The following is a 72,089-nucleotide window of genomic DNA, read 5'->3' as shown; positions in this document are numbered from 1 at the left end:
GGAGCCCCACATTGGGCTCTCTGCTCAGCAGGGAGCCTGCTTCCTCCTCTCTCTCTGCCTGTCTCTCTGCCTGCCTCTCTGCCTACTTGTAATCTCTGTCTGACAAATAAATAAATAAAATCTTTTTTAAAAATTAAAAAAAAAAAGTCTGTTCCGCTGAGGGACATTGCTCCAGAGGCTAAACCGGGGTGAAGCCCACGCAGGGTCAGCGTGGCTCAGATCCCTCAGGGTCACAGAAGGATCAGGGGTGTCTGAGTGTCACAGAGCTTGCAGGTATTAGAACAGGGAAGCCGGCTACAGAGACAGAGCTGAGGAGTAAGTTCTCAGCTCCGGTTTACCTTGAACCGGTCGCAGGCTTCGTGAGCTCGGAGCATGGCCAGAGGCCAGGAAGACAGAAGTAATTGGGCGCTATTCTCTGAGGGCGCACTGAGGAGTGGGGCCCCGAGCTCTTGGCTCCTCTGGGCCGGAGACTAGGAGGCTGCCATTTTCATTCCCGTCCTCCGGAACTCTACAGAAAGTGCTCAGGGAACAAAAGATCCCGAAAGCAAACCCGAGTGGATTACTCAGCCCGGCCCCTGGTAAGGGTGGTGCAATTCCGCCTGGGGCAAAGATACTTGAGAATCACTACAACAGGCCCCTCCCCCAGAAGATCAATAAGAAATCCAGCCAGGACCAAGTTCACCTACCAAGGAGTGCAGATTCAATACCAAGAAGAGCAGAGGAATTCCAGAGGAGGAGAAAGCAAAGCACAGAACTCATGGCTTCCTCCCCATGATTCTTTAGTCTTGCAGTTAATTTAATTTTTTTTTCTTTTTAATTATTTTTTCTTTTTTCTCTTCTTCTGCTAAATTTTTCTTAACTTTTACCCTTTTCTAACATTTTTCAACCAGTTTATCTAATATATATATATTTTTTTCTTTTTTATATTTTTTTCTTTATTTGTTTTCTTTTTTTAATTGTTTCTTTTTTTTTTTCTTTCTGAACCTCTTTTTATCCCCTTTCTCCCCCCTCACGATTTGGGATCTCTTCTGATTTGGTTAAAGCATATTTTCCTGGGGTCTTTGCCACCCTTTTAGTATTTTACTTGCTCCTTCATATACTCTTATCTGGACAAAATGACAAGGCGGAAAAATTCGCCACAAAAAAAAAGAACAAGAGGCTGTACTGAAGGCTAGGGGCCTAATCAATACAGACATTGGTAATATGTAAGATCTAGAGTTCAGAATGACGATTCTCAAGGTTCTAGCCGGGCTCGAAAACGGCATGGAAGATATTAGAGAAACCCTTTCGGGAGATATGAAAGCCCTTTCTGGAGAAATAAAAGAACTAAAATCTAACCAAGTTGAAATCAAAAACACTATTAATGAGGTGCAATCAAAAATGGAGGCTCTCACTGCTAGGATAAATGAGGCAGAAGAAAGAATTAGCGATATAGAAGACCAAATGACAGAGAATAAAGAAGCTGAGCAAAAGAGGGACAAACAGCTACTGGACCATGAGGGGAGAATTCGAGAGATAAGTGACACCATGAGACAAAACAACATTAGAATAATTGGGATTCCAGAAGAAGAAGAAAGAGAGAGGGGAGCAGAAGGTACACTGGAGAGAATTATTGGAGAGAATTTCCCCAATATGGCAAAGGGAACAAGCATCAAAATCCAGGAGGTGCAGAGAACCCCCCTCAAAATCAATAAGAATAGGTCCACACCCCGTCAACTAATAGTAAAATTTACAAGTCTTAGTGACAAAGAGAAAATCCTGAAAGCAGCCCAGGAAAAGAAGTCTGTAACATACAACGGTAAAAATATTAGATTGGCAGCAGACTTATCCACAGAGACCTGGCAGGCCAGAAAGAGCTGCCATGATGTATTCAGAGTACTAAACGAGAAAAACATGCAGCCAAGAATGCTATATCCAGCTAGGCTATCATTGAAAATAGAAGGAGAGATTAAAAGCTTCCAGGACAAACAAAAACTGAAAGAATTTGCAAACACCAAGCCAGCTCTACAGGAAATATTGAAAGGGGTCCTCTAAGCAAAGAGAGACCCTAAAAGTAGTAGATCAGAAAGGAACAGAGACAATATACAATAACAGTCAACTTGCAGGCAATACAATGGCACTAAATTCATATCTCTCAATAGTTACCCTGAATGTTAATGGGCTAAATGCCCCAATCAAAAGACACAGGGTATCAGAATGGATAAAAAAACAAAACCCATCTATATGTTGCCTACAAGAAACTCATTTTAAGCCCGAGGACACCTCCAGATTTAAAGTAAGGGGGTGGAAAACAATTTACCATGCTAATGGACATCAAAGAAAGCAAGAGTGGCAATCCTTATATCAGATCAATTAGATTTTAAGCCAAAGACTATAATAAGAGATGAGGAAGGACACTGTATCATACTCAAAGGATCTGTCCAACAAGAAGATCTAACAATTTTTTTAAAGGTTTTATTTATTTGGCAGAGATCACAAGTAGGCAGAGAGGCTGAGAGGAGGAAGCAGGTCCCCTGCTGAGCAGAGAGCGCAATGAGGGGCTTGATCCCAGGTCCCTGGGATCATGACCTGAGCCGAAGACAGAGGCTTTAACCCACTGAGCCACCCAGGCACCCCGAAGATCAAACAATTTTAAATATCTATGCCCCTAACGTGGGAGCAGCCAACTATATAAACCAATTAATAACAAAATCAAAGAAACACATCAACAATAACACAATAATAGTAGGGGACTTTAACACTCCCCTCACTGAAATGGACAGATCATCCAAGCAAAAGATCAACAAGGAAATAAAGGCCTTAAATGACACACTGGACCAGATGGATATCACAGATATATTCAGAACATTTCATCCCAAAGCAACAGAATACACATTCTTCTCTGGTATACATGGAACATTCTCCAGAATAAATCACATCCTCGGTCCTAAATCAGGTCTCAACCAGTATCAAAAGACTGGGATCATTCCCTGTATATTTTCAGACCACAATGCTCTGAAGCTAGAACTCAATCACAAGAGGAAATTTGGAAAGAACCCAAATACATGGAGACTAAACAGCATCCTTCTAAAGAATGAATGGGTCAACCAGGAAATTAAAGAAGAATTGAAAAAATTCATGGAAACAAATGATAATGAAAACACAACGGTTCAAAATCTGTGGGACACAACAAAGGCAGTCCTGAGAGGAAAATATATAGCGGTACAAGCCTTTCTCAAGAAACAAGAAAGGTCTCAGGTACACAACCTAACCCTACACCTAAAGGAGCTGGAGAAAGAACAAGAAAGAAACCCTAAACCCAGCAGGAGAAGAGAAATCATAAAGATCAGAGCAGAAATCAATGAAATAGAAACCAAAAAAACAATAGAACAAATCAACGAAACTAGGAGCTGGTTCTTTGAAAGAATTAATAAGATTGATAAACCCCTGGCCAGACTTATCAAAAAGAAAAGAGAAAGGATCCAAATATATAAAATCATGAATGAAAGAGGAGAGATCACAACTAACACCAAAGAAATACAATTATAAGAACATACTATGAGCAACTCTATGCCAACAAATTTGACAATCTGGAAGAAATGGATGCATTCCTAGAGACATATAAACTACCACAACTGAACCAGGAAGAAATAGACAACCTGAACAGACCCATAACTAGTAAGGAGATTGAAACAGTCATCAAAAATCTCCAAACAAACAAAACCCCAGGGCCAGACAGCTTCCCGGGGGAATTCTACCAAACATTTAAAGAAAACTAATTCCTATTCTCCTCAAACTGTTCCAAAAAATAGAAATGGAAGGAAAACTTCCAAACTCATTTTATGAGGCCAGCATCACCTTGATCCCAAAACCAGACAAGGATCCTATCAAAAAAAGAGAACTATAGACCAATATCCTTGATGAACACAGATGCGAAAATTCTCACCAAAATACTAGCCAATAGGATTCAACCGTACATTAAAAGGATTATTCACCATGACCAAGTGGGATTTATTCCAGGGCTGCAAGGTTGGTTCAACATCTGTAAATCAATCAGTGTGATACAACACATTAATAAAAGAACAAGAACTATATGATACTCTCCATAGATGCTGAAAAAGCATTTGACAAAGTACAGCATCCCTTCCTGATCAAAACTCTTCAAAGTGTAGGGATAGAGGGCACATACCTCAATATTATCAAAGCCATCTATGAAAAACCCATCACAAATATCATTCTCAATGGAGAAAAACTGAAAGCTTTTCCGCTAAGGTCAGGAACACAGCAGGGATGTCCATTATCACCACTGCTATTCAACATAGTACTAGAAGTCCTAGCCTCAGCAATCAGACAACAAAAGGAAACTAAAGGCATCCAAATCCACAAAGAAGTCAAACTATCACTCTTCGAAGATGATATGATACTATATGTGGAAAACCCAAAAGACTCCACTCCAAAACTGTTAGAACTTGTACAGGAATTCAGTCAAGTGTCAGTGTCAGGATATAAACTCAATGCACAGGAATCAGTTGCATTTCTATACACCAACAACAAGACAGAAGAAAGAGAAATTAAGGAGTCAATCCCATTTACAATTGCACCCAAAACTATAAGATACCTAGGAATAAACATAACCAAAGAGGCTAAGAATCTATACTCAGAAAACTATAAAATACTCATGAAAGAAATTGAGGAAGACACAAAGAAATGGAAAAATGTTCCATGCTCATGGATTGAAAGAATAAATATTGTGAAAATGTCTATGCTACCTAAAGCAATCTACACATTTAATGCAATTCCTATCAAAATACCATCCATTTTTTTCAAAGAAATGGAACAAATAATCCTAACATTTATATGGAACCAGAAAAGACTGCGATAAGCCAAAGGAATATTGAAAAAGAAAGCCAAAGTTGGTGGCATCACAATTCCAGACTTCAAGCTCTATTACAAAGCTGTCATCATCAAGACAGCATGGTACTGGCACAAAAACAGACACATAGATCAATGGAACACAATAGAGAGCCCAGAAATAGACCCTCAACTCTATGGTCAACTAATCTTCGACAAAGCAGGAAAGAATGTCCAATGGAAAAAAGACAGCCTCTTCAATAAATGGTGTTGGGAAAATTGGACAGCCACATGCAGAAAAATGAAATTGGATCATTTCCTTACACCACACACGAAAATAGACTCAAAATGGATGAAGGACCTCAATGTGAGAAAGGAATCCATCAACATCCTTGAGGAGAACACAGGCAGCAACCTCTTCGACCTCAGCCGCAGCAACATCTTCCTAGGAACATCACAAAAGGCAAGGAAAGCAAGGGCAAAAATGAATTATTGGGATTTTATCAAGATCAAAGCTTTTGCACAGCAAAGGAAACAGTTAAAAAAACCAAAAGACAACTGACAGAATGGGAGAAGATATTTGCAAACGACATATCAGAGAAAGGGCTAGTGTCCAAAATCTAGAAAGAACTTAGCAAACTCAACACCCAAAGAACAAATAATCCAATCAAGAAATGGGCAGAAGACATGAACAGACATTTCTGCAAAGAAGACATCCAGATGGCCAACAGACACATGAAAAAGTGCTCCATATCACTCGGCATCAGGGAAATACAAATCAAAACCACAATGAGATATCACCTCACATTAGTCAGAATGGCTAAAATTAACAAGTCAGGAAATGACAGATGCTGGCGAGGATGTGGAGAAAGGGGAACCCTCCTACACTGTTGGTGGGGATGCAAGCTGGTGCAACCACTCTGGAAAACAGCATGGAGGTCCCTCAAAATGTTGAAAATAGAACTACCCTATGACCCAGCAATTGCACTACTGGGTATTTACCCTAAAGATACAAACGTAGTGATCCGAAGGGACACGTGCACCCAAATGTTTATAGCAGCAATGTCTACAATAGCCAAACTATGGAAAGAACCTAGATGTCCATCAACAGATGAATGAATAAAGGAGATGTGGTATATATACACAATGGAATACTATGCAGCCACCAAAAGAAATGAAATCTTGCCATTTGCAACAACGTGGATGGAACTAGAGGGTATCATGCTTAGTGAAATAAGTCAATCAGAGAAAGACAACTATCATATGATCTCCCTGATATGAGGAAGTGGAGATGCAACATGGGGGGTTAAGGGGGTAGGAGAAGAATAAATGAAACAAGATGGGATTGGGAGGGAGACAAACCATAAGTGACTCTTAATCTCACAAAACAAACTGAGGGTTGCTGGGGGGAGGAGGGTTGGGAGAAGGGGGGTGGGGTTATGGACATTGGGGAGGGTATGTGCTATGGTGAATGTTGTGAAGTGTGTAAACTGGGCGATTCACAGACCTGTACCCCTGGGGATAAAAATATATTATATGTTTATAAAAAACAAAAAAAATTTAAAAAAAAGGAAAGACTAATTAGAAAGCTGCTGGAAGCAGTCAACAAGCAAGGTGTCCAGGGCCAGGATAAATCCAGCTGAGGACAGGGGGACTTAGGACTAGAAGACAAGTCTGGGTAGGACTGACAGAATAGGAGGTGGTGGTCAAGTGAGTGTGAGGGTGAAAAATGAGGAGAAATAAAGAATGACTGCAGAGTTCCTAGCCCATGAACTCTAGAAGGGTGATGTCACTGATATGTGACAGAAGAAAAAATACTGCAGGAGGACACTTTATCATGCATTCAGTTTGAACATCTTAGGTTTAAGATGACAGGGATATTTAAGTATCCAAATGGAAAGATGATATAGGCAGTGACATATAAAGGTCTAGAGGTATAAAGTCCAAGGTTGAGAATATCCCGAAAAGAGACAGTGTGGTTTTATAAGAGTGAACACACTGTATATAGCATACATGTGATATTCCAGGGTAATAAACATTATTTTTTAAAAAGTAGACCCCTCCCCAATATGAGATGATATAAATAAATTTTTTCACCTCCAACATCCTCTCCATTCACATTCACCACAGTATCTCAAAGGCTACCAACAGTGATTCAGTTATCTCATAGGTAGGTTTCTTCAATCCTCAGAGATGAAATTCATAATAACTAACCAGGTGACATTAAATCCTAGCTGAGCAGTCTCTTAAACATTTCATCTCTTTAGCCCCATAACTGAGGACACTTGCAGCTTGGCCCAGCTTCTTTCAAAATGTCTATTATTCACAAGATTCTCTGCAAGCTCAGCTTGGAGGGTGATCAACTTATCCCCCGAAGTGCATATGGGTCAGTCAAAGCACACACCAATTTTGGTGCCGAGTGTGCTGTTCTGAACATTGAAAAGGCCATCAAAACCAAAAGTGTGGATGAGGTTGCTACTGTCAACATTTTGACCAACCACAGCAATGAACAAAGACAGTATATTGCCTTCACCTATGAGAGAAGGAGCAAAAATGAACTTGCATCAGCAATGAAGTCAGCCTTTTCTGGGCACCTGGGGACCATGATTTGGAGCCTATTGAAAACAGCTTCTCAGTATGATGCTTCTGAGCTGAAGGCCTCCATGAAGGGGCTGGGGACTGATGAGGACTTCCTCATTGAGACCATCTGCTCAAAGACCAAACAAGAGCTTTAGGAAATTAACAGAGTCCACAAGGAAATGTACAAGACTGATCTGGAGAAAGACATCATTTCTCAACCATCTGGTGGCTTCTGAAAGCTGAGGGTTACCCTGGCAAAGGGTAGAAGAGCAGAGGATGGCTCCGTCATTGATTATGAACTGATTGACCAAGACACCTAGGATCTCTGTAATGGCGTGAAAAGAAAAGGAACTGATGTACACAAGTGGATTAGCATCATGACCAAGCAAAGTTTGTGAAATTTCCAGAAAGTATTTGAAAGGTAAAGAGCTATAGCCCTTATGACATGCTGAAGAGTATAAATAAGGTCAAAGGAGACCTGGAAAATGCTTTCGTGAACCTGGTCCAGTGCATTCAGAACAAGTCCTTCTATTTTGCTGACTGAATGTATGACTCCATGAAAGGCAAGGGGACTCGCAATAAGGTCTTGACTGAATCATGTAGACTCTCAATAAAGTCTTGACTGAATCATGTGGACTCGCAATAAAGTCTTGACTGAATCATGTTCTCTCCCAGGAATTGGACATGTTGCAAATTAGGTCTGATTTCAATAGAAAGTATGGCAAGTGACTACACTACTGCATCCAGCAAGACCCCAAGCACAACTACCAGAAAGTGTTGATGTACCTGTGTGGTGAGGATGACTGAAGCCAAGAACAGCATGAGCATCCAGGAATGGTTCTCCTTTCTTTCCAGCTAACAGTTATAGAAAATAGCCTATGACTAACAGTCCCCTTGTGCTCATCCTTGTGAAGATGGCATTAGCACTGCCCCCTCCTCATCCTTATTTCAGTTGCCTAAACATTGCCTGCCTTTCATGTCTAGTCTCTCCTTTTAGCCAAAGAAATGAACATTCCAAGGAGTTGGAAGTGAAATCTATGATGTAAAACACTTTGCCTCTTGTGTACTATGTCATAAACAAGTGAATAAACTGAAATTTTACTTTATAAACAAATAAAAAAGAAACAAAGAAACCTCTTCCTCTCTCTTGGATTTCAGATTCCTCTAACAATGACATAGTCTACCACTCTCAGTTCAAGGATCACTGGGCAAATATATAGCAAGGATCTGTTAAGTCAATATGGAAGACACAAGACAGTTTAAGGGATGATAGATGTACACAAGGAAACTGTGATTCAAAAAAACCCATTTCTGAAATTTATTTTACACAGGACTAATGTCAATTTAATGTGGAATTTAAGAAACAAACAAATGAGGAAAGGGAAAACGAGAGAGAGAAAAAAGAAAACAAGAAACAGACTCTTAACTACAAAGAACAAACTGATGTTTACCAGAGGGAAGGTGGGTGGGGGAGATGGGTTAAATAGGTGATGGGGATTAAAGAATATACTCATCATGATGAAAATAAAATAAATAATAAAATAAAAATAAAACTGGAAGTTGCTAACACAAGCAGAAATAAATGCTTAGAAAAGTTGGAAAATAAACAATAAAGAAATGTGGAGATTGGTAGATCAGAATATGATCATAAATAAATCAGACCATCTCATAAAAGGTGGTTCCTCCTGAGTATGTCTCTTTAGCTGATTGCTGTAATATAGTTACTTTCTTGACCTTCAGTATCCTGCCAGCTCCTCTGGTCCATATCCTACTTGCATCTTTGGTAAATGAGGTAAGAGGGAACCATCCAACTATTTCTACTCAGTGTAAAACAAGTATAAATCTAGAAATGTGCTCTAAGGCATAACACTACCAGATGCTTGGATAATTTTTCTTTATTTTAGGTCCTCTATTATCACAAGATGATATATAAAGAGGAAATTGGGTACAGAGATGTGCCTTTTCTGAGATTGCTCTGCATTCTCTTGCATTGCTGCATTGTACAGCCCTAAGACATGGTAGGCCAAAAGAGGGTCAGCATCATTGATAGTATCTACTATGTTCAGAGAGCTTTATCTAAATATCATACAGCTCTTACTATGGAACAGATGAGTCATACTGCCTCCTGCACTGAATATAAAGATGAAGTAAATTCTTGTGTTCTCCTACTCCTTTTGGATATATGTTAATTTAACCAAGTTTTCAAGGTGATAGAAGCTGATCTAAGATGACTAATTCTATGATTCTCTATTATCTAGATTGGTGTGGCTAAATTCTAATCCAGTTGCTCATCCAATTCTAATTTAATGATTCCTTTTATTCAGGTGATATTTATTGAATTCCAGCATTGAGTAAATGCTTTGATACAAGCTAGAGATACAAAGATGAATAAACTGTGGAGATACAGAAATTAATGAACTTCCCTCACAAAGACTATTCATCACATGAGATAATCCCATAAATGCCAACTATAATCTAGTATATTCCCAAACTACATGTAGAACAATGAACTAAGCATGCAAAGGAAACAATGTGGAACAATGTTCCAAGGAAAAATGAGGGACACTCTACAGAGATAAAAATATTCTGAGGGTTTTGAAGGGGCGGGGGGTGGGAGGTTGGGGGATCCAGGTGGTGGGTATTGGAGAGGGCACGGATTGCATGGAGCACTGGGTGTGGTGCAAAAATAATAAATACTGTTACACTGAAAAATTTAAAAATTTAAAAAAAATTCATTTGTTCATTGATGCAACAGATATTAAGAAGTGCCTACCTGCTATAAACTAGGCTTTATTCTCATTTTTGAGTTTACAGTAGAGGACAAGACAGACAAAATCACTCTCTCAGAGAGCTTACATATTCTGTAGAGGGAGACAGACACTAAACAAATTTCAAATGGTAATAAATGTTATAAATAAAATAAAGGTGTCAGCATGTCTAGTTAGTTGTATGAGGTACCCTTTGAGCAGAGACTAGAATTACAAACAGAAGTCAGCAGAGCAGAAAACAAAAAACCAACAATCAAGTCAAAGATCAAGGTCCTCCTGAAGGTATGGGCTGAACAAACAGGACATTCTTTTGAACTGAAAAGTCAGTGTGTCTACAGCATGATCAATAAGGGGAGTAAAGGTATAAAATAAGATCAAAGAGGTTGATGGAGGTCAAATCACAAAGAAAATAATAGCAAGGAGTTTTTCTTCTATTCTAAGTATGATGAAAAGCTGCTGGAGAGTTTTGAGCAGGAAAGTAACACTCTTGACTTGCATGTTTAAAACTTCAGTCTGATTGCCATGTGTACAGCAGATTGTGAAACAAAGCAAGAATAAAGAGGAGACTAATTGCAATAGTCTTGATAATTCAGGGTCTCATGAAAGTCAGACAACTGTTTGTGAAGAATCTGATTTCTTCTGTGGACCATCAAGATCAAGTATAAGAGAAAGATGAAGATCCTTCCATGAACACACAAGACACAGATCTACAGACTCAGCCTGGACAGGGATAATGGTCATCTGGGTGCAGAGCAAGCAGACATCAAAGATCCAGTTTTGTTCATCCAATCAGGCCAGGGAGAGTGAAGGACATTCAGAAGATTCAGAGAGAGCATAAGCACCAACTCATGGATAGTGGATGTAAACATGTGAAATATAGGTCTAGCACAGAGGAAGACAAGGAGATAGGGCCATACAGTCAGAATTTCACTGGGGCCAAAAAGCCACTCATGGACTGTCAGGATTCAACCCAATAAGCAGCTTCTCACTAGGGGCAGACAGGAAAGTACACTAGATATTGAGGATCTCATCATGACTAGAAATCCACTAAAGAAGATGGATCCACCAATGAGGAATTTAGGTCTGGCACAACAGGACGATGTGTCAAGCCACCAACAATCAGAAAAGAGCTCCAGATACTCAGGGTCAGCTTATAGACAAACTTTATCTACACGTTCTGACACTAGTAAAAAATAGTGTGGATACAGTTATTGTCAGTTTAGAGGTAATGAAGGAGATTCAAATAGAGAGTTAACATCAACTCATGGACAGTCTGAGGAGAGTCACAGACAACTGGAACTTAGTAAGATAAGGCAAAAAGTATCCATCCATGAATATCCTGAAGACAAAGCATGAAATTCAGGGTCTAGTCATAAATGGATGATATCAACTCACGAGCAGTAGGAATCCAATACCAAGAGAATAATTTATACAGTAAATTCTCCTCAGGAACAAATTAGTCATAATTATAATCAGGAAGGAGATCCTACGCTCAGAAGCCAGACAATTCAAACCCAAGAGGAATTTGGATCTAATACTATCCAGATGGTAGCATAAACAAAAGCACAGATAGGGTTATAGCTACAAACACGTCAATTATGAAAGTGCTATATATGACTATAGGTGGTGTAAAAACAATAGAAACTCAGCCTTTATTCCAGTACACTGAAATCTGGAAATAGAAGTACAAATAAGCTAGTCTTGAACAGTCAAGGTCTACCTCTGATCATTCAGAGTCTAGGGTAACTTTGGATACTCAAGGATAAGCAATAAATTTAATTTGACACTATGGTCAGTCTAGATATAACATAGGTAGAAGGCCACCAACTACTTACAGTCAGTCCCCTGAATAATTAGAATCCTTTCATTTTTTGTCTATGTCTTCCTCTCATGATCCATCAACCATTTCAACTAGAAAACAGGCATCCAGCAATGTCCCTTCCAGTGACTCTGAAATTCAGTCAGGATATTCAAATAGAAAATGCACATCTACTAGTAGACAGATGACTTCTGACCATGAAGGACCAGGATTCAACTCAATGACATTGGAAGACAGAGATAAAGTAATATCCACTCAAGTGACATATATATGACATGCACACACACACACACACATACACATATACACACACATATGTATATATATACACACACACACAATCAGCTCAAGTTCAGTACAAATAGGAAGATAGGATGATACGTCCAATCTCCAGGTGATCTTGGTATGAACAAAGGCAATCAAGTTCATAAAAGTGGGACGCCTAGGTGGCTCAGTCAGTTAAATATCTGCCTTTGGCTCAGGTCATGATTGCAGAGTCCTGGGATTGAGTCCCAAATCAGGTTCCTTGCTGAGCGGGGAGCCTGCTTCTTCCTCTGCCTACCACTCCAACTGCTTGTGCCCTCTCTCTCTCTCTCTGACAAATAAATAAATTAAATCTTTAATAGAAATCTTTTTTCACAAAAGTGGTGATCACACCTCCAGTTCTTTCCAATCTGGTGAGAGCAAAGGCCTAAAAAGAATAGGAGAATACAGCATCACTAGTCACTTAGTACCAAAACCAAAGGACTCAGTGGAAGGTGTAGACAGGAATCTGGCCATAGTCAGCTGAGGGACAATGGAAGGTACAGATAGAATGAAGATATTTATCAGGATGGAAGCTCTGAGACAACAGGTAACAATGGAAGTAAGCAAAAAAACAAAATTTGATTATTTTTTGTACCAACATTCCACTCTATTAATACATCCACGAACAAAGGGATCATTATCTTAAGACACCAACAGAAGAGGAACTAAATGAAGATAAGAAGAAAAACATAAAGCATAGGAATTTATTGTAAAAACTGTTTTTGAGGACAATTATGTCTCCTTTTCTTTAAATATGTAAATCTACTTTAATCCTTCAAATTAGAGTTAATCTTATTTTAAAAGATAGTGTATATTTGTCCTCTTCAGTTAGCATATGTTAGCAGTGTAAGTTTAAATTTTAATAATATTATAAAAAATTTTGTTATGTGAGATTCATTAGAGTGTTAAAGATGAGAGTTCAAGTTCTAACATTTCTGCAAATTTTGATATAACACATGACTCTTTAAGGTGATGTATTAGGTGTTACAGCATCATCACTTTACTGTGACAGCAATTCCTTTGAGTTTATAGACCAAGCATCCAAGTCTCTGGTATCAGACTATGCATAAAAATTGCCAATAAAAATTTATGAACAATATGTCTTGCCTCTTTCCTGTTCCATTACCCAACTTTATAAATGGTAAGACTGGAAACTGATCCAAAAATGCAGAGAACTAATGACAGAGCTGTGGAGAACAAAAACATTTAAGTGCTGCCCTAGGAAGAGGAGCCCTCAAAAAAGCCTGGAAGAGTCTGTAAAAATCAGATTGTAAAGTGTTGAAAAGTAAATGGAAGGTGATAGGTGCTCAGTGTTCTTTTAAGGAGTTAGGTTACGAAGGAGTAGAAAGATTTAGATGATGGGAATAAATTAATGACAATTTATCATCTCTCCCCTCACCTCAATCCTTCTCTTTCTCTTTTATTGCTTTTCCTAATGTGTACACCACCATACAGTCATCCAAGCTGGAGCCTTGTTACATCCATTCCCTTGCCCCTCACCTGACTGAGCTTCCTTGTTCACCTCATCTCCTTATGGTCAAGCATTATCATAGCAGTGAGTCATATCTTGTCTCTCCTCTGTTCAAAACCCTGCAAAATAATAAGATGACTATGCAGTTTGTTAGAAATATGTGCCAAAAGGAGTGGTCAAGGTAGGCCTTATTGAGAAGGTGATACTTGACAAGAACCTAAAGGACATAAATGATAAAACCAAGTGAATATTTTGGAAGAAAGCATTCCTGAAAACAGTCCTAAGGAAAGAGTATGCCTGGAGGTTTGGGGGAATTACAAGGAAGCAGTATGGCTTCAGCAGAGTCCCCTCCTATGGAGGAGAGAAAGTCAAAGGGGAAATGGGGCCTAATCAGTTTCATACTTATCACAATCACACTAAAGCATCCAACCCTCTTTGAAAGAGAGAGAGAGAAACCAAGAAACAGAAACAGACTCTTAACTATAGAGAACACATTGGTGGTTACCAGAGGAGAGAGGGTGGGGGTTGGGTGAAATAGGTGATGGGATTAAGGAGTGCACTTGTCATGATGAGCACTGGGTGATATATGGAAGTGTTGAATCACTATATTGTACACATTAAACTAATACTACACTAAATGTTAACTAACCAGAATTTATTTTTCTATTTTTTCAGTGTTCCAAGATTCATTCATTGTTTATTAATTAGAATTTAAATAAAAACATTTTTTTAATTTATTAATTTATTTTCAGCATAACAATATTCATTGTTTTTGCACCACACCCAGTGCTCCATGCTTCCTCCTCTTTCTCTGCCTCCCTCTCTGCCTACTTGTGATCTCTGTCTGTCAAATAAAGAAAAAACATTTTTTTTAATAAATAAAAACTTTTTAAAAATATCCCTCCCTCTCTCTCTCTGTCTCTCTCTCTCTCTGTCTCTTTCTGTCTATCTCTCTCTCTCTCACACACACACACACAAAGGCTCTAGACTGACCTCCAACAACCAAGAGCTCTATGTCTTAGCTCTTCCCTTCCTATATCTGAAGCTCAGCTGTCACCCTAATATTGCCCATGCTAACAAGCGATAGTTGGAGGGTCCCTGAGGAGCACTTCCATCTTTCTCCTCCCACTATTTGCTATGATGGACCAGGCCTACATGCGGAAAGCCTCAGGTAGGCAGCAACAAGAGATACAGACTGTGAATGGTCATCCCAGTAAGAGCATCAAAAGGCAAATTAAGAAGATGAACACACACTAGAGAAAAATATTGGCAGACTAAATTAGAGGATACAAGTAATAATGAGTTCTGGGTTCCCAGCATGTGGAGCACTTTTTAGAACTTGGAGGGGCAAAGGGAAAATACTAACAGGAGAAAGAAATAGTTGTAGAGGAAGACCGATACTCTAGCAGAGTATGTTTCAGGACCTGGGGCTGGAGCTAAAAGATACATCACCATGCCTAGAGATACATCACCTGCTCCCTAGAGAATAGATACTGAGCTATAAAATTATATCACATTTATTTTTTATTTTTTGATATAAGAGAAAAATGACCCTTGTACCTAGAAAGAAGAATATGGAGGGAAACGCCAACTGACAAGTTTTAGCTAACTTCTTTTAACCTTAACCCAAAGTCATGAGCATCAACATTCTCTGTTTGTTATGTCCCTGTTTTTTTTTTTTTTTTTAAGATTATTTATTTATTTATTTATTTGACAGGCAGAAATCACAAGTAGGCAGAGAGGCAGGCAGAGAGAGAGGAGGAAGCAGGCTCCCTGCCGCATAGAGAGCCCAATGCAGGGCTCGATCCCAGGACCCTGGGATCATGACCTGAGCCGAAGGCAGAGGCTTTAACCCACTGAGCCACCCAGGCGCCCTGTCCCTAGTTTTTATGTAGTTTCCTCATTCATAAAGACTAAGCTATGAAGAATTGCCAGGAACTGCATGGGGGATATGATGGGAGAGGAAAGAAATGACAGGGAGGAAAACACTTTCTGTAGCTTTTTCCTAAGACCCAGCAGATGGTGCTATGGGAACATTGCCTTCTGGACAAGCGTGAAAGTGAGTGCCCTGGGGCAGAAAGAGAACTTCACTGTTTATCTTCACCAGTTTTGTTTCTTGGTGGTGGTTGTGGTGGTTGTGGTTGTGGTTGTTATTGTTTTGGGTCAAACACTTCATTCCTCAAGAACTCCCCTCCAAATTCTGCCTTTTCTAAGACATGAATAGTCCCATATTCCCTGGCTATTCCTAGGAAAAAGCATATTTGAGTGTGAATCTCATCTTCTCCATTTAATAACTAGGTGACTTAAAACAAGTTACATACTTTCTCTGAGCCTCAGTTTCATCATCTGCAAAATAGAGGTAAGAATCCTACATCATATAGTTGTGAGGATTAATAAAATGAACATAAGTGTGCAAAGCACTATGCTTGACATAAAGAGGAACATAATTTTCTTTCTTCTGCCTAAATGTGGAGGTACTAAAAAAAACCTAGAATGTGACACATAGCGTAAGAAATCTCTTTTCCCAAACACTCTCATCTCCAAGGGAAAACCATGAACTGATTTATGAAGGGGGAGTCTTCATGCCCACCCTTTTACTATGGAGCACATACTCTGGTAAAATCATGATTCTCTGTTTGGGAAAGGATTTTTGTGATAATGTAGTCCAACTCTTACATTAGTAATATTCAAAAGGGAATGAAGAAGCCAAAACACACATTGAATATGCTCTTGTTTTCAGGACATGAACCAGGAAATAGTACTCAACAAATTTCTGGTTGCTAACATTGGAAGGTATTCAGGAAATGTAGCTTTGAAATGGTTAAAACTTTCTATGATACATGGAAATTTTTTAATGCCCCCCACAATAAATTCAGTTACTTTGCAAAGAGCTCAATGCATATTTAGTCAATTCAGAGGTTAAAACTTCTTTACATAAAGTCAAAATTTACCTCTCTTTTTCAAGTGCCCAAAGGTCCCTTGTTCTGTTCCCTTTTCCTACCACCTCATGCACACTGACACTCACAAACAGACCCGCACATTGTCTCTTCCACAGGAGTTCATGGTTCTGCTGCCCCACACTTCCCAGCCCTTCTCTTCTATCTGGGACTCTCCTTTCCTGGGGAATCATCCTGACAAGAAAGTGTAGAGGAGAGTCAGGGTTCACATCCATCCATTGTGATATGTGAAATTAAGGTATTTAAACTGTCAGTAAGTCAGTGTCAATACATAAGTTTTACTGAAACACAGGCATGCTCACTTTTTTGCACATCATCTATGAATGCTTTCATGCTACCAGACCACAGCTGAGTAGCTGCAAAAAAGGCTGTCCCACAAAGCCTAAAATATGTACTATCTAGCCCTTTACAGAAGAAGTTTGCCAACCCATCAATTAGGAGAACACTGGCTCCAAGAGCATGTTTCACCTAGAATAGTCTTCACCAACAACCCTCTCTTCCCTCTGTGGCAACAACTGTCTCTGGCAGGAAATTAGTCTTCACTCAGCAAACGCTACCTCCCCTGCATTCCCACAGTCTCAGTCACACCTTCCAAAAGCTCCCTCCTCTAATGGAAGCATAACAATCTGGCCCAAATCAGACATCTAGAGGAAACACAGCCACAAAATGGATACTGACTCTGCAGCCCTCTGGGTAGTTCTTAGAAGAAAACAGAGTCATAATGGTTGAATTTGGAATCATGTAATTTATCATTTACCAAGAGTTGCAACCACTCCTTCCCAAATCCTAATGACTATATTGCATAAGCTTCAAGTCTATGTGACTTCACTCAGCTTCAGTGACATTCGTGCTATACATACAATTCACAATGGATGAAAGGCAGAGTAAGGTTGCAGAGATAATCAGAAAGCCACTTATTGATTCCCAAGCTTAAGATTCAGTTTCTATTCAGGTGAAATTATGTCCTCTGAGGTGAAGATGACAGGAGAGAGGGTAGACCCCAATCTTGTGAAAAAGTAGAAGTTGGCCAATGCCGAGTACTACAGACATGACCCTCACTCTTCTTTCAATTCAATATGACAAACATTTACTGGGAACTTTTATGTGCCAAGTAATGTGCTGAGTCCCCCAGTGACACAGGTAATAATGCCATTCCCTATTCTCAAGAAACTCACAGGATAGAAGTGATAAAAACACATAGACAGATACATACGGTATACAGATGCATGTGTAAGAAAGGATATACACCAAATAACGAACAATAGCTATTTCTGGGTAGGAAGGTTACAGGTATTTTCATTTGCTTTGCTTTGCTTATCTGTGTTTTTTTTAAATTTTTTATATTAAACATTAATTACATAGTAAAATAATTTTAAAACATTTTACAATATAGTGTGATTGATACTATAACAAAACTATGCATAAGGTACACAGTTATAACTCTCCTGAGTAATTCAAGAAATACTTCTTACACGATGTCTAAAGTAGGTTTTAAAAAATGAATAGCAGTGCACTAGGCAGATAATGAGGAAAGATATTCCAAGAAAAAAACATGAAATAGGACAGTATATTCAGGAAGGCTTAAGTAATTAATTACTGGTGAAGCATAAAGAACAGGGAGAGAAGAGATAGGGCTAGAGAGAAGCCACAGCCCAGATCATGAATAACCTTGGATACCATGCTAAAGAGCATGGATTTCTTTCTAAGGTTATATAATGGTTAAAATGAAAGCTACATTGATGAATGGCCACTAAGGTATAGTAAATAAGTTTAGGTAAAGAGACCAGAAGCCCTTTACAGTCATTATCAATTCAAGAGAAATGGTAATAATACCATGGGTAATAATATCATGGATGATACTTTAGCTGGAAATCCATATAAGAAAATAAAGCTTAAAATGAGAGAGTTTGACTGAATAATCCTTAAGGTTCCTTTTAAACACCAGATTCCATGATTCTTGGACATTTGGTCCCTGATGTTCCTGCACACATTCCATTCAACTCCAATTAAAGTCCATATAATTGGTTATCAATGCATTATGATGGATACTTTGTTGAATATGCCAAGAAGTCTTTCTGTAGTGTTCAGAGACTCTGGCAGGTGGGGCTGCTAATAGCCCAGATTTGGGAACTGCTAATGCAATCTCAGGTGAACAAGTAAGGAAGACAAACACCTGGGAGGTGGAGATGGAGGTATAGGTGGAGCTGTGCTTATTTGGGAGTGAATCAGAACATCTCAAAGAGCAGCTCCTCCCTGAGATGGACCATTATTCGCTCTATAAAAAGGCCACCATCCTCAACTAGCAGCACCCTGTAAGCTACTCCAGTCTCCATCCTACTTGTTCCTCTGGTGAACTAGGTAAGTGAACAGGAGTACTTTGGGCTATAAATTACAAGAATCCAGGATGTGTTCTAAGGCAAAGAGGCACTGGATACCAGGCTTCTTTTTAATGTACTTTGGGGACTTTGATGTAATTTTAACTTTATTGAGAAGGAAAATAAAGAGATGACTGGGAATGATGGTACCTTCTTTCTTCAGGGTCATTTTCTTAAAGATGATGGGCTTTCAATTGTCACTTGGCAAGTTGCCCCTGGACTTCTGAGATTTTTTTCTCTGTTGTAAAATCAGTAAACCCTGAAAGTCAGTCCCTGTTTGGATAATTAAAACAGAAGTGGGACTGATAGCAGCTGCATCCAGCTCCATATCACCTAGGCCTGTAGTTGCCCACTTTGTGTACTTTCTCTGGCCTACACGTTTTGAAAGTCTAGCTTAGCCACTGGAGTCAGGCATATCATGTGGATGATAGACCGGTCCCTCTTCAGTGATGGTTGGCACCTAAAGAGGAATCGAGGAAGTGGGTAGACTGGCACACCCAGGATTTCTCTAGCTCTAGAACAATGCTCATGAAATTATCCCTGGTAAAGGTGGGGAGCTCAAAACAGAAAATCATTGCTCCTACATACATTCAGGAATGAAAATAAGATATAGATTCTGTTCCTACTTTCATCACTCTCTTGCTACATGGCTTGAACAAGTCTATCAACTCTGGATTGGTTCTTGATTTCAAAAGGATGAATTTAATGATGCCCAATTAATTCTGAACAACTATTACAAATGATTGGAACTATTTATGTATATAAGCAAGAAAAAGGAATAATATAAGGTGGGTCTCTCTCCTTTCTTTCCATTAGGTTAAATTTACCAAAAAAATGCCTAAACTCCTAAAAAGTATCGTCACTGTCATTGATCTTTTCTACCAATATGCCACCCGGGATGGGGAGTGTGACATGTTGAACAAGGCAGAACTGAAAGAACTTTTGGAAAATGAGTTTCATCAAATTCTGAAGGTAAGAACTCCAGGTCAGGACTGAAGACAGCTGCAATGCTCTTCTTCATCCCCTCCTACCTTTTTGTCACCTATGTCAAACTCCTACAGGACTCTCTCTACTTGGTAATAGAGAACAGGGTTTGGTAAAGGCTTGAAATATGATCAAAAGTTGACCCAAGTGGTTTCTAAAACATGACCAAGGGATGAGATCCTACTGAACAGACAAAATCCATAGATTATATAATATCCCATCTGTGTGAGTAATTCTTACGGAATAAAAAATTAAGATGGTTCTCAGGAAAAAAAAGTAGGTAAAATTCATCTTCTTCCCTTTATTTGTCATTCTTCAGCCCATTCTGACCACTGCCCATTTCTGAGACTATGACACTACAAGGCCTCTGAGTTCAGGAAGTTAGCATCTTACTCTTAAATCATGAAACTTGGTGACCACCATCTTAAAATGTCACCTCTGAAAAAAATATATATATTTGGGAGCTTAGATCTAGCTCTTCATTATATCCAGCTGCCTACGAAATATTTCTTATTTGGATTCCTAAGGGTGTAATTCAGTGTGTCAAATATTAAACCATTTCCTTCCAAACCCTATATATAGGATATATATAGGATATAGTAAATATCCTATTTACCCAAGGCAGAAATCTGGTTCAGTTCATGGCTTCTTCTCTCAGCAAGCACCTCCATCCTCAACCTTTCATCTATTTCATCAATAGTCTCTCAAAACAGCCCATTTCTCTCCATCACTATTGCTAGTCCTCTGGATCATGTCACCTTCTATTTCTAATCTTAGTCATCATAAGTGCAAATCTAATTATTTCGCAGCTCAATTCAAAGTCCTTCAAAAGCTGCCAGATCTTTTGGGGGGGAGGTTTGAGAAAGGAAGAGGGAGAGCACTCATTCCAGGGGTGAGGGGGGGAAAGAGTGAGGGGCTAGGCTCCATCTCAAAACCTGGGATCATGACCTGAGCTGAAACCAAGAGTCAAATGCTTAACCGACTGAGCCACCCAGGTGCCCCAAAAGTTCACAGCTTCTAAAATAAATAAAGTCCAAAATTCCTTTACACAACTTAAAATGCATGATATGATCTGTGTTTCTCCAGCAATATCCCCTGACTATTGAGACTCAAAATTTAACAATCCTGAATATCTTTCAGTGCCTCATATGAGGCATGTATCCTCTAACCTCCAGCTTTGTTCATATTGTTCTTTCTGCCTGGAACAATCTTTTGCCCTCTCTCCCTCCTTTCCTAACCCTTCATTTGGCTAAGTCCAACCCATACTTCAAAAGACATCACTTCCTCTCATTAACCTTCCTTGAACCCACTGGTTCTCTTATGGTGTACTTTCAAAAACATTATCACAATGCACTGTAATTTTAAGTTTGTGTGTCTATGCATTTTGTCAGAAAACAAACTTGTTCACTGCTTTATCCCTGCACTGAACCCAATGCTAAGCAGAGAGTAGGTGCACAGTAAATCTTCATTAAATGAATTAATTAATGAAGTAAGAGCTGCGAAAATAAAGAAAATTCATATATAATTATGCTAATCATTCATATTTGACCTATTCTTTTTCATTTTTTAAAATTCCTATTTATAAATTAGCTAATCATATTTGACCATTTCTTACAAAATATAATTCATTCCTTTTCCCTAACATCTTCCATTTGCATCTTCTAGCAATTTCTCACTGCATTGTTTATTACCTATTTCTTTCTTTCTTTCTGCTCAGGATAGAGCAGTCCTGCCTAAAGGATTGGGTGGCTGAGCTCCACCTAAGCCTGAATATCTGGCTACAGTCTTCTTCAAATGGTTAGCTGGATATGTAGTCCATAGTGAAATAGCTGCCCCTTGTATCTTATTCCTATACAGAATCCAGATGATCCAGACACTGTAGATATCATCATGCAAAATCTGGATCAAGACCGTGACAAGAAAGTGGACTTTACTGAGTATCTTCTGATGATATTTAAACTGGCTCAGGCTTGTAATAAAATCATCAGCAAAGATTACTGCCAAGCTTCAGGGTCAAAACAGAGAGACCACAATCACCAGCACCAAGAGGAAAAAAGTGAAACAAAAGAAGAGGACAAAAGGCAAGGTCATTCAAGGTCAAGTACAGGAGAGAATGATTCCAGGGGCTCCAGAAGAAGCAATAAACACAGGCCTGGGTCCAGCTCCAGAAGAATGGACCATCAAGGAGGCTTGTCAAGTTCAGAGCACAGGCAAAGCTCTGGGGAAAGAAGAAGAGAGTCAAGTTCAGGCCACTTCAAAGAGAGCAAGAAAAACAGGCATGGCTCTTATAAACAAGAGAGGTCTGAGAGTCATTTTTCTGGTCAGAGGCAACATAGAACCAATAAAAGTGGTCAATCTGGACTTCGTAGACAACAAAAATGGTCTACAAGCAATGAGGGATATGGGTCTGAATCAGGCCAGTCCATAAGCAATGGCAAAAATCAGTCAAGCTCCTATGAGTCCTCTACTCAGAGAAAACATAGCAGCAGCTCTACTCATCAGTCGGGAGGTTATGGAAGACAAAATCATGGCTCTGTGTCAGGCCAGTCCTCTAATTATGGAAAATATGGACCTGGTTTTAATCAGTCTTCTAGTCAGAAATACCATGAATCTAGCTCAGGATCCAGTTTAGGTGAATCATCAAGCTGTGGACAACATGGATTTGGATCAGGTCAATCTTCTGGCTTTGGGCACCATGGATCTGGTTTAGGTCAATCTTCTAGTTATAGACAAAATAGTTCTACTTCAGGATGTTCATCAAGCTGTGGACACTATGGATCTGGCTCAAGTCAATCTTCTAGCCATAGCCAACACTGGTCCAGCTCAGGAGAGTTGTCTCACTATGGACGACATAGTTCTGGCTCAAGTCAATCTTCTGGCCACAGCCAACATGGGTCTGGCTCAAGAGAATCTTCTAGCAATGGACAACATAGGTCTGGCTCAAGTCCATCTTTTAGCCCTAGCCGACATGGATCAGGAACAGGCCAGTCCTCTGGCTTTGGGCAACATGGGTCAGGATCAGGTCAGTCTTCCAGCCATAGCCAACATAGGTCCGGATCAGGTCAGTCTTCTGGATTTGGGCAACATTGGTCTGGATCCAGCCATCATTCTAGCTATGGCCAGCCTGGGTCTGAATCAGGCCAGTCTTCTGGCTATGGTCAGCATGGGTCTGGCTCAGGACAGTCTTCTGGCCATGGTCAGTATGGTTCTGGCTCAGGTCAATCCTCTACCTATGGACAATATGGTTCTGCTTCAGGACAGACATCAAACTGTGATCAACATGAATCTGGATCAGGCCAGTCTTCTGGCTATGGGCAACAGAGATCGGGCTCAGGTCAGTTCTCTAGAAATGGTTATCATAAGTCTGGATCAGGTCAGTCTTCTGGCTATGGCCAACATGGGTTTGGATCCAGTCAGTCTTCTAGTTATGGCCAACATGGGTCTGGATCAGGTCAGTCTTCTGGATTTGGGCAACATGGGTCTGGCTCAGGTCAGTCTTCTAGCTATGGTCACCATAGGTCTCGACCAGGACAGTCTTCTGGCCATGGTCAGTATGGTTCTGGCTCAAGTCAATCCTCTAGATATGGACAATATGGTTCTGCTTCAGGACAGACATCAAGCTGTGGTCAACATGAATCTGGATCAGGCCAGTCTTCTGGCTATGGACAACAAAGATCAGGCTCTGGTCAGCCCTCTTGGTATGGTCATCATGGGTCTGGATCAGGTCAGTCTTCTGGCTTTGGGCAACATGAATCCAGCTCAGGAGAATCCTCTGGCAATGAACAGAGATCTGGCTTAGGTCAGTCATCAAGCTCTGGACAGCACAAATCTGGATATAATCAGTCCTCTAACTATGGACAACATGGTTCTGCTTTTGGACAGTCATCAGGCAGTGGTCAACATGCATCTGGATCAGGCCAGTCTTCAGGCTTTGGGCAACACTGGTCTGGATCAGGTCAGTTTTCTGGCTGTGGGCAACATGGGTCTGAATCTGGTCAGTCTTCTGGCTTTGGTCAACATAGCTCTGGATCAGGCCAATCTTCTGGCTATGGAGAATATGGGTCTGGATCCACTCAGTCTTCTAGTTATGGCCAACATGGGTCTGGGTCAGGTCAGTCTTCTGGCTTTGGGAAACATGGATCTGGCTCAGGTCAGTCTTTTAGCTATGGTCACCATAGGTCTCAATCAGGACAGTCTGCTGGCCATGGTCAGTATGGTTCTGGCTCAGGTCAGTCCTCTAGCTATGGACAATATGGTTCTGCTCCAGGACAGACATCAAGCTGTGGTCAACATGCATCTGGATCAGGCCAGTCTTCTGGCTATGGCCAACATGGGTCTGGATCAAGTCAGTCTTCTAGTTATAGCCATCATGGGTCTGGATTAGGCCAGTCTTCTGGCTTTGGGCAACATGGGTCTGGATCCAGTCAGTCTTCTAGTTATGGCCAACATGGGTCTGGATCCAGTCAGTCTTCTACCTACAGCCAACATGGGTCTGGATCAGGCCAGTCTTCTGGCTTTGGGCAACATGGGTCTGGATCCAGCCAATCTTCTAGTTATGGCCAACATGAGTCTGGATCAGGTCAGTCTTCTGGCTTTGGACAACATGAGTCTGGATCCAGTCAGTATCCTAGCTATGGCCAGCATGGGTCTGGATCAGGTCAGTCTTCTAGCTATGGCCGACACAGGTCTGGCTCAAGTAGATCCTCTAGTCACAGCCGACATGGGTCTGGCTCAGGTCAGTGTTCCCATTCTGAACAATATGGGTCTGGACCATGCCATTCATCTAGCTCTGAGCAGTGTGGTTCTAGATTTGGTCAGTGTTCTAGCTCTGAGCAATATGGGTATGGCTCATGTCACTCATCTACCTCTGGACAATGTGGTTCTGGATCTGGTCAGTATTCTCACTCTGAACAGTACAGATCTTGTTCATGTAACCCATCTAGCTCTGGGCAATGTGGTTCTGAATCTGGTCAGTGTTCTAGCTATGAGCAACATGAAATACAAGGGAGATGTAGATCAAGTTCAAGTGAAACTCGTAATGAATACAGTAGACCCAAAATGTGCTCGATCCCTAATCAATCAAGAAGCAATAGCCAGGAATGGTCAGAGTGTGGCCAAAAAGAAAGAGGTAAGAGTTATGGCCTATCAGGTAGTGGGCCTGATGGATATGAGAGTATTCATGGACAATCAAGAACATGTAGGCAACAAAGCCAAGGATGGAGCCAAGGTCCATCTGACTGTATCCATTCAAATTGTAATGAAGAACAAATAAGAAGCAGTTATAGACAAGAAGTAAGCTCATCAAGTTGTGGTTCTAGACAATTTACACCCTCCTATGGACATTCTAGATCCAACACTACCAATACACTGCTAATTTGCAAGGAGGGTAATAGACAAGGTGACTATTGTTATAAGAGAGGAGGAGATAATTGTGCAGGGGGAAGTACCAGCCCAAGTTCCCACAGTTTCCCTAGTAGCACGCCACTCTATAAATATATCCAAGAGCAGAGGTGCCAATTCTAGGGATGAATAATAAATATAAGTAAAATTAATTCAAGTAGCCATTCAAGAAATACAAAAATGTTACAGATAAGCAATTCATTATAAAACTCCTTTTAAAAGCAAGTATATCTATTTCTTCCTCTAAACATGTACTCTATTCCTTGTTATTAAGTTTTCCTCAGAAGAATGTAGGGTATGTGGGCACTTTGTTAGGAAATATTGAGTTGAACAAATTATGTATGGGAATAAATTTAAAAGAATAATACAAAGCATATGAGAAGCATGAGGTTTAGTTGAGGTATCTTTTTGAGAGTTCATTACTAAAGCTTTCAGTGTAAGTCTAAAGAACAAAGTATTAGAAATGCATTACCAGTTCTGGGGTCAAAGCCTCTCTTATAGCAACATGGAGGGACCAGAGTTGTGGTATCCCCCACATTGGATGGTGACAGAATGGAGAATATTCTAAAAGCAAAAAATGTAATTTTGGTTGTTTCCTTACTTATCAAAACCACCAAGACCCTATTCTTGGGTAAGTCTTTAATAAGTAAGTTTAACAAGTGTCATTTAAAAAATGGGACCAAGAGCTTCTCCCTTGCCAGTGAGTGAGAGAGAGCATTCTTTCTTAAACAGCAGGGATGGACCCTGAAGGATAAAGGAATCCAAATGTGGATTCTAACTTGGTTTCAGCAAGAAAGTTCTTGCCCCCTACTCCTAAGAATTTGCCCCAGGTTAAAAAAGGAAGAGCAATAGCATGGTCTCCAACCTACTTTTATAGTTCATTGGTCTTTCCATATAGGAAAATATCATTTGTGCCCAGATGGAAAGGAAGACTATCTGCCACTGCTATATAGATTTTGGCTTGACTATAAAATATTTGTTTCAAGTCTTTGGATCCAATAACTGGATTGCATAAAATTGATAATAAATAATCATGACCAAATACTGAGGTCTGTGTCATCTCTGCTTCATTTCACTTCTCACGCATAGGTGGTCAGACTAGAAACTAACTCAGAAAGTTATTTTCTAAGGTCCTATCCTTCACAAACAACCCAGACTATATAAAGAATTTTAAACTTTAGGGATAAGACAAACAACTCAGTTTAAGAATGAGCAAAATCTGAATGAAAAAAGATGTACAAGTGGCCAACAGATACATGAAAAGATACATGATGTCACTAATCATTAAGGAAATGCAAGTTAAAACATAGTAAGATACTACTACACACCGTTAGAATGGCCAAAAATAAAAATACTGGCAATATCAAGTGTAGATATAACAAGTGGGAAAAAATAATGACATAGTCACTTTGGAAAATAGTGTAGCAATTTCTTATAAGGTTACTATACCTAACTATATTACCCAGCAATTCCGCTCCTAGGTGGAATGAAACATATGTCCACATGAAGATTTTTACATGAATGCTCATAGCAGTTTTAATAATAATAGCCTGAAACTAGAAACAACCCAAATGCAACCAATGAATAGATAAACAAATGGTGGTACAGCCATACAATGAAACACTATTTAAGAAGGAAAAAAAAACGAACTATTGATATACATGATGGATGAACTTCAATAACATTATACTGATCAAAAGAAGCCAGACACGAAAACGTACATACAATGTGATTCCACTTACATGAAACTTACTGAAGATTAAAAAAGAAAGTAGATCAGTAGTTAACTAGGAATGGGGGTAGAACTAATGACTTATGAATCAGCTATAAATAGGAACACAAGGGAGAACAAGAGTGATGGAATTGTTCTATAAATGCACCTTATCATATGAAAGCTATATTTCAATAAAGTTGATTTTGTTTAAAGTCTTCACAAGGCTTTTTGTGAAACTTGACACACTAATGCCAAATTTTTTTATATAGAAGAATAAAGAATTAAAAATGACCAAGACAGGGCAAGTGGGTGGCTCAGATGGTTAAGCATCTGCCTTCAGCTCAGGTCATGATCCCAGGAGTCCTGGGATTGAGTCCCAAATAAGGATCCTAGCTCAGCAGGGAGCCTGCTTCTCCCACTTCCTCTGTCTGCCACTCCCCCTGCTTGTGCTCTGTGTCAAATAAATAAATAAATAAAATCTTTTTTTTTAAATGACTAGGATAATTTTTAAATAAGGAGATGAACCCTCCATCAGAAAGGATGAATACCCAACTTTTGTAGCAACATGGACGGAACTGGAAGAGATTATGCTGAGTGAAGTAAGTCAAGCAGAGAGAGTCAATTATCATATGGTTTCACTTATTTGTGGAGCATAACAAATAGCATGGAGGACATGGGGAGTTAGGAGAAGGCAGTTGGGGGAAATTGGAAGGGGAGATGAACAATGAGAGACTATGGACTCTGAAAAACAATCTGAAGGGTTTGAAGAGGTGGCGGGGTGGGAGGTTGGGGGAACCAGGTGGTGGGTATTAGAGAGGGCATGGACTGAATGGAGCACTGGGTGTGGTACAAAAACAATGAATACTGTTATGCTGAAAATAAATTTTAAAAACTCATTAAAAAAAATAATAAGGAGATGAACCATGAGAGACTGTGGACTCTGAAAAGCAATCTGAGGGTTTTGAAGGGGTGGGGGGTAGGAGGTTGGGGGAGCCAGGTCGTGGGTATTATGGAGGGCACTATTCCATAATACCATAATACCCAGGTGGTGGGTATTATGGTATTATGGAGAGCACTGGGTGTGGTGCATAAACAATGAATTCTGTTACGCTGAAAAGAAATAAATTTTTAAAAAAGGAAGAGGAATGTCATCAGATATCAAAAGGTATTACAAAGTTATATTTAGGACAGTATGGAATTGTTGTAAGAACAGACACATAGAACAATGGAATATCCAGAAACAGACCCATATACACCTGACATATAACAGTAATGACTCTTCATCTTGGCGGGGAAAGAAAACCTCTCAATAAATAGTTCCACCATTATTGCTTTTCCATGTGAAAAAAAATTATACCTCCATTTCATATGTCATATGCAACATCAGTTCCAAGGGAATTAGAGACCTAAAGTGTGGTAAGCCAAACATTTTTAAATGTTAAAGAAAATATAGGACAATATTTTTATGACTTCGAAGTAGATGGAAGTCTTAAAAAAGAAATATAAGAACCTCAAAGAAAAAAATTAATGAATCTTACTATAATCAAATTCTAAGTGTCTGTAAATCAAAAGACACTCTCAAACCATAAAAAGGAGAGGACACAGACTAGGATAAAACTTTTTTTTTTTTTTGCAATGCCTATAGACAACTGACTAATAGCCAGATTGTATAAAGAACTTACAAATATCAAATTAGGAAAAAACAGCCAAACTTATAAAAAGAAAATTTTCCAAAATAGAAATCTGAATGGCCAAGTGGCATTTTTAAAATGATTCTCAGGGGAACAGAAAATTAAAACACAATGAAATTTCATTTCATAACCATCAGATTAGAAAGCACTAAATTCTAACCATATCCAGTGTTGGGGATGACATGAAGCAATAAGGTCTAAACTGGTAACCACTTAGGAAGCAATTTGGCAAGCACACAAGAGTTACCAAAATGTCATAAACAACTTTAAAAGTTCAACAGAAGAATAGAGAAATATCAGTATACTAGAATGCTATGCAGCAGTTAAAATTTATGGCATGTATATGGAGAGGGCAGAATATAACACCCCAAAATATGTCACTTTGGCATGTGGATGATTTTGAGCTGAGGGCAATCAAGGCCTAGCAGACTCAGGAAGTTTTTGGTCCCTCTCCCTTAACTGTCTAAAAGAATTTAGATGGGAGATCGCTATTATCAGAGATCACTTTTTGAATCAGAAAGACTTGTCTGTGTGGCATGGAAACCATTTGCTCTTCTTGTCTCCCTGTGAATTACCTTCTTCCCTACCTGCCTCTCCTTAGTTCAGGACAGTATACAAACCTGAACTGCCTACTGCTTTTGAGTTTCATATTTTTACGGGGCTCCCATACATACAAAACTAAATTTTTCTCCTGTTACCCTGTCTTATGTCAATTTAATTATTAGGGCAGCCAAAGAATCTAGAAGGGATGAAGGGAAAAGTTTTCTGCTTCTACTTGATTACATATATATATCCACATCAATATGAGCAAGTTCCCAAAGTAGAATATTTAATGACATAGTTGTAAAACATGTATATATAGTGTGATACCATTTACTTGTCTTTACAACATACATAATAATCCCATATATTGTTTGTAGTTATTAACTACATAATTGGTAAATTATAATGTATTAATTTATTTATAATTTATAAGCCCTTATTGAAATGTTAAACACCAAATTCAGGATAGTGGTTACCTCTGGAGAGAATGGTGATGGGTATTGAGGAAGGCACTTATTAAGATGAGCACTGGGTGTTATATGAATCACTAAATTCTACTCCTGAAACTAATATTACACCATATGTCAACTAACTGGAATTCAGGTAAAAATTTGAAACAAAAAAGAAAGAAAAAAAAATAAAAGAAGAAAGGAAAAGAAACTTAAAAAAAAAAGAATAAACAAGGCCAAAAGTGTTCTTTTTCTTAAGACATATTTATTTATTTATTTGAAAGAGAGCATGTGCATGTGTATTAGCCAGGGTTGGGGCAGAGGCAGACAGAGAGAGAGAATCCACAAGCAGACTCCCTGCTGTAGGCAGAACCCTACACAGGGCTTGATCCCAGGACCCTGAGATCATGACCTAAGCCAAAACCAAGAGTTAGCCACTTAACTGGACTAAGACACCCAGGTGTCCCATTAAGCAAAAAGATGTTTATTATATTATTCCCTACACTTATTTGTAAACCTCAAATTATTTCACAAGAAAAAGAAACACACAAAGATCCATGTTAGAATGCCCATCAAGGACTGCTCAAGGAAGAAACTACTCTGCCAAGCTAGGCCATAGTCTCTCTGGTCCAGCATGTCCCAATTGTTGAAATATATGTATCAGTACATCAGAGTCTGATGATATTCATCATCTGAATCACACAACCAACTGCCTAGATCGACTTGAAAACTCACCAGGGAGGCTTGAAATTTTTGGCTTCCTGTAATTTTCCCAAAAACAAAAGGCATTCACTAGCCATTCATTAACATAGAAACCTAGTGTCTCTGGCATTTCGTTTCTGACTTTCTGACTCTCTTTCTTGGCATTCTGGCTTTCTTGCTTCAGTCCCTGGTGAGTTATTTACAAAGAAACAGCTTTCCTGAGTCTCATCAACTCTATAATAGTAGTGCATCCGATTTGAGTCTACATCTGAGTATACAAGAATGATGACCAAATTCTGACCCTTTTTCCAGGCAATGGCCCAACCTTATTCTTTGCCTCTTCCAAATGCTGAGAGTTCAGGAATATATATACATACATATATATGTATGTATATATATTCATTCTAGTAAGAGAAAGCAAAGAAATTTCATATAAATGCCTAGTTGTATACCTTAGCCTGTTTTTTTCATGTGTTTCTCTTCTCCTTGTTATGACTACAGAAGCCAAAGGTAGGAGCAGTAAGGTCATTGTTTTAGACAGGATCTTATAGGATCTCAATACCTTGACCAGAGTCTGAATCTCAATTCTGAAGATGAAGAAATTGACTTTTTTTTTAAATTTGGATATAACCAGGTTCTGAAAGACAGATTCATAGTAAGCAAAGTCTTGAGTGTCTAATTTATTAACTACAAAATATACACGCATTGGGAACAGGAACCAGTTGTCTACCATAGGGCATTCCCTGCCACTGGATAGATTCATTTAAGAGATATCAGAGGTTGTCAAATGAGCTTTAGAGCAAAAGAGTTTTATTCTCAAAATGTTGCTCTATCATGCTATGATAACCCGACAATTTTAACAATTTGTCCTAAAAGGAAAAGAGAGTATGAAATTAACATCTTTATTGAATGCCATGTGAGCAGGGAATATTAAATTATGTGTTTTATATATATTGTTTAATATATTATTCATTGCTTAGTTTCATTCTCATAACAACCCTGTGACTACAGGTGTTTTATATTCATTTTATTGAAGAGGAAAAGAAGACTCAGAAAGGAAAAGTGACTCCTTACATTAGTAGAACCAGGTTGAGACCCAGATCTGTCTAACACTGAAACACATGCATTGCTACCAGAAAGGTCTTCCCCTCTAGTAATATTTCTCTTTAAACAACTACAGTTAACCCTTAAAAAGAGGCAGGTTAGACATGCTGACCGCTCCTCTCCATACACAGCTGAAAACCCACGTGTAACTTCTGACTCTTCCATAAACACTGTTAGTAACAACTACTGTTGACCATAAGCCTTACCAATAACATAAACATTCAAATAACACCTACTTTGTAAGTTATATGTATAATATACCACACTCTTACAATCAAGTAAGCTAGAGATAATGTTAAGAAAATCATAAAGAAGGAAAAACACATTTATAGTACTGTGCTGTACTTATCCAAAAAAAAATCCACACATAAGTGGAGCTGTGCAGTTCAAACCCATGTTGTTCAAGGGCCAACTGTACAATCAAACACATAAAACCAGAGCAGCATCCTCTTCATGGCACTGCTAGAGACACATCAACTAATATTTCTCTAACTTTCCTTTCCTACCCTCAGTGCAAGGATACTTAATGTCCTTAAGGGACACTTGAGAAATACCCTCATTCATTAGCAACACACTTAAGAACAATTTTCAAGGGAGGATCCCTGCTGCAGAGAACTCATATCCTCACATTCTATCTACCTCATCACATTTAATGGTTCTCATTATCTTCAATTCCATAGGGTGGCATTTCTGACCTAGTCCTTTTTTTTTTTAAGATGGTTTTTTTTTAGGGGCGCCTGGATGGCTCAGTGGGTTAAAGCCTCTGCCTTTGGTTCAGGTCATGATGCCAGGGTCCTGGGATCGAGCCCCGCATTGGGCTCTCTGCTCAGCGGGGAGCCCGTTTCCTCCACTCTCTCTCTCTGCCTGCCTCTCTGCCGAGCTGTGGTCTCTGTCTGTCAAATAAATGGGTAAAATCTTAAAAAAAAAAAAAAAAGATGTTTTTATTTTATTTTTTCAGTGTTCCAAGATTCATTGTTTATGCACCACACACAGTGCTCCATGACCTAGTCCTTCTTAGTGCATGCCTCATTTGAAGTTCACTGTGGACTAATTTAAAACAACCACCTACAGTCTTGCACTCTTTAAAAGATGAAGATCCTATATCTACACCCCCAACAGCCAGATTTCCCTGTCTTCACCCTGCCCCACTACCTCTTCCTGTGCTCTCCAATTCCCCCACCCTGTGTGCTCTACTCCGTAGTTGAAAGATCCCTGAGCAACCTTCCCACCTGCTGCATGGTCCTTATCTACAAAGCCTGAGCATTCCAGGTGTTGAAGATTTTAAATCAGTAGGCTCTCTGAGGCACATAGCTGGGACAATCTGCTGTGCAATATTGCCAGATTTCTCAGCAAAGAAGGGGACTCCGTGTGCAAAGATATGGAGGAAATAATGTGCTCAGGGACCAAAGAGAAGGTGTCTCTAGCAGAAACATGGAGGACCAAGAAAAAGTTTTGGAAACTGTGGCTGGAAAATCAAGTTGGAAACAATCTCTAAAGGGCTCTAAATGGAGTTGACATAAGTAGAAAAGCCAGGGAAGGACATCAATAAAGACAAATTAAAGTAGGAAGACAAGCACAAAAAAAGGGATGTTCCAGAAGCCAAAATGAGGTTTCCATTACTTACATAGTGGACATGAACATAGAATGTAGTTAATAAAGTTTTAATAAACAAAACCATAGGGTATTGGTAGAAGAGTACACAATGCAGATAACAAGTAGACAGATGGAAAGAAGTAGGCTTTACAAAGAAGGAAATTGAACTATATGTTGGAAACATATGAGACATTAAATTTTAAAAATTTACTAAATGAGTGAATAATATTGATAAGCTGAAGGGAAGGAGATTGTGAGACAGTTGGTAGCAGAGAAAGGGAGAGTCACTGCTAAGGACTGCTAAAGGACTGAGAAGAAATGACAAAATGCAATCAAGAGCACATAGAGAGACCTCAGCCCTGAAAAGGAATTAGTGTACCTCTCAGTCTTGAGGCAAAAGGAGGTAAAAATGGGAGAGAACAAGGGTTCCTTAGGATGAGCTGCATCAGAATCAGCTGAGGTAATTATTTAAAAAGCAAATTCTTGGACTCCATCCCATACCCACTGAATCCAAACTTCTAGGAGATGGGGCCCAGCAACCTGCATTTGAATGCTCTATGATCCAGTGGCTTCCTTACAGAAGAATAGAATTTAGGAGACTTCACAACCATTGGCCCTATGGAGAAAACAAAACTGACCCCTAGCTCAGCCACAGTTATAACTAAGCCCACCAGTTCCCACAGTTGGAAAGGAAAAAATCCTCTTTATGCCCAGAGAAAAGCTAAAAATAAGGAAGAAGCTTTTACCCAAAATTAGCCTCCCCAAACCAATGAAACCTTGAGCCCCTTCCTATAAATTACTGACTCCCTAACATAAAAAGTTTTCTCCCTGACATCTGAAATATTAATTTCTATAAGTAACATAATCGTGTGGAGGATATGCTGTTTTACCCACATGAACACACTAATTGTAACATTGGTAACCTTGTGGCTTTTTTCCCTTTAAATGTCTACAGTGTCAATTATTCAAGGAAACATTCTTCTTGAGACCAGGCTCTTAATGTATTTTCAATTATTCAACCACCTTAGTAAAGAAGAAGGTGAAGTGATCTCCTAAAAGGATGATGGGAAGGGAAGGGGGCTTGAAAAAAGCAGAAAAGTTGTGATACATACTTGCTGAGCGTCTGAGAAAGGGCACCAACTAGAAATTAGAAAAGAGACTGCCAGGCAGTCTTCAGAACCTAGATAAAGCTGCACATCACAAATGTGCAGAGAGAAGCTAGTGCATATGATATTCACCAACACCCAACAGCCTGGCAGAACCAGCAAAAAAAAATGAAGTTAGGTTACCCACAGGTTTGGAATTGGCAGGGCACGTACAAGGAAAAGTGAAGGGTTCAAGGACATTTAATGATCCTTACTGAGGGGTACAGGTATGAGAGGAAGGAAAAGACATGTGTAGGACCTCTCTTGAGCCCAGACTGCATGTGTGTGAAGAGAGGGATAAAGTACAGGAAATTTTTCTTCTATATTCCAATTACTACAGTAAGGATGGGCCTGCTAGTAGCAGCAGTTTTGGGCGTAAAGGTAAGTAACAATATGGAATATACTAGAAGCTATGTATCAATATGAGGTTACTTTTTTACCTCACAACTCTTCAGAGCAGAGATCCTTAAACCATGGTGTGCAAGCTGAGATCTTTATAAGTTGTCATGAGGTCTACCCATGATATAGTTCAGATTCAAATTCAAGTGTGACTGACTGCAAAACTTGTTCTCAATCCATCCACTAGCCCACTGACTTCACCAGGAACAGCTAGGCTCCACTTCATAGGATAAAGGGAAACCAGATTTCTGGTAGAACAAGGGGTTACAGGGAGTATTCTAAGAAAGAAGAAGGGGCACCTTGTGGCTCAGTCGTTAAACATCTGCCTTCGGCTTAGGTCATGATCCCAGGGTCCTGGAATTGAGCACTGCCATGGGCTCCCTGCTTGGTGGGAAGCCTGCTTCTCCCTCTCCCACTCCCCCTGGTTGTGTTCCCTCTCTCACTGTCTCTCTCTCAAATAAATAAATAAAATCTGTTTAAGAAAAAGAATTAAGGATATTGGGACATTTTTTGGTAACATAACTGAAGAAAATGAGAGAAGCATTATGTGGGAGAATTAATAGGGAGAGGAAAGCAAATAACAGGCAATAAGCAGCTCTTAATAATAAATGTATCAGACTGCTGACTGAAGGAGTGTGTGCATGGGGAAGTGGGGGTGGAAAGAAGGAAAAGAGGGGGGGAAATGAGCTCAGGTCACTTACCATTGTTATGTGAGACATCTCCCAAAGGAGGTGAGGCCCTATCTAGATAAGAAGAGTCCTCAGGACTGGCAGAAGGAGGTCACTCTTACTGCACCCTTAATCCAAACCTTTCCTTCTGCCCACTTTGGGGGAGCAGCCTGGGTGACTTGGTTTGCTCCTCTTTGTGATGCTTTCCCATTGCTCAGAATAATCCCAATGCCTGATAACATGACTGAGATCCACAGTTTCAAAAATGTGATCATGGGATCCAGGCTGGTTATGAAAGAAGCAAGACAGAGAACGATAGACTGAAAAAATAGAGACAGGATAAAAAACAGGTTTATTTAAAAAGTACATACCCTCCCAAACAGCAGCTATAGTCCTGCTGTTATACCATAAAGGAATTTGCACATGCAAAAAAATAATGATAATATATAACATTTATGTAAAACTTAATATGTGCTAAATGTTACTGTATATAACCTTGATTACCCCTACTATACAACTACAGGAGAGAAATCCATATTCCCATTTTACTGATGAGCATAGTGAGGCACAGATTTTAAGCAGTTTGCTATGGTTACAAAAGCTAGCATTTAAACCCACACAGTGTGACTCTAAAGTTTTGTTTTATATTAACCCAAGGCACTAAAGAGGGCTGTGAGATCTGTCCCATGTCCAGAGGTGACCACAGGGATTAAGTCCAAGAAGCCCAGTCCACACCCACTTAACAATTCATTCATCCTGAGCACAAAGCAACATCCACCTGAGAATTTTCCTCTTTGCCCAGGCCCCTCCATTTGCCAAGCTATGTGGTCAGAGGACTAGGTCCATGCAAAGAGGAAGCCTTTCTAATGCACACAAATGCACCACACAGTCTAGCTATAGTCCCACCTTACCCACACAGCTGTACTGACTATTCTATGTGGGAAGATATTTACAAGAGTGTTTAATGCATCACTCTTTGTAGTGATGAATTTGGAAAACAGCTGCATTGCACTATATTCTTGGGGCACCTGGGTGGTTCAGTGGGTTAAAGCTTCTGCCTTCAGCTCAGATCATCGTCCCGGGGTCCTGATCCCGGGGTCCTGGGATTGAGCCCGGGATCAGGATCTCTGCTCCTCCTCTCTCTCTCTCTGCCTGCCTCTCCACCTACTTGAGATCTCTGTCTGTCAAATAAATAAATAAAAGATTTTAAAAGATTTTAAGATTAAAAGTGTATAAAAAAACTGCACTGCATTCTTACATTGGGATGCTATGGAGCACTTAGAAGGAGCAGACTATTTGTTACGTATTTGTAGATTTTTTTTTAAGGTTTTACTTATTTATTTGTCAGAGAGAGAGAAAGAGCACAAGCAGAAGGAGTGGCAGGCAGATGGAGAAGCAGGCTCCCCACTGAGCAAGGAGCCTGAGTGGGACTCGGTCCCAGGATGCTAGGATCATGACCTAAGCCAAAGGCAGACGCCCAACCAACTGAGCTGCCAGGCATCCCAGTACACATAGATTTTCAAACATAACACTGAATGAAAATCAAGTTGCAAATTATGTACAGAAACAAAAAATAATATCACTTTTTTAAAAGATATTCTTTATTTATTTAACAGAGAGACGAGTGAGCACAAGAAGGGGGAGTGACAGAGGGAGAAGGAGAAGCAGGCTCCCCACTGAGCAGGAAGCCCAATGCAGGGCTAGATCCCAGGACTCTGGGATCATGACCTGAGCCAAAGGCAGATGCCCAACTGACTGACCCACCCAGGCACCCCAATATTATACTTTATATACACACACATACACATTCACCAAATTCATAATGATGGTTGCTTCTGATGAGGAGGGGAGATTAGAACATGGGGGAAGAGCACACGAGAGAGACTTAAATGTACCTTTAATTTTTTATTCACCTGAATAAGACTAAAACAAATATGACAAAATGCTTATTAGTATTAATTCTGGGAGGCAGGAATGCAATTACTCAAAATAAAAATAGATTATTTTTTAAGAACAGACTTAGTGGGAACCTAGGAGTCACAGAGTTAGAAAGCTGTGCTGTGAAATCAAAAATTGGAATTTCATGGGGCACCTGAGTGGCTTGGTCAATCAAGCATCCAACTCTTGGTCTTAACTCAGGTCTTGATCTCAGGGTTGTGAGTTCAAGCCCTACATTGGACTCCACACTAGGTGTATTATTCAAAAAATAATAATAATAATTGGAATTTCAGGGTTCATGGCTTCAGAGGTGGAACGATCGTGGGTGGCAGCAAGGTCTGGGGTGAGGCCATTTGAATGGGTGGCTGACACGGAGTGGAGGTGGGAATCAATGGGGTATGAGAAATGAAGGATCCAGATATGTCATCAACATGGTTGTTGAAGTTTTCCAGAATGATGACAAAAGCCGGGGTAGAAAGAGACAGATGCCAAAGCTCTCATTGAATATGGTTATAGGGCAAGGAGATTACATGATTCAAAAATGAGGATGGTAAGAGGGTGGAGTGTATGTGCATCAGTGGAGGAGTGGTTGTCAAAAGAAGACACATGGTGAATGGAGAGCATGCTTAACCCATCTCTAGGCCACACACAGTGCAGGGAGAAGGAGTGCCCTGCACAGGAACTGCTGGAAAGCAGTGTCATTCAGGAACAGCTTGGTTTCAGTTAGGTGAAGAGATAGTTACCTTGGGTATTAAGGAGGGCACGTATTGCATGGAGCACTGGGTGTGGTGCCTAAACAATGAATTTTGGGACACTGAAAAGAAATAAAATGAAAAAATAAAAAAAAAAAAATTTTAAAAATCCCTCTGAAATTCTAATGGTGTAATTCCATGATCCAAAACTATGGGTTCAATGAAAGAGCAAGGGCAGGTTTTACTGGCAAACAAATAAGCAAGGAACTGGGGATGCTGTGTATTGGAAATAAAGCCACCAAGCACACCAAGGAGGAGGGAATGCTGAAGGAAATCACCACAAAGACAAAGGCCAGACAATCAGTGAAACTGTCAGGAAATCAGGTCAGCACTGAATAAGTGAAAGGACCTGAGGGAACAAGCAGAGAGTTTCTGGAACATTGTAGGTGAAGAGGTGACTGATTCAGGAAATGACTGTGACTCTGGAAACAGCTCTGCAGATGTACTGAGGAATGAATGGAGAGATGGGCCCACCCAAGAAGAAACTAGAGGGGTACAGTCCAGAATAGACCCATATGACAGGGAAAAACCAGTATATGAGACTTAAATCCTCTTAGAGATAGAATTAGAAAAGTGACTAGAGCAGAGTATTGAAGAGGAAGACAGGCAAGAGCCCAGGAAGGGGAAAGGGCTCACTGGACACCCACAAATGCCCTCTCAGGCCATTTTCAGGCTAAGGCAAACTCAGAGGCTGTTTCTGCAACATTCATGTCAATGCCTTCTACTCCACAGTACCAGAGCACCTTTCTACAGGGCTTGCAGGCATTGTGGGGATACTAAAACAGGGAGGCACGTGTCCTCTCCACTCTGGCATGCCCACATTTACTGAGTGGACTGTTCACTGATACCAGACATATTCATTAATAGAGACTCCTTTATGTATGGGCTGTACAGAATGTGCTATAAAGACAGCTTGCCACCCTGATTAAGGTCTTATTCAGTAAATACATCGATCCCTTTCTTTTTTGTTATTATTATATTTAGTCAGCCAACATATAGTACATCATTAGTTTTTGATGTAGTGTTCAACGATTTATTAGTTGCATATAACACCCAGTGCTTATCACAACACATGCCCTCCATCGATCCCTTTCTGAAAAAAAAAAAAAATCACCATCCCTCACACTTAGTCTGAGGCATGCTCTATCCTACTCTATTTTTTCTCCAAACTCCCCTCCATCTGTGTTCAGGCAATCTTTTTTCTATTCTGGACAGACGTGGAGTAGAAAAAAAATTACAGGTTCTCTCCCATAGCATCTTCTCACAGACTTTTGTGTCTCACACCTGCTAATTGCCTTTGGCATTTAGAAGAGAAGAATGCTGATGTCTGTATCCTCAGTTCCCTCAGTTTGGACTGGGGGGCCCCTAGAGGACACCTGTGGGGAAGCCCAGAGAGCCTGGGAGAGACCTCATCAACACTGCACAGATCTGCCACAGTTGTTTCTGTAGCTTTAAAATGTTTCACCTCCAAGTATCTCAAAATTCAGCAAAAGAAAATCACTCTAAAGTGTTAATTAATGGTTATCAAATCCACCATTGCTCTCTTTGTTGTAGGAGGTGGTGAGAATACGGAGTACCTGAAATGGTGGGGCACAGGGACCCAGAAGGGAAAAGGAACATTTTATGGGTAACCAGTTTGGTAAAATCTCCAAACCCTCCTGTTCACCACGACTCTTGGAATGAAATATCCAATTATGTTCACTGAGCAGGCAGAGAGCCATAGTGAGAAAAGAGAGGATGGGAACATAAAGGACAGCTTTGACAAGGCACCAACCACCACGATCATAATTGGCCTTGCTTCAAACACCACTGCCTTCTACTCCTACAAAGCAAAAACAGGGTAGAAGCAGAGTTCTTTTAGATTTCTGTGCAGCCTGGCATATAGAGGGCTAAGTGGTAACATTTCCTTCATTGTGTCAGGGAATTTATGTGCACATTCTACCCAAAATTATCCCATCCAGACCTGGTACTCTCCCTGACCACTACCTCTCCTGCAGAAACTCAGCCCGGACTCAAAAAATTCCAACCTCCCTTCACTACCACACCCTTGGTCACATCTTGTAAAATCATTCCCTGATGAAATGTGGCTGCCTGTTTCAGATCAACAGCTCCAAATGGCAATGGATCATTAGCTTAAATACCCAGTGAATATTAATAGCTAGCAATACCTATCCCTTGTTGAGCATTTACTATGTGTTAGCACTGCTCTAAGAACTTAATCACAATAATTCTGTGAGGTATTATTCTTACTTGTATTTTGTGGATGAGAAAAAAAAAGCCACAAAGAGCTTAAAACAGCTTTTCCAAAGTCACACAGCAAGTAAGTGGCAGAAGCAAGATCTGAGCCCAGGCAATCTAACATATGCCAATATTATTATTAAACCACTATGTAACTCTGCCCCTTGAAGAGATCGGAATAGTTAATATCATGGTTAGAAAGATGTAATATACAATTTGCCATTGGCCTTGCTTCCCAATGAATTCTAACTTCTTTTCCCTCAATGTTTGTGTTTGATACCTTCAGCCTTTGTATCTAAAATGCAACATGGTATGTTGTTATCTTGTCATAATGGAGTATAAAACAAAGTCTCAGGCAGACTACAGCCCATGTTACATTCAGGAGCAGTCAGGTTCTGTGTTCACGTCTGCATCAAGGTCGACTCCAAGTTCCCAACTGGCAGACCAGACAGATGGTGTTAGCACTAAGAGAATTCAAGCAGCCAGAAGGTAGAATAAGGTTTGAGAAACAGACATTTAGTCTAGAGTATTCATTCAGTCAGCAATTATTTTTAGAGCCTTTAGTAGCTGATACTGTGCTGCAACCAGATGGGAGTCCCTGCCATGGCAGCATTCATTAGAGGACACACTAGAGGAGACAGAATAAACAAGCAAAGAATAAGAAACAGGACACCTTGACCAAATAACCAATGGGAACTCTTTTATATGGGGCATTCAAGAACATAGGAAATTTAAGATGCTCAAAGATAAGCAGGTGGATATACAGGTCCTAATGACATGTTGTCCTTAAGGCCTTTAGGCCTTTAGACCAGATTCCCGGGAACTTCCGTATTTAAGAATAGTTTATGATGCTGTAATACAAACTTCTTGACCTGGTGCTCCAAGCCCTGTTCCAGCCCCACCCTGTCTATCTACCATCTTCCCACAGCACTCCCAAACACACCCTCTCTGTTCTATTAGGGTTAATCTCTCATTGTCACACAACACCCCAAGTTCACCCCCATCCTGTTCCCTACACGTCTTAATTCTACCCATTCTTCAACACCAGGCTTCCTCATTCTTATCCACTACAGGCTTACCAAGCTCCGTTCTCCTCCCAGCTGCTAGTTCTCAATTAATTACCTAAATACAGCTTTCTGTCCTTCACTGCTGTCCACAAGCACCATGACCCAGAACTTTAACACCAGATAACACAATATCCTCCCAGCAAATGTGGGCAAGTCGGAGACCCAGCACATGTCCTGAGTTCTCAGGGCCAGAGGCTGAGAGAAGTGACTCAGGCTCAGAGAGGCAGCTCAAGGGGAGCAAGCAGAATGCCCAGGGAGCACAATTCCCAAGGAGGAGGACACAAAGTCTCCAATCAAGTGGACAGATCTCAACAACTGTGAATACAGGTGACAAAGAGTTCTAGAGGAGAACTAAGTAAGGGTCGAGGTGGGGTATCTAATCAAAGCCTAGGAGTGGAGAGCAAAGCATAAGCCTGGTCCAACACAGTATAGAGGGAATGCAGAACAGTGACAGAGAGATAACCAGGGAAGGGCACCATGTATCAGCTGGCAGCAAAAGGAATCAGGGGAGAATTCAGGAATGGGTGACCAATTTTGAGAACTAACTCAATTCCAAGGTGTAAGTAGAGATCATCAATGGACTTATTTGGGGGGAGGCAGGGAAAGCAGATGAAAGACAGGAAATGAAGACCAAAACTCTTTATGGATATATTATTAGTCCCTTAGGTGCAAGGGACATGACTTATTTCTAGCCTCCACAGCACTCAAATAAATATTTACTGATTATGTAAAAAAGAAAGATCACAGGCAGTTTTGGTATTACCCAACAGGTGGAAATATGCCAAGCTGACCTGAGTCATCACTTAAGCAGGCTGTGTATTGTGCAGCTTTACAAGAAGGCGCCATCCCTTGGCAAACGTGGAGTAGTAATGAGATCTGGTACATGAACCCAGGGCTAGGAATGAAGCAGTCAAGCTACACCAACTTGCCAGTAACCCCCCATAAGACCTTAAACAAGTCCTCTCACTTCTCTGAGCCTCAGTTAGCTCATCTAAAAAAGAAAATATAATGTCACTGCTGCAAATTTGTCATGGTCTCTACCTTCCCCCAGATTTCTGCCTAGCTAACTTCACTTCTTTTGAATCTTTGCTCAAATTTTGCTTTCCTCATGAGACCTATTGGCCACCCTCTTCAGTACTGCAAACTGCCCGTCCCAACAATCCCACCCTCACACACTCAGTTTTACACTTTTCTTGTTCATAACACTTCTAACAAACTATATAACTTTTCTATTTATTATCATCATTGCTGCCTGCTAGAATATAAGTTCCATGAGGTCAAGGATCTTTGTTCTAGTTCACTGATGTCCATCAAGTCTCTGAATAGCATCTGGAACACAGTAGGCATCCAAGAAATATTTATTGAATGATTACATGAATGAATCCAATAAAGACCAAAATCTTGTGAAAGAAAAAGACCAGAATAATAAATCTTTTTTATTCTCCCTGAGGCCAGAGCCTCCTGCCCACACCTTCAGGTATCCCTATACTGCACCCCATACCCTGTACCATAGAGTGGGGTAGATGTTCAATAAGCCGCTGTGAAATTTTAAGACCCAAAAGGGCAAACACATCCACGGTGCTCTGGCGCCACCTGCTGGCAATTTTATTTAGCCGCCACCTAAGCCATTAAACTGACAGGAATTTCAAGTGGAGAAAATGGAATTGCAGGGAATATCTCCCTCCAGAAGTGAGGACGACCAGGCTACACGTAAAAACGGGAAGGAAGCTAGCCTGGAAATCAGAAGTTTCCAAAACTCCCAGAAAAGAATGAAAACCTCCTCTGAAGGGCTACCTGTCCTGGTGTTTCCCGCAACTCCTTTCCCACTTACAGTAATAACAATACCGCTTACTAAGCTGTTTTAAGCACTTCCGGTATTATTTCATTTAATCAATCCGCTGATGCTGGTACCATTGTCACCATTCTATAGATGAAGAAAATTTCCTTTAAAAATAAAGGTTTCAAAATGAAAAAAACAAATGTTTCCATTCAAGTAAAACGGCGAAACAATTCACACTAAAATTAGTAAGAGACATCAGAACACGGCGTGCGCACGAAGCTGGGGGAGCGCTCATACATGTGATCAGACAGGCGTGACACCGCCACGGAGGACCCACAAAACGTCAGGGTGCACAGCAACCCGACGGTGCCCCAAAGCCGGCTGGGGAACCCTCACGGTCGAGCGGGCGGAAGCCGGGACCGGACCTTCCCCGAAGCGCGAGTGAAGGGGGTACTTCACCTCGGCCAGCTCAAGATGCGGAGCCGGCGCCCAGCCGCCCCACACGCGCCGCAGGAATGGCCTGCGCGCAGCCCCGCCTTACCTCCCCGGAGGGGTGAGGGGCACTCGGCTCTGTGAAACCGGAGCGCTCGGCTGCCCCCTGGCGGGTAACGCTCCGGGGTCTCCCCGCCGCTGCGGCGCGCCTGGGCTCGGGGCCTGGAACACGAAGCGCTTCCGGGATGGCGGTCGATGGCGCCCCCTGGTGGCCGGTTGGAGCATGGCGCCCTCCCCACAGCTGTGGTTGGTAGTTTCCAAATGGCGTGTGCAAGATGGCTGTAGGTGCTACCTGCACTTTTAGAAGTGTTTGAGTTACTTATTCTTGCTAGTGTTAGAAAAAAAATTACAACTAGTGCAACAAATCCCATTGATCTCAAATAGTATTTAAGTATAAAGTAAGCTGTGTGTGTGCATATATAAAACCTGGCTCTGTGTGTGTGTGTGTGTGTGTGTGTGTATAAAATCTGGTTTTATTTTTATGATATTAGAGAGGAGATAATCCGGGGCTAAGCAAGTAAATGGGTATGGGCAACCTCTGGCAACTGAACAGTCCTGCTTAGTAGTGTTATTTTTTCAAGTTTTTATTTTAATTCCAGTTACTTAACATAGTGTTATATTAATTTCGGGTGTACAGTATAGTGATACATCACCCAGTGCTGTCACAGCAGGTGCCCTCCTGAATTCCTATCACCGGTTTAACCCATCTCCCCATCCCTTCCCCTCTGGTAGCCATCAGTTTGTTCTCTGTAGTTGAGTCTGTTTCTTGTGTTGTCTCTCCCTTTCTCTTTTATTTTTTCCCCTTTGCTTGTTTGTTTTGCTTCTTAAATTCTACAAATGAGGGAAATCATATGGTATTTCTCTTTCTCTGACTGACCTATTTCACTTAGCGTTATACTCTCTAGCTCCATCCATATTATAAAGTGAGCAGTTAGCATTGGTTTAAAGAAAATATTAAATAAATAATACACAGATATTACAAAAATTCATGAAAGGGATACCCAAATAACTAACATCGGGGGAAATGACCAACCCAACAAGGTCAACCAAGAGAATGCATAGGTATCATGGTTAATTTATAATGATATATGACATATACAGTTAGAGATTATATATTATATATAATATGTAATGTAATTATACATGTTGTATAATAAATATATGATATATATAATATTCGATATTGTTTAACATATAATTATATGTTGTCGGGCTTCCTGCTCCACAGGAAGCCTGATTCTCCCTCTCCCACTCCCCCTGCTTGTGTTCCTTCTCTCACTGTCTCTCTTATTGGCAAATAAATAAATAAAATCTTTAAAAGAAAAAAGTTAAAAGTAGAGATGGTGGACAGTCTGGGTTCAAACCCCATCTCTTTCCCTGAGTAGCTCTGTGACCTTGGGGAGGTTACATCACCTCTCTGCCTCGGTTTCTTCATCTATAAAATGGGGATAATAGTAGCAACCTAAAAGACACTTGGTAAGCACCATAAAACTTCAGCTACCTTCTGGATGCTCTATTAGTCCTACCTAGATCCACAAGCATTTTACCTCTAGAATAAAATCTATGGAACTAAGAAAGGAAATTAGTTGCGTATTGTAGAAATAGTAAAAAATAAACCAAATGTGAACATTTGGTAAGTGACAAGGATAAACTTCTAGATAAACCTGACTTTGAAAACAGGCCCATCTTCCCCAGATGAACCCCTCAGATTGACTAACTTAGCCTCCAAACCTAGGAAGTGCTTTTTGGCACCTGAACATACCTAAGCAACCCACAGGGCTTTGTTCCAATAATACTGACTTTAATTTCTCTAAACAGCCACCAGGTGTCTATATACACTCACATGTGCCATGTTTGACTCCAGGATCAACAATTGTGGAAGTTGAGCAGAAAGGGAAGTAACTAACCCAAGGACACAGGGTTTATTAGTAGGGGACTTTGCCCTAGAGCCCAGGTTTGGGTGGCTGGTTAGTGCTCAGACCCAGTTCGAACTCTTGGAGCATGAATTCCATGAGCGAGTGCTCCAGGGCTATAGGTAGGAGAAACACATTTCACAGAATCATATGATTCCATCAAATCACCCATCCCTCTATCTCTTCACAGAATAACACTTACATCATCCTAACCAAAGAAGAATCCTCTAGTCCACCAGAAAAGAGATTTTTTTAAGGTATTATTTATTTGAAAGAGAAAGAGAATAAGAGAGAAAGAGCATGAGTGGGGGGTGGGCAAAAGGAGAGAGAGAAGCAAAAACAGAGACTCAATTCCAGGACCCTGCAATCATGACCTGAGCTAGAGGCAGACACTTAACTGATTGAACCATCCAGGTGACCCCAGAAAAGAGATTTAAATCACCCCCTCTGTTTCCCTGAGCCTCCACCCCAGGTTCTGACACTTTACACAGCTGAGAAACTCTTGGGTGTGCCTTCAGATGCCCTCATTCAGCACCAAAATGTCCAGCTTGCTCCATCAGGCCCAAGTATGTTTTCCTCTTTGTGCCTTTAATGTCTGTCTCCCGTGAGCACAGGAGCACATTAGCGTTGTTCAGGGCACAGCAGGAGTCCCCACCTGCAAACTTCTACTGCTCTTTCCCCTGTCCTAAGCTCTAGCTGTTGACAAACCTGGAGGTAGATATTCACTTTTTGTTCTCCACACATACTTGGTACCTGCGGTATCATTCAACATGTTCAGGCTCACATTGCCTCTATTTATGCGTCTGTCCTGTTTGCACAAGTGCACACTACCATGGTGGGATTATAAGTTCCTTGACTTTCTATTATTCCCAGCACCACACAAAGTAACTTACATGTAGTGATGCTCAGTGAATGCTTGTTAAATTAGCTCCAATGGTGACGAACTTGAGAGATCTGTGTGAATTCTAGATATGGGATTTTTATGTCCATGTGGGATGGTTGCCCCTCTACCCTAAAGAATGACTCCCCTGGAAAATGGCAGACATCTCTTCAGTGGCAACACTGGCTCTGTTTGAAGACCCGTACAGGTGATTGATGCATAACACGGGTGAGGCTTAGCTGAGCCAGTTTGAGGAGGCCAAGGGTCACAAGCACACAGACTTCCATGGCCTGGGCACCTCTGATGTCTATAGCTACCGTTGGGGATCACCAGCTGCCTTTCCCACCTCTTCTCTCCCCCTCCTTCCATATTCTCCTTTCTCCATTCTTCCCTCTTTTGCCCCTTATACACCCTCCTCTTACATCCCCTGTCCATCTTCTCACCATCTTTTCCCCTGTCTCCTCTTCTTTTCCATCTCCCTGCATTGCATAAACACCAGAGCTCCATTCCTAAGACTCAGGGCCATGACTAGAGGAGCTCCAAAGACCAGCTCAACAGCAGCTGTTGAATGCCACACAGTGGCATTTGGAGTCTCCTGTCCTAAAGGACTTTGCACCAGGGAAGACTCCAGTGGGAAACCCTTTACTAGCTCTTGTGCCCCCTTCTGGCATTAACCTGTATATGTTGTTCAGTCAGTCACTTGCCCCCCAGCCCCCCATGTTTGCTTCCACTGTCCTCTTACCAAGCCCTCTAGAATAGGGCTAAACCACCCTGTTCTGTGGGACCCCAACTTGCCATGTGTGGGCCAGTCCAGTTGCTGGGGTCCCCCAGCTCCCACAGAGGGCACTCAGAGCACCATCAGACCCACTGTAGGAGCCAGCCAGTATGTGCCTATTGCATACCCAGAGATCAGTGGGCAGCTTTAGCACCAGGCAGAGAGAAGCAAGCATCTGGGCCAGAGGCCAGCTCGTGCCCAGGAGTACACAGTCTTACAGTTCGGCTGCCCTGATCCCAACTAAGCATGTTTCCACTAAGCCCTGAGCAAGGTGCTGAACGACACTCTATACTAGAGCAGAACTGACCCATATCCTGTCCAGATGCAGTTAACCTGGTGCCAACAGTAACAGCTGCAGTGCCACCCCACCACTACCTCGGGGCTCTTCCCCTCCACCTCCTCAGGCCTTGATCTGAGAACTGCTCTCGTCCCATGCACCCTTGCTAAGGATCTCTTCAGGACCTGGTGAGCAACTGTGTGTGTTCACTGATTTCATTTTATTCCTGGCCATAATTGTAAGAGATGAAAATTGGCAGGAAAGGAAGACCATGGGGGAGAGGTCCAGAGGGAGACACGTTGGAAATGCCAGATTCCAGAGCAAGTCCATGAGCTTGTGCTGCTGAGTAATGTGGAGGAATGGGTGCCCATCCCAGACATTTTAGACCTAGGACTGACAGAGTTAAACAGGACCAATGCTCTCTTTATTCCTTCCCACTCTCAGCTGTTGTGCACATGACAAAACTAAGAAACACCCCATGGCTGATCAATGTAAGAGCCTGAAAGTGAGCCGGGTTGTTCTGACTCTTATTAGAAAGCCTATTTCCATAACAAGAAACTACAAGTGCCAGATATAAGGGCGAACTTGTGGCAGCTTTCAACTGAGGTCAGGCCAAACAGAAAGCTAAAAAGCCAACATGCAATTTAGCAGCCACCCCTGGGGGATAATCTGAAAAGTGTATTCCAGCGGGAGGCTGATGGCTAAGGAGCCAGCTCATGGGTTCCCCCTGGGGTCTTGAGGCACCAGGAGTCTAATTCACAGGAACCACACTCAGATTTCCTGACTGATGAGCTGAACACCAGTATTCATGTATAAGAGACACCAGTCATCCTCAGGCCAGACACTAGGATGTGTCTCTCACATGTACAAGACCACTAAGGAGTCTGCTACCACATATCACAAGTTTATAGGAGACATAGAGTGAGGACAGAAAATATTTTCACCTTGAGAGAGACTTTAAATTAAAAAAACAGAATGCTCTTTCCCAGAATATTGCTAGTGGAAATCTAATAATTTGAACTTCTTCCACTCTGTTTTTTTTAAAACATCATAGAAACCTCTTTGCTTTCCTTTGTTACTCCAACACCCCTCCACACCATGTTAATAACTTCTTATAAAACAATTTCCAAGCCCATGGAATAGTTTTCCTTGATTTCCCTTCAGAATGGTTGCTTCCAGGTGCTTCCTTATGAAGGCACTGTAAACTCACCCTACTGTCCCCAACCATAGCTGGATAAATTACTTCCCAGAAGGCTTTCAGTGGAGTAAGCAGCCCACCTCCCCCATTACACCTGACTTCAGGTTAGCCTCAAAGAGGACTGAGATGGACTTCATGTTCTCTTCCAGGTTTTTTGCCTCTATTTTGTCTTTAGTTCTTTGCACCTTATATCCCTCTTCCCTTCTGCATAAAAAAAAAAAAAAAAAAAAAAAAACCAAATCCAGGTCTTCAGTGCCTAGGGCAAGACAGAACATTGAGAGTGGCCCCTCAACCCCTGGCCCACCACATGGGCTGAGATTAAACCCTTTCAAGTCTATGCATTCAACCATTCAACCTTCTCTTCCCCACCTCTGCGCAGTCAGAACCTTGCCACCTGTTCCAGTTCCCATGCTGTCATTTGAGGGAAGGCTTACTCTTCATGGCAGGCCCTTTCAATAATGCCTTCTGTCTATTTCTAACCCAGGGTGCCTGGGTGAGATGAAACTCTTCTTTAGATTTCACTGTGGTCAGTGCAGTACATAGTAATAGCAATTATGGTAACATGGTAACATGGAAAATAGGGTGACAATAATAGTAGTTATTTGATGGTCTCTTATCATTTGTGGGCCAAGGGGAGGAGACCCAGTTTCTGCAGAGCAGAACCTCTCTTCACTACTGTGTACTGTGCTAGGAGGAGCCATGTTGACCTCAGCCTCTCTTCCAGCCACAGTGCACAGAGACTCAGCCAGTGGGCCAGACTGGGACAACTGAGCCAACGCTGGCCCAAACTGGTGTTCTGAGGCCAGGAAAGACAAGAGAGGAAACCATAGCTCTGCCTCTTCTTGATGAGGAGAACCAAGTCAAAAGAAGTGTAGATAAAATTAAATTTCCTTACAACCTGCAGCCCATGGATACATACCTAAGACAGGCAGAGTAGGACCATTCGTTCCTCCAGGAACTCACAACTGCCTTAATGGTAATGTTTTGCTAGAGGGAAAAAGTTACCTCAGCTGGACAATAGCCAGACCTCCAAGATCCTGGAAGTCTCCTTTAACATCTAAAAATCCCAGTGGAAACTTCCTTTGTCTCTGCCCTCGTTCCCCAACGTAAAGTATATAATCAGTTATCCTCACAATTCCAATTCCAATGGTGCTCTTCCTGCACACAGGTCCTCTCCCATGCTTTAATAAAACACATTTTGGCACCAAAAAAAAAAAAAAAAAGGTCTCAGTAATCCTTTCTTTTTTTTCCAAGATTTTATTTATTTATTTGAGAGAGAGACAGAGCCAGCCCTTAGGGGGTGGGGGGGAAGACTAGAGAGAGAAGGAGAAACAGGATCCCCACTCTGAGCTTAAGGACCTGAGCCAAAGGCAGATGCCTAACAGACTGAGCCACCCAAGTGTCCCTCAAGAATTCTTTCTTGACCAAATGTCACATCATGCTGAAGGGAAATCCCTGGAGTCTATTAAAAAATGAAAGCCACCCAAACAAAACATTTCCCAGAACTGGCTATGCCCTGAGAACCACGTCCCAAAACTCCACCAGAGCCTTTCCCAAGACTTTTTATGCAACTTTAGTGCATCTCTGCCTGTGTCTTCCCCAAAAGAGAAGAAAAAGTGGTGAGGCAGAGAGACTGGAGGTGAGAGAATGAGCCTGGTTACTAAGTATCAGATCAGAAGGAACCTAAACGGCTCCTCCCTCTGTGGAAGCGGGTAGTCAAAGTATGTCTCATGTCCTCTGTGAAAGCCCAGGACTTGCTGTCAAGCCAGAGGCACCAGGATCATCCAAATGCTGATTTCAGCAGCCAGGAATCTTCCCAGATATGCCACACTCCTTCACAGCATGTATTGCTGATTGTTGTTGTTTTTGGACTTGGTTATTTGAGTATTAATCAAGTACCACAAAATAAGGAACCCTCAGACACTTGCCCAGGGTTTGACATAGAACAAGCTCACATAAATATTTGTTAAATAGACAGCAATGAATAGGCACCAGTCAGTTCTGGGTGTCATGTTTTATGAGAGCAGCTGACAAACAATAGCATATGTGGAGATGGTGGCCAGGATTGGGAATGTTCTGGAGACCTCATCACATTAGAAAAGATTTTAAGAAGAGAAGCTATAGATATAGAGAAGAGGTATAGGAGGAAGCCTGGCCAAATGTTTTGTGGATGTCATATGGAAGAAGGATTCAATAAGCCTTGAATTACATTGTTCCAGAAGGTAGAATGGGAGCCAAGGAGCAGAGGTTCCAGGTAGACTGCATGTCCCAGTGATGGACAGTCCCCAAGGCTAGAGCTACCTTGAGAAAGGAAGAGACAAGCTGCCCCTCAGGAGGGCCTCCTCCATCAGAGGGCATAGGCTGGTCACCACCCTGGGGAACAGCACAGGGATGAGTACACATGTTTTGAAAGATTACCTGGAAGATTTCAAACTCATGTCTCTCATGCCCCAGAACAGAAGGGCAAGTGCCTATGTGATGAGTCCTGAGGGGCCCTGAGCAGTGATGAGAGAGAAAAAAATCTGACTTCAACATCCCTCACTCAAATTTTTACAACCTCTACTGACTCTACTCACCAAACTCCTAACACTAACTTTCCTGGCTTGGGTGTGAGTAACTGAAGAAAAGAAAGAAAGAGAGGAAGGAAGGAAGGAAGGAAGGAAGGAAGGAAGGGGGGGGGAGGGAAAGAGAGAGAAAAAGAAAGGAAAGGAAAGGAAAGGAAAGGAAAGGAAAGGAAAAAGGAAAGAAAGAATGAATGGATGAAGGAACTCACTTAAGAGTGTTAATGCCTTAGCACATTGATCCACATTTTGAAAGAGAGTGCCTTGACTTGCCATAATGAGCGCTGGGTGTTGTATGGAAGCGCTATATTGTATTCCTAAAACTAATATCACACTGTATGTTCACCAACTGGAATTTAAATTTAAAAAAAATAAAGAGTACCTCGAGAAGACATGAGCAAGTCTAATGTTGGGTTGGCAGCACAGTAACATTTGAATAGGAAAGTCTTCTTGGATGCCCTCCAGTTAAGCAAACAACAAGGGCTCAGAACCCACCCTACAGCCACCACAGTGCTACACAGTGGGATGGACACAGGATTGAAAGGTAGAAATCCAGTGTTTAAGCCCCAACTCCACCTCACACTGACTATGTTGTCTTGGTCAATTACTTAGCTTCCCTGGGTTTCAATTTCCCCATCTGTAAAATGGGTTTACTACCCCCCCTTCTTTTTTTTACGGTTTTCTTTATTTGAGAGAGAGCATGTGTGGGGTGGAGAGGAGGGTCAGAGGGGGAGGAAAAGAAGGGGGGAAAGAATCTTAAGCGGACTTGGGGCTGAGCACAGAGCTCTACTTGGGGCTCAATCTCACCACCCTGAGATCATGACCTGAGCTGAAACCAAGAGTCGTAAGCCCAACTGACTGAGCCCCCCAGGTGCTCCTGCCCCACTTCTTGAGTAGAAACACACAAAAGAACAGAGAAAGGAAATGAAAACAAGACACAGAAGAAACAGGCAGCTCTGGCCCAGGGAGAGGACTGAGTAGACCTCTAGCCACACCTCATCCCTACTGAGAGCCCTGTCTTCCCTACTGGTACAGGAGGCTCCTCTGTCCTCTCTCCAGCAGGCCCAGCATGCCCAAAGGCCCTTATTCTTGTCCCCCTCCAGAACCACTTCAGGATCTCCAGGGGATGTCCTCAACCTTGTCCTTCCCATTCCAATAAACATTTACCAGCTTCAGAGGGAAAGAGTTCCCATAAATTAAAACCAGTTTAGCAAACGCAGGCAAATAAACCCTCAAGTTTCTTTATTGCAAGTAAAGGGCTTCATTATTCTGCTGCATAGAACTGACTCAGAGCAAATTAAAACTGATTTTCACGATGACCTGCTGACATTGCTCTTCACTGATGGTATGGCAGATACCAAAATAAATCAGCTAAACTACAGGGCTGGGCTGAGAATGAGATTTGAGAATATATTTTCTGACAAGAAACAAACCATAAAGGAAATGGGATCCTCTGGTGACTACCTATCCGTCTGCTTATTTGGGTTATCCCTTGGACATTTCCAGCATAGATTAAATCAGGGGTAGGCAAACTTTCTCTCTAAAGGGCCAGATAATAAATATTTTAGGCATTTGTATCCTAAGGATATTACATTGGTACTTATATATAACAAAAGAGAAAACAAATTTCCATGATTTTTATTGACCAAATTCAAAATATGATAATAATTGAATATAATTTTTTATAATACAGGTCTACAATGAGAAAAAATATAATTCTCTTTTTAAGGAGTAACAGTTCATCTAAGGTTCAAAGTTGTTCCCAGTCATCAAAATCAACTGCAAATGTTCCTCTGTTAATGCTGATGTATAAAGAGATCTTACATATTCCATATTTTAAAATGTCTTTTCAGATATAGATATTACCAATGTCAATCCACAGACAAGATTCTAATTCAGCATATTCGTCACTTGGAAGGTATCCATAGAATTCTACTAGCTTCTTCTTTTGATATTTGCCTTATAACATGGCATTACATTAAAGAGTAACTCTTTCCAACTGAAGGTTAAGGGTGAAGATCTTCTGTTGCATAATTAAATTTGTTTTGAAAAATGGAAATTTCCTTTGTACTTGCCTTGAGGTCAAAAAAACTGTTGCCAGTGCAATAGTTTGAGTTCCAAAAGTACATCTGTTACAAATTTGTATAGTAGTAAGACTCCACTTTTTATTTTAACTTTTGACACATAGGAAGTCTATAAAACACTTTGACACTATTGTGATTCACACAGTGTTAGTTGTCTCTGAAAAAACATCAGCACAGTGTAAGTTCCACATTTGAGAGCTGCTTTGCCTTGTAGATTTAGATTAAATTCATTAAGAAACATTATCAAGTCTGCCACAAAATTTAACTACCAAAATTATCTGTGTTCAAAAATAGTGGATAAAGATTATTCTTCTCATTTAATAAAAATTTCAAGTTCAGCCTTGAACTCAAAACATCACAGTAAAATTTGGCCACTGCTAAGCCATAAAACTATTGTGCAATAAAGCAAGTGAGACTCCTCAGCCTCTGTTTCTGAAAAAAAATCACAGAACTGAGCATGATTAAATGCGCAAGAGGAGGTGAAGTTCACCATTGACACTGCTGGTTCAATAACATGAAAGACTCAAACATTTTGTCCAAAGTATCTGCTGATGAATAACACAATGATTAATCATAAGCTTTAATCACTTCACTTTCATAAGCTTTGAAAATTTTCCAACTAAGTTCTTTTCTTTTCCAATTGTATTTCTACCATCAATTGTACATATGGTAGCAGATTCCCCTTCAGGGAATTAGTATCCACCACTTTGAACACATCCTTGCAGGCAGTTGTTCCACAGTATATTCCCAGAGGCTAATTCATGAGTCACTTCAAACTCAGCATTAACTACCCAAATAAATAACGGAGCGGTATCAGAAACATCTGTCAATTCATAAGAAAGAAAGAAAGAAAGAAAGAGAGAGAGAGAGAGCGAGAGAGAGAGAAAGAAAGAAAGAAAGAAAGAAGAAAACCACTCAAAACCATTTATTTGCCTTGTTTTTAATTGATGGTTGATGTGTGAAATGTCCTCACTCTTCACCAAAAGGCTAGTAGTCTTAACTGAGGTTCTTTTCTCTGGACACATTCCTTCAGCTGCTGGAACCAAATATGATTTAATTAACTCACCAACGGCAAAAGCTTTCCTTGCCTCGCTAACAAAAAAGCTACTCAGAGACTTACTTTATTGTGGTTTGGTATATTTTTTTGTAAAGAAATTCTGCGGTGATGAAAATTTCAGTTTCCTAATATTTCTGACCATTGCTTCCTGTGAGTTAGGAACATTGTGATGAGTGCTTAGTCTGATGACATCAACAGACATTCAGACTGTATTAATTGAGCACAGTGGCAGCATCACTGTGTAATAAACATAATACTTTACCTTTTAATTCCATGATGAGAAAGAGAGCAAACTATGCTCCTTTGTGCCTTAAAAGTAGGACATTTGAAGTCTACCTTTATCTTCTCTCTCTCTCTTTTTTTTTTTGTTGTTGTTGTTGTTTCCATGTGATGGGTGTGCACTGGTGGTAGAAAATGAAATGAGATGTTTCAGAACAACATACTTGACCTTTAAAATGCTGTCAAGTTACAATTGCATCTGCATACTCAGTAGCCTGTGGGAAGCTGCCAGAGACACTATGTAACAAATGAGCATCGCTATATTCCAATAAAACCATTTGTGGCCGCTAAAATTTGAATTTCATATGATTTTTATGCATCACAAAATAGTGTTCTTCTTTCCTTTTTTTTTTTTCATTCAGTTAAAAATATAAAAAACATCCTTGGCTTGTGGGCCTTACAAAAACAGTCGGCAGGCATGATTTGGCCCACAGCCATAGTTCGCCAGCCCTTAAATTAGATGATCGTATTTCCTTGAATGGTATAGTTGTAGTTACGGCTACTGGGTGTCAGGGAAATGGACCAGATCACTTCTAACCTCCCCACGAATTTGGGAATCTGTGGCATGTGTCACAGGCTACAGATGCTGTCATGCAATCAAGTTAACCAGTTGAGTGAGCATTGTAACAGCCATTTGAATAGATGAGCAAGAAAGAAAGGCAGGGGGGAAAAAGAGAGGTAGCAAATAAGAAGCTGCTCTCGAGGGGCACCTGCAGTCCAGGTGGCAAGACTAGCCTGACACATATGGACACCAAGGGGATGAGGCAGTTTTAACACATACTTCTAATAGTGTTAAGGTCTCTAGAATATAGTTGGCGCCTAATAACTATTTGGTGAAGGAATCAGTGAGTAAATGATACATGATAGAACTGTCTCTAAACCTTATAGGAGCCCAACATGGTTGCAACGTTAAGCCCATAGGTTCTGGTGTCTGACTGTCTGGGTTCAGATCTTGCCGTTGCCATTTACTATTTCAAGGACCTCAGACAAATTATTCGACATCTTTAAGCCCTACTTTCCTATTTATAAACTGAGAGTAATAATATTATCTGTCTCACAAGTTTGTTGTGAGCACCAAATGAGGTAATGGATGTAAAGCACTTGACACAGAGCCTAGAGAGCTCAATAAATGAGTACTATAGTTGATAACACTGTGTTGTATAATCAATTGCTAAGAGGCTAGAACTTAAATGTTTTCAGACACACGAAAAAGGAATTGTGTAAAATGGATTAGATCTAAATGTGAGACATGAAACCATAGAAGTCCTAGAACAGAGCATAGGCAGTAATCTCTTTGACATTTGGCTATAGCAACTTTCTCTAATATGTCTCCTGAGGCAAGAGAAACAAAAGCAAAAATAAACTCTTGGGAATATATATATATATATATATATATATATATATATATATATGGATTATGTATTGGGCCTAAAAAAAAGATGAGTTCTTGCCATTTGCAACCAAACGGATAGAGCTAGAGAATATTATGCTAAGTGAACAAGTCAGAGAAAGACAAATACCACATAATCTCACTCATATGTATAATTTAAGAAATAAAATAAATGAGCAAAGGGGAAAAAAGAAAGAAAGACAAACCAAAAAACAAACTCTTAACTATAGAGAACAAACATGGTTACTAGAGGGGAGGTTGGTGGAGGATGGATAAAATAGGTGATAGGGATGAAGGAGGGCAACTTGTTGTGATGAGCACTGGGAGATGTATGGAAGTGTTGGATCACTATATTGTATACCTGAAACTAAATTACACTCTATTAACTAACTGAAATTAAAATAAAAACTTTAAAATATATATTATTTATATGTTTATATACATACAAAGAAAAAATTTTAAGTCGATCCCCCAAAACAATAAAATTTTCTTTAGAAAAAAAAAAGGTAACTATACGAGGGGATGGACATCTTAATGAATTAGATGGGAGGAATCCTCTCACAATGTACATGTATATCAAATCTTCACAATGCACACCATACACTATAATTTTATTTGTGAATTATACTTGAACAAAACTGAGAAAACAAAATAATAAAGGTAAAGTCACTGTTATCAGAGAAATGAAGACTGATGGGAGCCTTGGAACCAGAGAGTCTCCATGGAGAAGGGGATGTTAAAGACCACGTGCAGAGCAGAGGAGGAAGGTGAGTGTGGGCAGGAGAGCAAGGACTTAGCCTGGAAGCTGGATTTGCCCAGGGTGTTTGGGAACCTTCATATTTCTTGGTGGCACAGGCAAGACAGATTTAAGGCCAATGCTGAATGATGAGGAAGAAGGTGGAGTTGGTTCATGTTAACCTTATTGACAACCAAAAGCACAGTCCGGGGAGCAACTGAGATCCCCCTGAGATGCCTTGCCTGCGTTTACGGCTTAACCGCTGCCACAGGCACAGCACCTGAGGGGCAGAGCCAGCGAAGCTAGCCCAGGGCCCCTCAGGAGCTCACTGGGTGTGTTCTCTATGTCACTGCTATCACCACCACTGGAGGGGAGGGATGTGACAGTGTTTGTCGAACATCTATGAGCAGGGCATTGTGCCAGTGAACAAGGAGGTATAAGACGTTTTATCATTGTAAAGAGATTATAATTCACTTTAGATGGTACAACGGGGCAGGTCACAACTCCAGTAATATCTTCTGGTAAAAAGGGCCTGACACTCTGATCCCAGCACTGCCTCAGTATGTGTCATTGGATATTATATGTCCACATTATAAACAAATCAAATCTGCTGCTATAGTTTTCAAACTGTTTGACAAAAGAACCCCTTCCTCAAGCAAAGCTTGGGATGTTTGAAAGCTAAAAGCAATTAGGTGAATGAGGGTAAGCAGCAGAGTCCTTCCCACCAGGCACCTCACCTCAGCCCCTGACAGGTTCCAAGGAACATAGTTTGAAAACCACTGGGTTAGAGTCATAGATTGTTGGCCAGTTCTAGCTTGAGGATCCTCTATAGTAGTAGATATTGTTGAACCAAAGTGCTGTGCTAGATAAGGTGTGCTGGGAAGCTCAGCTCAAGGAGACATCAAAGGAGGGCTTAAGGGGTGTTTCATGGTGGGGCAGGGGAGGCAGATCTACAGAAAGTGAGAGGTAAAAGAAATATTTCACAGAGGACTCACTGCCTGAGTGAAGTTGTGGAGGTGGGCCAGGGCCTCAGCAAAGACATCATGTCAACTAGAGCAGGGGAATTCTGGAGGGGAGATGGAGTTGGAAACAGGAGTCAGGTCAGATTGTGGAGACCCTAACACAGAAAGGGGCCCCTGTCCTGGTCCCCAGTCTGTGAGGTCCACATTGCAGAAGACAAGAACCACAGGGGTATCTATACCGTGTCCCACTGTGGCTGTGGGTGACCTTCAGAAAACCTCCCTGACACCAGCCACATCCCTTGCAAGTTCATCAGGTGTCACATACCTGAGCTCTATGGTCACAAGGCCCTAAAAGGGAGCAGGGGTGAGGTCCAAGAGACCTGTGCTTGACACCCAAAGCAGTCATGCCCAGACTCTCCAAACAGTAGCCAGTGTGGGACCTAAAGAGAAATAGAAGTATTGCCACAGGGAAATATTGTGAGGCTTAACAATGCATTGTGTCCGGCAGCTCCCCTAATTTAGGGGGAGCTAAAAGCTTTTAAACTACCATCCTGTCCTTAATCCTAAAATGCCACACTAATCCCCTGTAACACTCCTACATTCTTATGAGCATATGGGTGGCAACAGCTATTATGTTCACTTAACTGGGAAGTAATGGCCAGGGGAGAATCAGTCATGATGCCTAAGACAACAAGAAATGGGAGTATGGGAAAGAACTCAAAATTCAGGAGACATTCGAGACAGGAAAGTGTGGAAGGAGGCAGGGAGAGAGGGCAGGAAATGAAGAAGAGACCGTCTTGGGTTCAGGCTCAGTCTCGGCTGGGAGGCCTAGGATGGCACTCTGCTCTGCACTGCCCCACACCCTGAAAATGTCCAAGGCAGCACCCCTTGCACTGTTGGGTAACTATTTACTTGTTTCCTTTTTCAGCCTGAAAGGTCCACAGAGGCTTGGATCCTGTCTATCTTGTTTGCAGTGTCCTCATGCCCAGTGTTTACTGAGTAAACTAGATGGCCAGGCCAGAGAAGAAAACATGGTAGAAGGCAAAGAGGGACCAAACGAGACTCCAAAGCATGCAGTCAAATGTAAATAGGCCACTGAGAACTGTCTGGGCCTCTGGCTGGGACCAGACAGAAAACTTCACCTCCTTCAGGCCATTATCAAATATCGCCTTCTCAGAGCAGCCTACCGCAGCTAGCCGGTTACAATCCCACACCGTCCCTGCCTTGTTCCACTGTCCCAACACAACCAGTCCCAGCCCTGCCTCTCTTTCTCCTGAGTGCTGCCTCTCTTTCTCCTGAGTGCTTGGCACCGACTGACCCCTTACCAATGTTACTCACGTTATTATGAGTCTCCCCATCTTAAAACATGAAGCTGTATGAGGCCAGGGTTTTGCTGCTGGGACCCCTATGTCTAGAGCAGTGCCTGGTGTGTAACAAGGTTATCAATAAACACCTGTTCAATAAACGAACCATGGAGAGAATGAATCCCTCTAGCCCAAGGTTTAAGGTAGTCTCCCAAATTTTCAAATCTGAACCCTTCTTCCGGAGTTCTTTCCCTGTGTCTCCCACTCATGAGGATGCACTGGAAATTCGATCTCTTGTTCCGCACTGTCCCCTCACTTATCCCTTGCCCTGTCATTTCTCTCTCTTGTCACCCTCGTACACAGCATCATCTGAATGGCCAGTTAGGAAGCAGCCCAGTGTGTATTCGTTCAAAAGGCTCCCCCTAACAAAGGCACCAGAGTCTTAGGCATGAAAGCTGTGGAAACCCCAGTGCCAGACAGCTAGAAATGGTACCCAGATCTGCTGGAAATGTGTGACTGGATTCATATTCTTTAGTTAGTCTCATTTCTTGAAGCAAGGATTTCCTCCACACAGTGGCCTGTTGTATGAAGTAGGAAGTCCTTCTCTTTGTCTTAAACTGATCTTTTGCAAGACTTAAAGGGAGGGGGACTCCCTTAGTCTACATTAGGTGTTAATGGACACAGCTTTATTTGTATAATATATGCCCTTCTTGAGCTTACAATCTTCCATTTAATGCCCTCCCTGCAGTCATCCTCTGTAAAGGAAGAAATTTAATTTTGCCATTCAAACACATTAAGGGGCATGTGTTGTGTGCCTGGCACTGTTGTGGGCACTGGGTCTATAAAGTGCTCACTTTCTAGGGGAGGAGAGAGATAATAAATGAGCCAATGTGCACCAAACCAGCTGGCAACAATAACTGCTAAGAAGAAAAATAAAGCAGAGTAAGGGAATAGAAAGCTCAGTGATGACTTACTATTTTCTACAGGGTGGCTAGGAAGCCTTCTCTGATAAGTTGACATTTGAGCAAAGTCCTAAATAAAATGAGGATTTAAACCACACGGCTCTCTGAGGGAAGAGCATTCCAGGCAGTGGGAAGAGCAAGGACAGAGGCCTTCAGATAGGAGGTTCTTTATCATCATTTCCTAGTTACCTCTGAAATTTTCATTGTTTGTTACTTCAAGTGTGGAGACCAAAATTGCATTGACTATTCCAGGGACTGGTCCACTAGAGACTCCTACTAATAATGATGATAAAAATAATCACAGCTTACATTTACTGAGTACCCACCACGTGCCCCTCACTGCCAGGTTCCCCCAGCTCGTTTAGCACCAGAGCCAGCACATAAACCTGGGCCATCTGGCTCTGGAGCCAGGGAGGCTGAGAGCTAGTGTTCCTGGTTCCTTTGTAGTACACACTGCAAGGGTGTCCATCCTTTGCGTCTCCTCTTAGGTTTATTCACCCCGGGGAAAGTGCCCTGTGCCAGACACTGTGCCACGAGTAAGGGACACAGAGACCCAGAAGACATAGGCAGAGCCTGCAGGGAGCCTGACATTTGGCAAGGCTCTAAGCCTGGCCACAAGAGTGCAGCACAGAGGTCTGCTTGGCAGAGGAGGCTGGGACAAACTGCAGGAGGCCGGGGCTGCCCAGAACACACACAGAGGTATATTCGCAAGAAACAGGGCCATAACCCTGGGACCCCCTTCCTGCACCATGTGGACAGTGCGGAGCCCATTGCTCCCCATGGATAACTTAGGCTAAGTTTACATCGATCATGTGCCAAATGTTTTGCCTAGCTTTTTATACACAGAAAAGTCATATTGAAAACAGCTAACATTTCCTATGGGCCCACTGTGTGCCGGCAGACTTCTGAGCACTTTGTCTTCACTACAATTCCATGCTGCGACAGAAACCAGTGACTCTCCAGAGCCTAGCATCTGTATATTCACAATCTAAAGGGAGACATCCACTAAGTGATAAGAAAAGAAAAGGTAGTCCCTGGAGATAAGCCTCAAACAAAAATCTTGGATACTATTATGGATAAGCCTCCATGCATTCTAGGAAGACTGAGGGGGAGGAACATTGACATGGGTCAGGACTTGATAACAAAATCGAACAAAAGCTCGCTTTCCAAGGAAGAGCCTCCCCAGGATGCAGAGGCTGCCAATGGCACAGAGCTCCCTTTAGCGAGTCTGGATCTGGATTTCAGGGCATAGGACAGCATAGGAGGGTAACAAGTGCATGGCAGAGTTGCATCTGAGCCAGTACACGCAGCCCACATGGTCACAGCACACCCACTCAGTGCCCAGTGGCTGCAGCACATGCACCGGTCCCTCCTCAGAAGGGATCCTTCCAGGTTACTGGTGCCAAACAGCCAGGAGCTCACAGACCCAGCAATGAAAGCCAGTTCCTGATGCCAGATGCACCTTCCTCCCCTGCAGTGCAATTTATGCACTTCACAATCTAAGTATTTTTCACTAAATGTGTTTGCCAGCAAGGGAAATCCATGTCCCTTTCCTACCTGCCTTCTAGACTAAAGAGATGGTCCTCTCAAAATCTTAATTGTCAGTGAGCAAAGCTAGAAATCATCTGCCCTTGCTTCCCTCTGTCCTCCCCATCCAACGTTCATGATGATTCAGTGTGAAAACCACCCATCTCCTCTTCTGCAAGATGTGTGGCTCTCTAGGACCCAGCTGATGAGAGCCTGGAAGGGACGCTAGGAAGGTCCTGCAAAGGACTGGGCCATGGGGCAAAGGCAGCAAAGGGGACAGCACAGCATGAAGCAGATTGTCTGAAATGGTCTGCCTTCCATAACCCACATCCTCAGTACTCAAATTAATGGCACAGATCAAATTAGTCTCAGAAAGTTCCTCCACTGTTTCTCAAATCGGGTGGCTAGTAGGATAAATCATGACAGTAATTAATCTCTACCCATAAAGTACTTGAGCTCCTGAAACATTCTATAAATGGAGGCCTAAATATCATCAGCACTGTGCCCAACCAAGGAGGTCAGGACCTCTGCTGCCCAGTGAGTTTCCAGAAAGGAAATGATGGGCAGACCCCTAGGAGGGGGAACAGAACGTGCACTTGACCACATCCTCTCTGTGCTAGGTGCAGGGTCAGAGAACAAGCCTGAGCAAAACTAGGATGCCCACACAGATCTGCATGACCCTCGGACCCTGCTTCTCTCTGCCTCGTGTGGGGTTAGTAAACAGGACCAGAGAGAAGAGTAGAACACAGTCTCAGGACAAGAAAGATCCTGTGGTTATACCCTTGTGCTAGACCATTTGGGTTCTAACTAGCTTTATGATTAACTTCTTGTGTAATGCTGTGTGACCTTGTAAAATTCACAACCTCTCTCCAGGGACCTTAATTTTTCCCTTTTCAAAGGCAGGAAGGCCCTGGATACTTGATACTCCCTGTTCTATGGAACCTGAGAGGTTCCCAGTACAGGGGCTTTGGTCCTTCCAGATGGCCAGGAATGTCCTGCACCCAACTTCACCAGCCCACCTCTACATGGCAGAGCCAGAGTCCAGGAAATACTGCGGAGGGGACTCCCAGCCTCTTCTCTTGCATACCAGCAGGAGCATGCTGGCATTCTGCACAGATGAACGGAGGCGAGATACTCAGATCGGCAGCCAGGCTCCTCCCGACTCTGATCAGCCTAGGCAATGTGTCAGGACAAAATCCCGCCTGGGCCTCTCCCTCTGCTGCCACTTTTCCTCCCCTAATCCCTCTCTTCTACTCCTTTTGACAAACAGTAAGGCGTGCTGCTTCTGGATGCCGCAAGAAACTAATGATTTCTTCCCTGCAGGGTGCTGGGGCCATGTGGAACATCTGTGACCACAATAAAGAGGTTAGGGATTAAAGAGGATGAGTAGGCAGAACACCCATGGCAAAGGGATGTGGTAATGCCACTGAGTCTGGCTGAGGACCACAAAGGGTGTGAGGCACTGTGGGTGGGAGCAGAGGGACAAGGAGTGCTGTCTGGGCTGGTCCCACTGTGGGGAGAGAACAAATGACGGTAAAATTTTGCTTTTCCCCAATCTTGGCCCCCAACTTTTCTGTAGCCTCTCCCAGAATCCTTTGCATTATTACTGATTCTGTCTTCATCACTTAACATTTAGTCAAGAAGATAAATAAATAAATGAAGGAATGAGCCAATCAAGGAAGAAAACTCTGGCTTGGCCTTCAGTCTTTCTTGTTTCCTGACTATGCCAAGAATTTGCTATGCTAGGTGGACGTGACAAGTAGGTGTTACCATTCAGGCACCAACTGCCCTCATTTGGGGAACCAGACAACAAATCACAGAGGATTGGGGACAGTACCGCTTCCCACTCCCAGATAATCTCCACCAGAGCCCCTAGGCCATGAGCTAGTGACCTCTAATACTCCTTCTGTGCTCTGCTGGCAAAGGCCCCTGAAGGATTATTCCCCTTACTGAAGCCTTTGCAGCAAATCCCCATGATTGCCTGCTTTTCTCTCCCTGCTCTCTCAGGACCCTGGATCCAGCATGCTACTGCACCTGACAGCTAATGAAAAACAGGGATGAGCTTTTCGGGAACAGTGGGTAGTCTGCTCCTCTGGGGAAGCCTCAGGATGGACACCTGCTGAGGATGGCCTGGGCACTGACCATCTGGGGCCAGGCAGGGCAAGATGACCTCCAGAGGCCCAATGAGTCCAAGGCTCACTCACCACTGCTCTCAGTGTGCCCACTCCAGAACTCGATGCGCACAAGCTGACCAGTGTTACAGATACACTCAGCTACTGGCAAGAGCTGCAGCTCCCAGGCTATGCCCAGATCCCACCCTATCAGCTGGGCCTGGAGTCCGCAGCACCCAGCTAATTCTGGGGAAACTAAAACTGTTTCTCCGTTCTTTATCCATGCAAATCCTTCAAGATACTAGCAGCCATTCCCCAGGCCTCCTGAAATTTTCATAGCCCACCACTGGTCCAGCTTACAAACCCATCTTCCTGCCTCACACCCTGTATGGAGCTATCATTTTGATAGAGTATTCTTTTTATTCCCAAGAATCAAACCACAAACAAGCCCTAAATCCCACACAGAAATCCCCATGGAGCACAGACTTGCAGAGGTGGGCAGTGTTCTGGTTCAGCCACCCACTGGGGCCCTAGCACTGTGGCAGGGGATATGCGGGGAGCAAAACAAGGGAAGTCTAGGTCCCTGCCCACAGGGAACTCATCATCTCATTCAGAAATAAGAAGTATACATAGAAACAGCACACAACTAAGAGACCACATGAAATGAGAGCTTAGCTGTGTATTTCTAACTCCCACTCTACAAGGGGACACAGGAGCAGAAGAAAGCCACTCAGTGTCAATTTTTTAAAAACTGGGTTCTCCCTCTCCTTTTGCCTCTCTCTCTCTCTCTCTTCCCCCACTCTCCCTCTCTCTCTCTCTCTGTCTCTCATGAATAAATAAAATCTTAAAAAATACATATTTTGAAAAAAAGCAGAAGCCTTAAAAAAAAAACTGGGAATGGCAAAGCAGAGCTGGTAGGAGACAGGCAGATGAATTAAGAGACTGTCTTTTCCCTTATACAGCTCAAAGTCTTGTAAGCTAGGCAAACACAGACACAGCCATCTACAGAACACAGAAGAGAGCATCGCAAACACTGAGAGTGAGGGCTACAGAGTATGGGGTAGGGCAGAGCAGAGAGAAGATAGTTCTGGTGAAGAAGAGTTGGAGATGCTGTTATAGAAAAGGTAACTATTTAAATGTGTTTAAAATGGGAAGAATTTGGGGGCACCTGGCTGGCTCAGTCAGTAGAGTATGCAACTCATGAGTTCAAGCCCTACATTTGGCATAGAGCTTTAAAATTAAAAAAAAATTTAGGGGCACTTGGGTGGCTCAGTGGGTTGAGCCTCTGCCTTCGGCTCAGGTCGTGATCTCAGGGTCCTGGGATTGAGCCCGGCATCGAGCCCCGCATCGGGCTCTCTGCTCGGCAGGGAGCCTGCTTCCTCCTCTCTCTGCCTGCCTCTCTGCCTGCTTGTAGTCTCTGTCTGTCAAGTAAATAAATAAAATCTTTAAAAAAAATTTTTTAATAAAAAATTTAAAAATAATAAAATGGGAAGAATTTTTATAGAAATGGAGAGGAGTGGGTCCAGGGGGAGAAGTGCTGTGAATAAAAATAGAAAGGACACTGCAGGGTTTAGTAAGAGAAACTGAAGAAGTCCACAGTGGTCAGGAAGAAGTAAAAGTACATGAAAACATAGATCTGCTTGTTGTGGAGGGCCTCAAAGAGCATGTTAAGAATTTTGAAATTGACCTGAGGTTCAGTCGGTTAAGTACCTGCCTTCGGCTCAGGTCATGATCTCAGAGTCCTGGGATGGAGCCCCACATCAGGCTCCCTGCTTAGCCTGCTTCTAGCTCTCACCCCACTGGTGCTCTCTCTCTCTCTCTCTCAAATAAATAAATAAAATCTTAAAAAAAAAAAAAAAGAATTTTGAACTTGGGGCACCTGAGTGACTCGGTCAGTTAATCTTCTGTCTTTAACTCAGGTCTTTAACCCTGAAATCTCAGGATCAAGCTCTGTGTCAGTCTTCCTGCTCAGCAAGGAGTCTGGTTCTCCCCCCTCCTTCTGCTCCTTTCCCCCTACTCATGCTCTCTCTCACACACTCTCTCTCTCTCTCTCTCAAATGAATAAATAAATAATCTTTTAAAAAAGAATTTTGAACTTGATTCTTATGGAAAAGTGAAAACCCTTTATTCTTATAGGAAACTATAACCCTCCTTGAGAAAAGACAATTACTCTCAGGATAGTGTGAAGAAATTAGAAAGGAAGACTGGAGGCTGGGATTTATGTTGCTAGCTGCATAACAGTGATGGCAAACAGAAACAAATCCCTCCCTGAGTAGTAGCTGGAGCAAAGGCGAGCGACAAGAAACGAGTTAGGACAGAATCTCAGAGCCAGGAGACGTCAGGGAGCACAGACAGGCAGAAGTAGGAAGGTACCCAGCTCAACCAGTCATGTCTTCAAAGCCATCCCTCATTTAAAGATAGTCACAAAGTAGCAATATCCTTTCCAAGCTCACAGTGAAAGCTGGGCCCTGATGAGAAGCCAGGGCCTCCAGTTCTCACCCTGAGGGCTCTTTGGGGCACCAAGGTGAAGGGCCAGGAGAAGCTGCAGGGAAAGGCAGGAGGAGATCCAACCATTTGTACAAGGGAACAGGCAGATGCCTGAGCACTGATTTCCACATACCCAGACTCCCCAAATTCACCTCTTCCCATCCTCAAGGAGCTGATATGGAGGGTAGAAGGGTGGAGGCCAGAGAATGGAAAACACTGATGGAACCCCAAGTGACTTGCTAATAATACCCAAAATACAATTGAAACTTCACAGATTACGAAGTATATTTATCTGTCTCCCTTGCCCCATTTCCTCCACTCCCACTTTACCTCAGGACATATTCATTCTTTTGGTCAACAAACCTTTATTAGGTGCCTACTATTCTGGGTTCTTTGGTTGCTACTGGGTTGCAAGTGTTGTACAAGCCCTCCCCCCACCCTGGGAGGCACATAGCTCCCATGCTACCTTGAAAATATTATGCCAGGTGCACAAAGCCAGTCCAAAAAGCCACATATTATATGATTCCATTTACAAGAAATTTCCAGAATAAGCAAGTCTAAAGAGACAAAGTTGATCAGCAGTTGCCATGGGATGGAAAAGGGCAAAATAAGAAATGACTGTGAATGGGCATAGGGTTTCTTGGGGGTGGGGAGGGAGGGAAGAAAATGTTCTAAAAATGAGATTTTAATGATGGTTGCACAATACTAAAAAATACTGAATGGTACAATTTAAATGGGTGTGTTGTATGACATATGAATTACATCAATTGTAATATCTTTTATAAAGATGCTCTTTAATAAAAAGTAGGAAAAAACTCAGAAGCCTAAGCTGAATGATCCAATTTCGGTCACACGTGGTGGACTTTGAGGACATATGTTTCGGTCTGTAGCATTATTAACTATATTCTAGGGAATTATCTAAAACCCCATGGACTGTGTTCAGCAATAACTTCTGACGCTTTCTTGCTTGTGTCATGGGGTGGTGGGGGGAACATGGTCTGAAACACTGGGGAGGTGGGGGATGAGGCAATCTTTTATCCAAAAACAAAAGCTACGATAGAAGAAAAAGCTGGGCTACACAAAAGGCTGTAGGAAGCCCAGCTCCAGATGCAAACCTGTGCACCAGACTCTCAAGAACCCAATATCCCTTTCCTTTGGCTCAAAACACATTTTCCAACAAAGTTAAAATATCGCTGAGGCCAGTGTTACCTTCAAAAACCACTGACTCTCACAGATGTCATTAATAGGGAGATGGCCTATAATTAACAGGAGGGTAATTCATCTGCAAGGAAAGATTTTTTAAATGAGAACTTATTTGTGCAGATGATAATAAATGACCCTTCAATATCAATAAATCTTAAAGACTTTTATGCCTATTAATTAGTCCTACTCCTCTCCAGGAGAAGGTGGTTATTTTCCCCCCATCTCCAGTTTATCTACGTGTTTAACTCCAAAAGCTAAGCAGGAATGGAGAGCCTGCCTCAGGATTACACAAGGGCCTCCCTTTGTCATACAAATAGCCATGCTCTGGGTCCTGAGGATTTCATCTCTAAATAGACACCCAACTTCTCAACAAAAGGAAAAAGGAAGTCTAAGAGTTCCGTGATAATTATCCTAATGATTTAGTCAAAATATGCAAGGAGACTTCCTAAAAATTCTATTAGCTCAAAATAGTACCTGTCACACCCACCAGGCACATCTGCATCTCATGGGAAATAAACAGTAAGGGCTTTAATAGGGTCAAGACCTGAAAGGAATGGGCAATACATGGAACTTCTTCCATCTCATTCTGTCAACTGTAAAAACAGAGGATACTTTTTGTATGCATGTTTTAAAAAATTTTAAGAATAAGCATCTGTTAATCTCTCCAAATAGATTATAAGCTCCTTCAGTGTTGGAACCTTTAGGTACGCAAGAAGCACTAGAAAATAATAAATATTTGACTGGCTAAGCATCAGAAGGTTCTCAGTTCAAAGTTGGATTCCATTAAAGTAGGTTGTTAGGAAGTTTGGTTTTTTTACTTTAGCTTTTGCGGAAAACTATTTCTCTTATTGTGGAGCAGGCAATCACCAGTCCTGTTACAAAAGGTGGTATAAACATAGGGGTTGTGAACAAGGGCTTTGGAGCCAGGAAGTTGTGGAATCAATGGGCAAGTTATTCATCTTTCTCTGACCCTCAGTTTCTCTGTTTGAAAACTCATGATAATATTCCCTGCCTCACAGAGTTGTAGAAATTAAGCAAGATAACACATATAAAATCTTAACATAGAGCCTAGCATACAATAAGACCTCAATTAATTGTAGCTTAAAAAATCTTGCCTTTGAAAACACACGGCCACATTCCAACATGAATGCAAAAACACACTGAAAAACAATGAACAAAAACAGTGGAAATCCTCATGCAAATTACAAATGTTAACTAAGTGACCAAACATTCACAGTTTCCCTCCACATTTTCCATGGAGGAAGACTATGAAGCACAAGGTTCTGAGGCCTTTAACACATTCATGAATAGAGCAAAGTTAAAACATAATCTCTAAAGCTAACCCTTAGATCAGAGTCACAGAATCTTAAAAATGTTAATGCCAGGGCGGGGGGAAAAAACACTTGGAGATCAGTCCAAATCTTTCCTTTTACAGATGAAGAAATGTAAGACCAAGAGGTTAAGTGATTTGCCCAAAATTGCCAAGTATGTTCCATGATTTCTTCAAATATGTGTTATTTCTAGCCTCTCTATCCTCCCCTTTTTTCCTCTAACCAATAGAGGAAAGTCTCCAATGCCTTGTCAATGACAGTAGCAATTTCAACTGCAGAGAAAGAGCCTGTGTACCCATGCTCCAGTAAGATTGAAAGTTCCTTGAAAATAAAGGCTGTGTTAGTGTCTCAGTGCCTACAAAAGAGCCTTCCATGTGCTCACACATCCCCACTGATGGACTGACTGGGTGGCACACAGTTCTCTCTCCTTCCTGTAGGAACTTACTAAGCATTGAATGTATGCATACATAGCAGACCCTACTGTGGAGAATATCATCTTTCTCTCCACTGCAGAGAACTGCCCATCTAAACAAAAGAAAGAATTTCTAGGGAGCCCTGGAAGATGCCAACGTCTTGGGGGCCACAGCTTTGCCACTCTATGGCAATGGCTGTTGTCTTTACCCTCTACCCTTCCGACTGCCATTCTCCTTATTTGGGTCACCAAACCTTCTCTTGATTTTTGCTTTTAATGGGTAAGAAGAGTCATAACTGAATAGCACTCACAAGTCAAGATTCAAAAGCAAAAGAGATTTCAGGATTTACAAGCAGACTGAAGCAAGTCCTGACAGTGCCAGAAGACCCTGAAGAGCAGAGGATGCAAGCAGGAGGAAGAATAGCAGGATCCCAGAGGCAGAAAGCCTGCAGGATGCTGGAAGGAGTGCCAAATCTGAAACCCCTTTGGGGCTCCTTCAGCACACCACAGTTCTCTGAGCTATCCAGGCCTCAAGTCTTGAGTCTCCCCTGACTTCTCCACCTTCCCTGCCCTTCATCTAATCTAGCCCCAAGTTAAAGCTCTCATCATTTCTCATGTGTGCCATGAGACCCAAATGGTCTCCCTACTCAGACATTCCTCTTTCCAATTCATCCTCTGTACTGCAGTCTCTGGTGACTGACTCATCCCAGGCTACCCAGAACTCTCCCCATTTTAGCACTGAAAGTCTCATGTCCTGGGAAACCCATTAGTCCCAGACCAATTGAGACAGCTGGCCACCTTACTGCGGCCAGATTAAAATCTTCCCCCAGACAATGCTTTGATCATGTCATTTTCCTGACCAAAATGTACCCTGTTCCCCATTTCTCTTTAAACAAACCTTAAAGGGATGCCTGAGTGGCTCTGTTGTTTGAATGTCTGCCTTGAACTCAGGTCATGATCCCAGGGTCCTGGGATTGAACTTCATATCAGCAGGGTCCCTACTCAGCAAGGCAACTGCTTCTCCTTCTCCCTCCACCCTCCCCACTACTCATTCTCTTTCTCTCTCAAATAAATAAATAAATAAATAAAATCTTAAAAAAAAAAAAAAAACTAGCCCAAAGCAGTCCCCAGATCTGTCTCAGAGAATGTATAGGAACACTTTGGGGGATGCCTGGGTGGCTCAGTGGGTTAAGTCTCTGCCTTCGGCTCAGGTCATGATCTCAAGGTCCTGCGATCAAGCCCCGCATTGGGCTCTCTGCTCAGTGGGGAGCCTGCTTCCCCCTCTCTCTGCCTGTCTCTCTGCCTACTTGTGATCTCTCCCTCTCTCTGTCAAGTGAAAAAAAAAAAAGAACACTTTGGGTTGAGGTAAGAAAACAAAGATTCTGAGCCTGGCTTTTGTCATAATAGTGTGAGACCCTTGGCAAGTCACTCCATCTATCTGGACCTCGGTTTCCTCATCTGTAAAATTAAGAGGCTAAAAATAGATTTCCTTTGCAGCTCTAAAATTCTCTAATTCAATTCTTCTACATACCCTCCATTCCAGCCAGACTCACCAGCTTACTGCAATCCAAACACATCCTGTAAATTCTTGCCTTATACCTTTGGTCTTTCCCTTCTCTCCACCAGGATTTCTTTCCTTACTTTTCTGCTGACCTGAATTCCATGAGGAATGACACAAATCCTCCCTGCTGAGGGGAGCCTGGGCCTACCCCACAAAGACTCCACATGTACCGAGGTTGTCTGACTCTCAGCATTTCTCATGTCCTGCTCTTTCTGTTGAGAATCTTTTTCTACATGAAGCTTCTTTATTCCAACTGAACTAAAATCTCTGCACTTCTGTGATTGCCTTCAGAATGCTGAACACATAGTCAATAATAGCAAGCATCATCACTAACTCACATCTAGATGTGAGGCAAAAGTAGAAAGTAGAGGTAAATCTAGAATTTTTTGCACTTTACACAAGATTCCAAAATGCTTCCAAAAATCAGTAATTGACTTATTCCACAAAAAGTTACTGAGAAATTCTTGTGTTTAAGAGATTGCTGACCTGTCACAGGTGCAGAGGTGAGGAATAAGCAGTGGCTCCAATAGCAGCTCTACACACAGATGTCATAGCATCCACACTGTCCATCAACTTGTAACATTTTAGGAAGACCTTAAAAGGTGGAAGCTCCACCAACATCACACCCTTCCCTCCCCAAATTGGTCATGTATCTAATTCTCCCTCTAGTAGGTAGACCTGTTAAATGAAAAAAAAGAAGTTAAAATTAAAACAGTTCAATAGGTTAAAATATACATATCTACCTACATAAGCAAGATAGCCTAAAATAAATCTCTTCCAGGAACTATATCCTGGCTATTTACCTAGAATCACTAGTCCCTACTCTGACAGGTATTTATAAAGTGAGCATATCAATATCCTTCTTTGGTATGATTTAACAGTTGTCCTCCATTAGTCTTGGTAAGTGGCACATATTAAGGATGAATGAAACTTACACCTGTCTGTTGGGACCCCTGCAGCATGCACACATATACACACACTCCCCTAATTAAATGGGGATGGGACTTGAGCATCTATCTAATGACAAACAGGTTCATGAGTAAGTGGGGGAAATAAATAAACCAAACGGTCTGCAGAGGGAGAGGTCAAGCTGGGCTGAGCTGGGCTGGACCCAGAGTGATTCAGACTCCACCACAGAATGGGTGTCTCCTGGGATAGCCTAGCAGGACAATTAAAACCCCTATAAATAAGATGGGTTGTCAAGTCTCCAGTATCCTCTCTGGCTTCTGAATCTTCTACCCTTTCCTCCTTAAGCAGGTAAGGCATTCATGGGAAGGGGGAGTGGAGAGGGGAGTGGGTTATGGCAGTATATAC

At 41.7% G+C, this 72,089-nt stretch overlaps 2 protein-coding genes and 1 pseudogene across 2 annotated transcripts in view; all 3 read left to right on the top strand.

Annotated features, from left to right (window-relative positions):
* The first annotated feature begins 7,130 nt into the window (after positions 1-7,130).
* Positions 7,131-8,217, top strand: LOC116858800 (annotated as a pseudogene).
* An 11,711-nt stretch (positions 8,218-19,928) lies between these two features.
* On the top strand, positions 19,929-26,532 carry LOC116858796 (hornerin-like). Its single transcript, XM_032843696.1, has 2 exons — positions 19,929-20,078; positions 21,948-26,532. The coding sequence occupies exons 1-2, from the start codon at positions 19,941-19,943 to the stop codon at positions 25,611-25,613; spliced, it is 3,804 nt and encodes a 1,267-aa protein (XP_032699587.1). The 5' UTR covers positions 19,929-19,940; the 3' UTR covers positions 25,614-26,532.
* A 45,469-nt stretch (positions 26,533-72,001) lies between these two features.
* The window catches only part of RPTN (repetin), a 5,148-nt gene continuing 5,060 nt past the window's right edge, over positions 72,002-72,089 (top strand). Inside the window, exon 1 of the mRNA XM_032843624.1 lies at positions 72,002-72,032. The gene's annotated coding sequence lies outside the window, so the exon portion shown is untranslated. The remainder of the gene's footprint in view (positions 72,033-72,089) is intronic.

Source organism: Lontra canadensis, unplaced genomic scaffold, assembly GCF_010015895.1.
Source record: "Lontra canadensis isolate GAN:19392208 unplaced genomic scaffold, GSC_riverotter_1.0 scaffold142, whole genome shotgun sequence".
Classification (NCBI taxonomy): Eukaryota; Metazoa; Chordata; class Mammalia; order Carnivora; family Mustelidae; genus Lontra; species Lontra canadensis.
Note: the sequence above shows the minus strand (reverse complement) of the source record. Positions and strands in the feature narration are given on the sequence as shown.

What these genes read in the sequence shown, in the direction of transcription:
- LOC116858796 (XM_032843696.1), top strand. Translation starts at nt 19,941, where the DNA reads ATGCCTAAACTCCTAAAAAGTATCGTCACTGTCATTGATCTTTTCTAC. An exon ending in AGTTTCATCAAATTCTGAAG is followed by an intron (nt 20,079 to 21,947) that starts GTAAGAACTCCA and finishes ATTCCTATACAG; the next exon opens with AATCCAGATGATCCAGACAC.